The sequence below is a fragment of the Vigna angularis genome, chromosome 1, assembly GCF_016808095.1.
Source record: "Vigna angularis cultivar LongXiaoDou No.4 chromosome 1, ASM1680809v1, whole genome shotgun sequence".
Taxonomy (NCBI): domain Eukaryota; kingdom Viridiplantae; phylum Streptophyta; class Magnoliopsida; order Fabales; family Fabaceae; genus Vigna; species Vigna angularis.
This window is the reverse complement of record NC_068970.1, coordinates 22,489,245-22,560,297: the sequence shown is the minus strand read 5'-3', so window position 1 is coordinate 22,560,297 and position 71,053 is coordinate 22,489,245. Positions and strand designations below refer to the sequence as shown.

The 71,053-nt window shown below is 33.9% G+C and overlaps 7 protein-coding genes and 2 long non-coding RNA genes across 12 annotated transcripts in view; 4 read left to right on the top strand and 5 right to left on the bottom strand.

Annotated features, from left to right (window-relative positions):
- Positions 1–2,040: 2,040 nt before the first annotated feature.
- LOC108340002 (serine acetyltransferase 2) lies at positions 2,041–4,799 on the bottom strand. Its single transcript, XM_017577235.2, has 9 exons — positions 4,397–4,799; positions 3,927–4,124; positions 3,753–3,812; positions 3,325–3,420; positions 3,202–3,226; positions 2,952–3,046; positions 2,693–2,859; positions 2,533–2,606; positions 2,041–2,442 (listed from the first exon to the last, which is right to left on the bottom strand). The coding sequence occupies exons 1-9, from the start codon at positions 4,631–4,633 to the stop codon at positions 2,369–2,371; spliced, it is 1,026 nt and encodes a 341-aa protein (XP_017432724.1). The 5' UTR covers positions 4,634–4,799; the 3' UTR covers positions 2,041–2,368.
- A 664-nt stretch (positions 4,800–5,463) lies between these two features.
- LOC128194978 (uncharacterized) lies at positions 5,464–9,057 on the top strand. Of its 2 annotated transcripts, none has more exons than XR_008246470.1 (3): positions 5,464–5,604; positions 5,752–5,831; positions 8,961–9,057. It is a non-coding gene; the product is annotated as an uncharacterized LOC128194978 (long non-coding RNA). The 2 variants fall into 2 exon arrangements; XR_008246471.1 differs by lacking the exon at positions 8,961–9,057 and adding an exon at positions 6,651–6,869.
- A 6,856-nt stretch (positions 9,058–15,913) lies between these two features.
- LOC108333239 (isocitrate dehydrogenase [NAD] regulatory subunit 1, mitochondrial) lies at positions 15,914–20,068 on the top strand. Of its 2 annotated transcripts, none has more exons than XM_017568637.2 (4): positions 15,914–16,586; positions 17,409–17,636; positions 19,061–19,139; positions 19,627–20,068. In XM_017568637.2, exons 1-4 carry the CDS (start codon positions 16,077–16,079, stop codon positions 19,899–19,901), a joined length of 1,092 nt encoding a protein of 363 aa, XP_017424126.2. In that variant the 5' UTR covers positions 15,914–16,076; the 3' UTR covers positions 19,902–20,068. The 2 variants fall into 2 exon arrangements, with proteins under 2 accessions (XP_017424126.2, XP_017424118.2); XM_017568629.2 differs by having other exon boundaries at positions 15,915–16,586; positions 17,397–17,636.
- An 8,900-nt stretch (positions 20,069–28,968) lies between these two features.
- On the top strand, positions 28,969–32,125 carry LOC108346853 (isovalerate--CoA ligase AAE2). 2 transcript variants are annotated; one of them, XM_017585907.2, is made up of 2 exons: positions 28,969–29,538; positions 30,594–32,125. In XM_017585907.2, exons 1-2 carry the CDS (start codon positions 29,224–29,226, stop codon positions 32,055–32,057), a joined length of 1,779 nt encoding a protein of 592 aa, XP_017441396.1. In that variant the 5' UTR covers positions 28,969–29,223; the 3' UTR covers positions 32,058–32,125. The 2 variants fall into 2 exon arrangements, with proteins under 2 accessions (XP_017441396.1, XP_052729105.1); XM_052873145.1 differs by having other exon boundaries at positions 29,404–29,538; positions 30,516–32,125.
- Positions 32,117–35,265, bottom strand: LOC108346862 (protein STRICTOSIDINE SYNTHASE-LIKE 5). The gene is made up of 4 exons (XM_017585919.2): positions 34,638–35,265; positions 33,009–33,316; positions 32,778–32,907; positions 32,117–32,524 (listed from the first exon to the last, which is right to left on the bottom strand). The coding sequence occupies exons 1-4, from the start codon at positions 35,034–35,036 to the stop codon at positions 32,249–32,251; spliced, it is 1,113 nt and encodes a 370-aa protein (XP_017441408.1). The 5' UTR covers positions 35,037–35,265; the 3' UTR covers positions 32,117–32,248.
- Positions 35,266–49,660: 14,395 nt separating this feature from the next.
- On the bottom strand, positions 49,661–52,930 carry LOC128197844 (uncharacterized). Its single transcript, XM_052880689.1, has 4 exons — positions 51,511–52,930; positions 51,059–51,441; positions 50,513–50,971; positions 49,661–50,032 (listed from the first exon to the last, which is right to left on the bottom strand). The coding sequence occupies exons 1-4, from the start codon at positions 52,928–52,930 to the stop codon at positions 49,661–49,663; spliced, it is 2,634 nt and encodes an 877-aa protein (XP_052736649.1).
- Positions 52,931–53,275: 345 nt separating this feature from the next.
- LOC128194634 (uncharacterized) lies at positions 53,276–55,525 on the bottom strand. The gene is made up of 3 exons (XR_008245999.1): positions 55,195–55,525; positions 54,997–55,091; positions 53,276–53,429 (listed from the first exon to the last, which is right to left on the bottom strand). It is a non-coding gene; the product is annotated as an uncharacterized LOC128194634 (long non-coding RNA).
- Positions 55,526–61,205: 5,680 nt separating this feature from the next.
- Positions 61,206–62,549, top strand: LOC108334377 (endochitinase). The gene is made up of 3 exons (XM_017570192.2): positions 61,206–61,690; positions 61,792–61,939; positions 62,047–62,549. The coding sequence occupies exons 1-3, from the start codon at positions 61,234–61,236 to the stop codon at positions 62,414–62,416; spliced, it is 975 nt and encodes a 324-aa protein (XP_017425681.1). The 5' UTR covers positions 61,206–61,233; the 3' UTR covers positions 62,417–62,549.
- A 7,713-nt stretch (positions 62,550–70,262) lies between these two features.
- Positions 70,263–71,053, bottom strand: part of LOC108328482 (uncharacterized) — a 2,054-nt gene continuing 1,263 nt past the window's right edge. The window contains exon 2 of the mRNA XM_052880646.1: positions 70,263–71,053. This exon is cut by the window's right edge and continues 27 nt beyond it. Coding sequence (XP_052736606.1) covers positions 70,263–71,053 — 791 coding nt within the window.

Genomic DNA, 71,053 nt, shown 5'->3' with positions numbered 1-71,053 from the left:
ATTTCTAAAATTGAATTTCCTATAGTTAGTATATTAAAATTACACAGGATCTTCTTCTTGGTCAGTTACTACTATTGCTACAACCAACGTATAAATAATGATCTAACAAGGTGATCTATAACAACCAACATATAAAAAAGGCCACCTACATCAAAAAGAAATAAAAAAAGCTATCTGATAAGGCGACTTGCACCAAATAATGACCCAAAGTAACAAATGGTTCAAAAATTGACCTAATAATTTGTCAGGTAAGACTAAGGAGAGTTGTGTGGTGGTAGACCTAATGTCATTGAGTCATAATTTTTTTATTGAATCATTACTTTTTCGAAAATATTATGATAAAAGGTGAAAAAATAATGTAATAAAGAAGAAAATTTTAAAGTAGGACATCTAATAAGAAGTAAAAAAATGACCCAGTAAAAAAATTACATAGGACTTTTAGTTATCTAGAGATCATATTGATAATTATCTTAGAGATCATATTGATAATAATTTAAAACTAAATTATCAAACAAAACTAATTTTCATTCATTATTAATTAATCACAGTATTTATTAGTCTATAATAATAATATAGAAAGTCTTAAATGCCAGAGAAAAATAAAGATTTGATCATGATCTTTTTATTTTCTTAGTACCACTAAACATGTCAAAATGAACTAGAATTACGTAACTTAATTTAACTCACCACGGTTTGAGTCAAATTGGATTGAAAAATTAAAAAATTTAATGATTATAAACTAAAACGAGCTCAACTCACTTAACCAATAACTTATACAAGTTCGAGCCTAGTTATAGTGACCTAACCCACAACTAACTTATTTAAAAAAAATGTAATTATTTTTTCTAAACTTTCAACCTAACTCTAATCGAATTCTGATTCTCTCCCACTGGTTCTCACGTCCGCGATTCCTCGCATCGCATAGACCTTCCCAGTTATTTAACTCATCAACTCGATTCATCAGATTTGCAAAAATTCTAACTTACTTTTAACTCAATTCATGTTTAACTCCGTTCGTGTGAGTTGAGTTAACTCACTTTTACACCCCTAACAACCACTGACTATATTAATTAATGTCACTCACTACCTAATTTCTTTTAGAAAATGTTACACCTGGTGTAAGTAGCAAAGCCCAAAGGAATACTCATGGTGGTGTAAGTATGCATTTTTAATGGACTTGTGACGCTTAAAAATTAGACACAGACCATCTTAATAGACCACGACAATCCAAAATTAGACACAAAACATCTTAATAGATGTGTGATATCAAGTTGGTAGCTACTCTACTACACATGGCCATGGTATAACTTACAACCAACAAACACCTATAAATTAACATGATAATATGAGGTAAGTGTGCAAGGCAAAGCCTTAAAATAAGATTCCCCAAGACGAAATTTAAAGCCTAATGAAGGCATCATTATGGAGACTAATCTAGCAAAAAACTTCTTTAACATAATTAATACCTTAATTTATTGATTTTTGAGTGCACATTCCTAATTCAATTCCTTTATGTAATGACTTATTGTTCCCACACAACGTTAATAAGTCATACATAAAAAAAAGTTGGTAAAAAGAAAACTTCAATAAAAAAATATTGTAAAAATAACCTAAAATAATGTTAATCTAAATAATTGTAGCCACCATTAATAGAAAATAATGTCGCACAATACCAATAGAAAAAAAAACTTTGTTAATAGTAATTGATTTTTTTATATAAATTTTGATAAAAAAATAACATTAATCAACTAAAAGGATCATTAATGTTTAATAATTTTTTATTATTGAAGGTAATTGAAATATTTTGTTTAAATGAAAATTTAAAATTAGTAAAATGAACTGGTTTAGTGAAAAAAAAGCGTTTAAAAATAAAATAATTTAAAATGGGAAAATTAGGCAATGATATGGCATGAATTGGTGCATTTAACAAAGCGGGTGGCATTCTTATAAAACAAAATCACGGTTTTGCATTTAATGCATCCCATGAATCGATCAATCAGTTATTTTTTTATTTTTCATTTAATTCAAATACTCGGGAGATATTTACAACAGATGAAACATATACATAACACCATTCGATTATTCTATCATTTGAGAGTTCAAACTTCATACACTTTTTCTTCGTTGAAATTTATTAAGAGGGTGATGTATAATTCAAGAACGCTAAGGTTGAAAGACAATCCCTTTCTGAGAGACTCCAACGCTAAAAATAACACTTCACATGACTGAGTTCTTCCCTAAAAACTATAAATGTACCAAGCACTTGTTGAAGCTTGAAATTTTCAGTGAAAAATCTCAAGCCCTTCAGTCCATTATTTCTATTTGCATTTTCATTTGTCTGCATTATTTTCTCAGCACTTCAATTTATTCAGTCCTTTTCTGCCGTTCCATTTTTTCTAGGTAATTGATAAAGGAACTTCTCTGATTGATGCTTATTCTCATCTGTCAATTCATTTCAAAGTGAGTTAAAATTAATATTTTAACCTACTTTGTAACAAAAGAGAGAAGGAATTCCCAATGGTTATTGCTTACCTTGCTGTATGTTTAAGGATGGATAATGCTCACGTACTCTTCCAATAACCTTTGCTGGTACACCGGCCACAATGCTTCAACACAAGAAACATTCCCTTTATAACATAACTTAGTGGAAATTGCAAGTACAAAACATTGTTAAAAGTTCATCTAAACTTACCTGTGAGGAGGAACATCTTGTAACACAAGGGAACCAGCAGCTATCATCACACATTCACCAACTTGTAAATTCCCAAGAATAGTTGCGTGAGCTCCAATGAGTACACCTTCAGCAACTTTGGGATGACGATCACCTGTTTCCTTTCCAGTGCCACACAAAGTTACACCCTGCCAAAAACTGAATTTGTAATTCAATTGAATTTGAGAAAAGAATTAGCCAAAACTATCATACAAGACATGATTTGTGAAACATCACTCACTTGCATCAGTGAAACTCTGTTTCCAATTATAGCAGTTTCACCAATAACAACACCTGTCCCATGATCTACTAAAATTCCATTTCCAATTGTCGCAGCTATAAACAATGAATGAAACAGATGGAAAATATAAAGATGAAACTGGTTATTCTATTAAGGAAATTCGTTATTCTATTAAGGAAATTCGTTATTCACATAATTTTTACTATACAAAAGTATTCCTCATTTGCATGCAAACATCAATCTAACATACCTGGATGTATATCAACTCCAAAAACCTGCAGTGGAGAAAATAAGGGGTTGGAATATCAGCAATTGTAGTATGAAATACCCTTATGAAGTTTTCTCCATTTTTTTTACCAAGTGCAGACACTACCTCACTAACTCGACTTTGCAAAGCTAAGGCTAAAACTTTGCGACCCTGGCCCCACAAAGCATGAGCTACTCGATGTACTTGCAACGACTGATAACCCTGTCAGAGAATAAATCCTATGAACGAAAGGGGAAAATGTTGGGGAAAGGGCACAAATTATAGAAGAAAATGCTCTGAATGTTACACAAAAGCACCATATTATTCAATCAAATGCTTCAGCATAATGAACAAGTTAGTATCAATACATGATTCAGAAACATTAATCAATAGCACCCTCCTCATAGCAAAGTACATAGAATGTAAAAAATATGACATTCCTTTGCATAAATTTATTTATACACGACTAGTGAGACAAAAGTATGGCATCATCAGAATGTTTGCACTTAATTTCTAGTAGCTAGATTGAGATGTGAATCAAGTAAATGTTTTACCTTCATATATAAAAGTGCTGAGCAATATGACAAACAAGCAGGATCGCGATCTTTAAATGCCTATAAGAAAAAAATTCCGAGATGAATCAAATCAGATCATTGTAAAATGCAAATTCCTTAGTGATAGAAAGTGAACTTCATGTACTACTCCTACACATAGAGAACATGAGTTACCTGAATATCCAAGCGAATCGAATGTTGGATACCTTTATCATGCTTCAACACAGTAGAAAATATATCCATCAGCTGAGTAGCCAAAAGAGTAGGCTTTTGGAGTCGGTTGGCCAAAGCAAAAGCTAATGCTTGCTCCAAGCAATCATGAGACAGAATAGTGGCATAGAAGAAGCTACTTAAAATCGGCTCCCTTTCTGCCTGCACCCAAATAAAGGTATATCATTAAGCTATCAAACATGTAAATGTTCTCCAGCTCTCACCAAATATTTAAAATGAAGCACCTAAGTTCATATTTCATCATATAATTAAACACAGCTTATGATTAGAGGGAAAAAACAGAACAAACAATCCATGAACTTGTCAATTATTCACGCCAATGCTCCGCTCAGCACCCAAGATTCAAACAACAGCTACCAAAAAAGGTGAGGGAACACAATGGCTAAACAAAAGAGGAAAAAAATGATGGGTACCTCTAAATGTGCTTCTTTTCTGACATCATCCCAGATAGGATCAAAACAATCTGAATTTTGAAGTGAAGAATCCAAGACAGGGTTGGGAATTCCCATGGCATAAACGGGGAAAACTTTCTCCAAATGAGGAGGCCAAAACGAAAAGGAACCAACACTATTAGGTTGGCCTTCCTCAGCTTCATGTTCAGACAGAGTTTCAGGAAGATAATTCAAGGTCTTGTGGCTCAGATGAGCCATGGTTATTGAGAGAAAATGAGTTAAGAGAAAAATGAAAGTGGTGTGTTCTTAGGTGTGCTATCTATGCAGCCGTTATTATTATAGCTGAAGAATAGTGGAGTTGTGTTTGCTATCAGAAACAAATTCTGAACTGTATACACTAACATTGGATATAATAATATACTCTTTAAGCATAAATTATTACTCAAATTGACACCTTTAGCTTCTTCTTTTTGCTTAGATATTTTTAAGAGGTTCTGGTGTGTTTATACATCTTACCCTTATGTTTGTTGTTTAGGAAATACAAAACAAGTTAAATTCAAAGAAGAATTTAAAAACATATTAACTAATCATTATAATTTCATACTCAACAATTACTTAATAAACAAATAATCAGTAAAGAAACAAAGAAGTAAACAATGTATACTTGTCTTCCACAAATCTTCAAGTCTTGTTTCATCGGATGCTTCGCTGCCTCTTCTACATTACGATGAGGTGGCTGTTTTCGCTTCTTTGTCGCTTCATAATGATGGTATGTGCAGAGTCATAAATTTCCTACGGAACCAAAATGCTACCATACGTCAACCCAACCAACAAAACAGCTGCAAAACAAAAAAGTAACTTTTTATTAAATATTACATCATTCATTTCGATTGGAATTTTTGTTTTAAAAATTCATTATTAAAATAAACCGTTTATTTTGTAAGAGCAGAGAGGCTTCAAGAAGTTTGGAGTAGACAGGTATAAGCAAAGGATGAGACTGAACGGTTTAGATTAAAATAAGAGTGATATATAAATGAAAAGTTTTAAAAAGTTTTGTCCCATTCTCATTAGAGCTATATCTCTCTAAATTCTCGTACTCTCTTCTTTTCTCCTTCTTCTCTCTATATTCCTTCAATCTCCCTTCATCTGTTCAACAATCAGACTGTGCCTAAGCAATCCTGGTGTCAAAGAGCTTTCCATTCCACCGATTGGTTTAGTGTTTAGAGCTGGTAAATTTTGTTCCTTTAATTCTTGCGAATTTCTGGAATTTCTGGCACATGCAAGTAAGCCTTGTTGTTTGCATGTGTTCATCAACCTTCTCTTCACCTTTCTAACTTCATTTTTGGTACTTTGGTTGGTCTCTTCTCATAAATCAGTGAGCTATAGATGTTCTTAGGATTTTCTGGAAGTGTGAGCAAATTGCTGGAAGGGTAGAAGCTTTCTGTTCGGTTAAGAGGTAAGGAAAGTTAATTAATTTAATTGATTGGTTGATGATGTATGAAAATGTTGTTTGATGGTTTTGCATGTGTATGGAATTGGATTTTTGTGTGATCGGTATTGTATGTGGACTGTCAATTATGTGATCATGTTGATTTCTTCTACAAAGTTCTTTGTTACTGTGTCGAGTGAATTGTGAGGAAGTGGAGTAGTGAAATGGGAATTTGGGGTCAGAAGTTAAATTGGTCGGTTGGGAGAAGAGGAAGTCGATGACCGTTCGGCCTTACTCTTATGTCTGGTCTTAGATGTGTTCAGCCTTTGCGGAACATTACAGTTAAGGACTGTTCGGTCTTAGTAGTGTTCGGTTTTGTATTGTCGTTTGGTCTTAGCAGTGTTCGGTTTTGTATTATCGTTCGGTCTTAGCAGTGGTCGGTTTTGTATTATCGTTCGGTCTTAGCAGTGTTCGGTTTTGTATTATCGTTCAGTCTTAGCAGTGTTCGGTTTTGTATTATCATTCGGTCTTAGCAGTGTTCGGTTTTGTATTATCGTTCGGTCTTAGCAGTGTTCGGTTTTGTATTATCGTTCGGTCTTAGCAGTGTTCAGTTTTATATTATAGTTCGGTCTTAGCAGTGTTCGATTTTGTATTATCCTCGGTCTTAGTAGTGCTCGGTGTTTGATAACGGTAATTTTTACCATTATCTTTGAACCAATTCTCGTACCAAATATACCCTTTTTAAGCTTGAAACATGTTTAATCCTCCCTTTTTATCTAAGTTTGTGAATAAGTCTAGCTTAAGCGTTACATACAAGTTTTCATCATTAATTCCTCAAATTTGTAGGCGATTTGCAAGTTGTTAGAGAAGTATTGTATTTACCAAGAATGGGAGCAAGGAAAAGATACAAAAGCAGGATCTGATGGAGCAGGGAAGGAAGTTCACGCCTGAGCGCCCTAGAAGAAGGGGGCTGGGCACCACTTTCTGCGCAAGCCTTGCGCCCAGGCGCGAACAAGAGGGCGCCGGGCGCGAGCATCTGCGAGAGCTTCGCGCCCGGGCGCGAGAAAGGGGGCGCCGGGCGCGACTTTCTGCGAGAGCTTCGCGCTTGGGCGCGACTGAGGAGGGGCGCCGGGCGCGACCTCTGCTGACCTGGAACCCTAGATCTATTTAAAGCATTCTGTAACTGAGGGTGCTATCTTCTTGGCGGTTGAAGCTTGGAACACCATTTTTGGACCTCAGGGAGCTGGTTTTGGGCAGTGGGAACTCTCCATTCTTCCTCCTTGGATCCCCATTCTTCCATTTTTCTCCATTGTAAGCTCAAGTTCTCCATGACTATGGAGAACTAATTTCAAATTGTTGGGGAATGATGTAGTTACGAAACTTTCATGTAAATGCACTTGAGTTTAATGAATTTAAGCTTCTTTCATTTGATTGTGAGTGTTTAAATTCCTTCTCTTAAAGCTTGTTGTGACTTGATCAACCATAGCATGAATCTAAGATTTGCTAGATATTGGGAAATATTGTGTGGATCTTGAACTGGAATTAATACCTATAGGAGATTGTATCTAGGAATGGAGCTTGATCCTTTAGTTGTCATAAACCTTTAATTGTAATGCATATGAGCTTTCTAGGTTACCAAGAGATTGAAACTGCAAAAGTGAGTCTAGGCTCTTTCTACCAAGGAATTGGCTCTGAGTATAATAGGAAGGTTGACAAACGCAATTAATTGAAGAAGTAGTAATGTGCATTTGCATGATAGCGTAGTAATTACAATCATTCTCCAACATCTCATCCATATTGTTTCATTATCCATTAACCACTTTCAATCTTTTAGCCTCTAAGACGTTCATTTTATCACGTATATATGAATTGGAATTTTAGTATACTTGAGTCATACTAAAAAAAGATTATTCTTAGTCTAAGTGAGTTAAATTATTATACGGTTTGTAAAGTGTTACACCAGTCTCTTGGGAAACGATATCCGGTCTTACCGGTTGTATTACTTAGAACGATTTGGTACACTTGCCAAAGAGTTAACAGTGTTGTATTATTGTTCGGTCTTAGTAGTACTCGGGGTTGTATTATCGTTCGGTCTTAACAATACTCAGTTTTGTATTAGCGTTCGGTCTTAGTAGTATTCAGTTTTGCACTAGCGTTCGGTCTTAACAATGCTCGGTTTTGTATTAGCGTTCGATCTTAGCAGTGTTTGGTTTTGTACTAACGTTTGGTCTTAGTAGCGCTCGATTTTGTATTGGTGTTCGGTCTTAACTACGTTCAGCCACCTATGGACCTTACCTATTAATGATCATTCGGTCATGTTTTAGTGATCGGTCTTACCTGAGTATTCGGTCTAAGTTCTTAGTTTTCGGCCTAAGTTATAAGTGTTCGATTTAGCTCTGGTGATTCGGTTATTCTAGTGTTCAATCTCACCATAGTACTTGGCCTTACATTAGAGTTAGATCCTTAATAGTGTTCGCTCACTTCTTCAGCCTTACCTATTATGGACCGTTCGGTCTTGTTCTTTGGGGTAGTGAGAAACCGTTCGGTCTCCAAAGTACGCATCGTGTTCGGTCTTGCATGTGGTTTACATTGTTGTTTGATAACTTGTTTAAATTCAGTTATATGAACATGTATGAATAATGGAGTGAATGTTGTTATAAAGTATGATGTTCCAACTGGTATGAAAGAGAATTCCAAGGAGGAATGTCTTAGTGATTGGTTATCAATGTGGTAGTAAAATATGAATATGGACACCAAAATCCACGGCGTTCATCCTGACATTCTAATGATTACCAAGTCTTAAGTAGAGATAGGTAAGTCATGTCGTGAGAATAACAAGAGGCCCTAGCCTAGGGGGGTCCTACGGTGAGTGATAACAGGCTAACCTCGTGCGGTAGCTGATTGGTTTCCAATTACTACACTCATGAGTGCACGAACGGCCAAAGCTACATATTCATACTAGTCCGGACAGTCGAGTTAAAGTGGTCGGTCAATACGTGTTTGTGTTATACATGTGTATGATTATCTGATCTGTTTGTTTGAATCGTATGCTTACATGACTATTAAATTACACTAGCTTACCCTTCTTTTCTGTTTTGTATATGTGATCCGTTCGGTATTTCTTCTTTACAATGATCATCATGTGGGTGTGAGCAGAGGATGACGAGTGTTCTCTGGAGCATGCGCTGGATGTAGAGGACTCAACTGCTTAGATTAGGATCGATAAGTTTTTGTGTATAATTTTGTAAGGATCGTTCGGTCATGTATATAATTTTGTATTAGAATATAATTTTGTATTAGAATATAATTTTGTAAAATTTTTAAATTTATAAAAAGTTAACTTTGTTCACAGAAACTATCTTCTACTTCATTATACATATTTCCGTTAGATAGACCTTGTATATGTAAAATTTTATATTAATCTAAAACTACTTAATATGATAGTTATACCAATCATAATTCACATGACATGTACTTTTTAAAATATTCTATAATATAAACTATTTTATTATTTGTTCACTTCCGTAAAATTTGATATATAATTCAAAGGTTGCGTTCATAAAATTTACAAGTTATTCAATATATAATATTTTATAAAAGTTACTTAAATCATTTGATTCATTTTACATCATTATTAGTTAAATTAATAACAAATATACAATATGCGGTATATTGTTGTTAATTTTTAAAATGACCAGAATACAAGCTTTATTTGATCTTAACGATTTTTTAGACATCAGTTTGAAGTTACCAATCAAATTCTTCAGATACTATACCAAAGAGATTACTTTTGATATATAAAAGCATACTAAAAAGTGTTGTTTTAGTAAAATTTGTTTTACATTAAAATGGTCCTCCTTTTAATGAAAAAATCATTTTAATTTATATATCATTGAAGGATCAAGCCTTGAATAATAATAAATTGATAATTTGTTCATGTTTGTGAGAATAAATTGGATTTTAATTGTTTAGTATTAGCAAACGAACTAATATAGAGAAAGAAGATAAAAGTATATTTTCGTTCAAAATTAGGTGACTTGATATAAGAAAACAAAAAGTAAGATTTTATTTGAATAATTTTCTTATAAATTTTACTTGGGTTAAAGTAAGAAAAAATAAATGTTTTAATACACTAAAATGAAATTGTGCGTAAGTTATAACTATTTTTTAATTTATATTTCGCCTAATTTAATTATTTTTTTATTTTCTTTTTTCTATAACAAAGTTACCGTGCCTAAATCAAAACTCAAATATTAGATTATAATAATAATATGAGAAAAGTTTAATAAGTGATAATGTGCCACTGATTATTAAAAAATATTTCTTATGAATACATTAAAAAATGTTGACAAGTTAATCTCAATTAGTTAAGATAAACCAGGGTTAAAGAAATATAATAACTTAAAAATTTTATATTAATTCAACCCTAAAATATTTAGGCTTTGGTTTAATTTTTTTTCGTAGGCAAAGATCCCATATCAATAATTGCAGTGACAATTTCTCACGTCCAAGTGTTATAGAAAAATTTAAAGATAATTGGTGGAACTTAATATAATAGAAAGGGTATATATATTTTGTTACTTTATTTATTCAATATTTCTATTTATTAAGAGATATCATAAGAAAAAAACTATATATACAATGTGTTTTTTTTTTTAAATAAGAAATAATCTTTGTTAATGTCAGGCCTCGAAAAAAAAAAAATGGGGAAAGGGGGAAGGAAGGAATGTTGGCCACAAGGAGACAGCCAACGTTGCTTCCCCATAGAAAGGAAAAATGGGAGGCTTGTGGGAAATAAAAAGGGAGTATGGGTTCTGCGCTTGGGGTGGAAATCATTCCTGCAAAACTGAGAGAAGGTGAGGTGGGGAGCTGCTGAAGTGCAAGGAGGCTTTGGTGCTGCATCTGGAGGAGTGGAAGAGTGGCTGCAAGTTCTGGGAAAGAGGAGAAGTGGAGAACTTTTGAAGTTGGAAGGAGATCAAACCCTTTGGAGATAAATTCAAGGAAGTCTTCAAGAGGTAAGGGGAGCTAGATCTTTTGTTTGATTGATGATATATGTTGTGTTTGATGCAAATCTGGGAAGAAGGGGATGAAAAATTTGGGGTTTCTGGGTTTTCTGGAAAACCTGTGATTCTGCAGAATTCTGCAGAAACGCGCGTTCGTCCAATTTGATGAAAATTGGACGTTCGTAAAAAGTGGCTCGACCAATTAGTGGTCGGCCAAGATATTGGCGCGTTCGGCCAAAACGGCTCGACCAATTAGTGGTCGACCAAATTATGTTGAGCGTTCGTTTTTTTTTAGTTCAGGGTTAGCGTTCGTTCATCAATCTGAGTGTAGCGTTCGGTCTTAATATGATATTCCTAGGTTTGGATTTTAAACGGTCGATTTTGATGTAAATATGATATTAAGCGTTCGGTTTTGAGTTGGTAGTCTCAACTGGTGATTTTGAGCGTTCGGTCTTTAATTGGATTCTTAAGTGTAGATTTCGAGCGTTCGGTTTGGAGATAACATTGATTATTAGCGCTCGTCCTAAATTGTTATTTTCAGGAAGTGATCTTGAGCGTTCGTTTTGATAAATTAGTGATTATAGTCGTTCGTTTAAGATGGTATTCTTAGGATTGGATCTGGAGCATTCGGTTGTGGTTTAAATTATGATTTTGAGTATTCATCTTGGCTTGATTCTAATTGTGTTGAGCGTTCGGTCTTGTTTTGTTGAGCGTTCGGTTTTGATAAGGTATTCTGATTGTGAGCGTTCGGTAATAATTTGATAGTATTACGTTTGAATCTTGAGCGTTCGGTATTATTATGGTATTAGAAATTTTAGCGTTCGGCTGAGAGTGTTCATCCAAATGAGGTTCGGCCTGATAGTGTAGGATTTAATAACGTTCGTCCAAGTTCCTGAACGTTCGGCCTGTTAGGAGTTCGGCCTGCTGAGCGTTCGGCCTGTTGTTGAGCTGAGCGTTCGCCCCGTAGCGTTCGGCCTGAGCGTTCGTCCAAGGAAGAGGCCTGCTGAGCGTTCGTCCAATCGGCCTGCTAAACGTTCGTCCAAATGCCTAAGAACGTTCGTCCAGATATTGAATGTTCGTCCAAGTTGCGCGTTCGGTCTCATACTGTTAGGAGTTCGTTAGCGTTCGTTCTTGTTGAGTTTTAGTGATATTAGCATTCGGTCTTAGTAGATTTTGTTTCTGTATGTATAAATAGTAAGCGTTCGGTCTTGTCAAGGTTTGATCTTTGAGCGCTCGTCCAGTATTGAATTTGGTGTTCGGTAGTTGAGCGTTCGGCCTAAGTAATTGATCTTGAGCGTTCGGCCTTAGTTTGTGAGTGTTCGGCCTTAGTTTGTGAGCGTTCGGTATTATTTAAATTCTGAGTGTATCGTTCGTCCTCGGCCTGAGCGTTCGTCCAAAGAAGTGGTGCGTTGAGCGTTCGTCCAAGGTGATTAGCGTTCGTCCATTCGGTATTTCGCGTTCGTTCATTTGGAAATTAGCGTTCGTCCTTTTGGCTTAATAGCGTTCGTCCTGGGTGGTGAATAGTGCTCGTCCAAATAGTATTTTTCAAATAAGTTGGATTCCAAGTTCCTTTGCTCTTGGGTTGAATTATGTGTACCAATGGTTGGAATATTGTCTGTGACGTGATTTATTTGAAAATATGTGAATGTATGAAATATGTTGGATTTGTTGTGATAATATGGTGGTATCGGAATATTCATAATTGTGGTTAAGTTTCAAAGTAATAATATGATTCATGGACGTAATTCCATGATCCTCAAGGAGAGGATACATGGTGGTGTTTTGGGGTTGTATAGAATGATTACATGGTAGCTCAGTTTTGGGGGTCATCCTGAAACTCCAATGGTCTTTCTTCTCAGGTAGAGAGGATTGAACATGTGGTGAGGAGTAGCAGGAGGTCCTAGTCTTGGATGCTTCCATATGATCCAAGGTGAGTGATAACGGATTAACCTCGTGATTGTGGCCGGGCGGGAGTGCCCAAAGTTTCACCAGGCGGGAGTGCCAGAGCGGGAGTGCTCAAGTTCCATAAAGCCACCACGAGTGCAAGACCCGCCATAGCTCGGTAATCATTCTAGTCCGGACGAGTCGGTCTATAAAGCAACGAGTCGGGGTATCAAGTAACAAGTCTTGTGATGTCAGTTTAACATGTTTGGATGAATGTTTACATGTCATGGGAGTGTGTGAAATATAAATCTATGAATGATTGCATGAATTAACTGTGCTGTATGTAAAACATGCTTTTTATATCTAGCTCACCCTTGCATTGTTTGTGTTGTGTGCTGTTTGGGTATGTTTCTTTGGCGATGATCATCCACTTGGATGGGAGCAGATGGTGGAGAGGAAACTTTGGGAGCAGCTCTTGAAGGAGACGGCAGTGCTGCAGCGTAGATTTACTAGTTTTTATTTCGTGAACTCGTTTAATTACATTTGGTGTATTTTAAGTTTTAAATTTTCCGTAATTTCCATGGGAAATTCCAATAATCTAATTGTCAATTCCGCACTATTCTGAGGATGACTGTAATCCTTAAATTACTCTTGACTGCTTTCCTATATTATGCATGATGACGTCTTTATTATATATGCATGATGTATATAATTGGGACGTTACAGTTAACATGGTATTATAGTTACTAGTTTCCTTTATAATAATATAGAAATAATCTCATCCCGTCCATAAGCAAATATGAATTTTGAATTTCTTTTATTCCTTAGACATATTAATGGGTTCTTAAAGTGTGACAGAAAGGGAGGAATGAGAAGAACCTCGTATCTGATTATTTTCTTTTCCCTGTCTTCGTCTGCATTAATTAAACAAGGAAAAAAATGTTTTGGAGTAAACCAAAATATCATTATTTATTTATTGTCTACAATATATATTTATTAATAAAAATAATTGATTTCTTAATAGTTCTATAATTATTATTTCTTTGTTTTTTAATTCATTGATTTTATTTTTACTAAAATAAATTATCTTACTATCTTATCTTTATATTTTACATTTTATAAAAGGATTTAAATTCAAATTATTACTTAATTTCATTTAGACAAATCATTAATATTTTTTAAAACTGAATTAATACCAACCCTACTTTAATTTTTTTAACTTTAAACATTAACTAACATTTCATTCTAATATAATTTGCAATAATTAAAATTTATTTTAATTTATCTTTATGATTAAGGTTAAAATGATAATCTTAAATTTTTACCGTTTAAAATGTTTTTTTAATCTATTAAACTCATCACATCATTTATTAAATTTGATAAACTTTCATTTCAAGTTCCTTCATTTCTCATCATCTTTCTTTTAATCTAAACAAATTCCACTTTTATTATTCTTTCTCCTTAAATCTACTCTCCTAAATCCATCTTTCAACGATAAAGTTTTTGAATTAAGAGATTTGAAGAAAGTGAATGGATGAATTTGGATAGATTTGAAAATAAATTTTTTGTTGTTTTTGTTTAAGAGATTTAAAAGTTAAAGTGAATAGATTTAAATAAAAGATTGTGAAAGTTTGTAATGATTTAATTGATATAATAGATAAAAAAAAGTTTTAATAGATAGGAAAAAAATTACAAAATTATTCTTATTGTTAAAAGTAATATAAAATAATTTTTGAATTAGTTTTAAATTATTATTTTTTAAAATGTTGATAAATAGTGTATAAATAAATAAATAAAAATAAAAGGCTGAAAGGAAAAAACAATGCACATGCCCAACCATCTCATATTCTACTTCAAATTAAAGAACCTACTAACCCAAAGATTATAAATAAAAAAGAAGGAAGAGGGAAAAAAATGGAGAATAATGAACATATTTGACAACTACACCAGAATTTGATTCTTTTCCCCACATAATAAGGAGCATAAGAATTGATTCCCCCACATGCATGAAATCACATTATAAATTTCAGAATCGGTTCCAAGCTTAATGTAAGTGAAACATGAAATTATACTTAGGGCAATATTTTAAAAACATATTCTTCAACCAAAATCTCATTTCCGTTAGGATCTATCTCCAATCTCACAAATGTTTGCTTACTTAAATTGCTACAATAAAACACGCGAGTCACTTGCGTATCTGTCTCTCTTAAGAGGACATCTTTAGATAACAACACAATGTTAAATTTGACCACAACAGTTTTTTTAGTCTCATCTAACCATGTGAAGTGAGATAAAAAGTTTTATAACTTTAATTCAACTAAATATTTTTTGCTCCACCTAATTTAAAGAAACTTAAATTGAATTAAAATATTTAATTAACTATTAGTTATATTTTAAAAAATAAGTGATATTATTTTTTAAAAGCATCTATTATTATCATTTATATATCAATTTATTACTTCTAAATATAATATTACTTTGATTAATATGACTTAAACTTTATATATATATATATATATATATATATATATAATTTATATCTAATTTATTTTAAATTTTTAAAGCGGACTAAATTATTATAATTTATGTATTAATTTACTGTGCTAAAATTACTATTAATTTAATTAATATAAATTAAATTTTAAAAATACTTATTTTACTTTGTATTTTATTCACTTTTTAAAACCAAGTAAGTTGTTGGCCCAACACCTAAAGGTTGCAATCTATTCAGAAAGCTGAGTTGACACATGTCTTCACACATCAATCTAAACAGCATAAAGTTGCTGAATCACGAATGATTTCTGTAATGGACAAAAACAATGAATATTGTTGTTTTTATGACAACAAAACAATATTATTAAGATGGTGACACATTAATTATAATTGTGTATGAATACTTAATAGGACAATGATTATTAAATTGATTTAACGAGTATATAAGAGTTGTCAATAGACAGTTCAGATATATATATATATATATATATATATATATATATATATATATATATATATATATATATATATATATATATATATATAAAGTATCAAGATTTAATTAAATTAGTTTTTGAAATGAAATAAAAGTGTACTTTAACATTTATCAGATCTGATGCATTTAAAAATTGGTGAGAGATAAAGAAGGGAAGGTCAAATATAGTTCCTTTTATTAACTATTGGTATGATTTAGAAAAAAAGAATATAAAAAATGAAGAAAAAGTAAAGTCAAATTCTCAGTAGGCAGCCACTACAATTTCGGTCCTTCCCATCTTCTGTTCCGACTCGACTTTTCGTCATTCTTCCAAAATTTCATATTCTCTCCAATTACTCCTTCCATACAGAATCCATTTTATTTTTCCTTTTCAAAACGCAACGTAACGCAACCGCAATGGCCAGAAGATCACTGCCGTTCCTCAAGGACCTTCTCTCGCGCTCCTCGCCCAGCCGGATCACCACCCGATCCGTCACCTACATGCACCGCCCGGGCGACGGGACGCCGAGGCCGGTGACGCTCATTCCGGGCGACGGAATTGGGCCGATGGTGACGGGCGCGGTGGAGCAGGTGATGGAGGCCATGCACGCGCCGGTTTACTTTGAGAAGTTCGAGGTCCACGGGAACATGAAGTCGGTGCCGCAGGAAGTGCTGGAGTCGATTCGGAAGAACCAGGTGTGTCTCAAGGGAGGCCTCATCACCCCCATGGGTGGCGGCGTCAGTTCCCTCAACGTGCAACTCAGGAAGGAGCTCGATCTCTACGCCTCCCTCGTCAACTGCTTCAACCTCCCAGGCTTGACCACGCGCCACAATAACGTCGACATCGTCGTCATCAGGGAGAACACCGAAGGCGAGTACTCCGGCCTCGAACACGAGGTCATTCCCGGCGTCGTCGAAAGCCTTAAGGTTGGCCTCATCTCACTTTCACATGCGTTATCCATTAATTTCTTTGGAATGAATTACACAACATGCCAAGACAATCCTGTTTTATTTATTGTATAGAGAATTCTTTATAATGTCTTTAAACAGAGATGGGTGTAATATTTTTTTAAAGAAATTAGATGTTTGTTGCTGAAGAGTAAAAAGTGAGGAGGCAGGGAGAAATTTGAGAGGTGTGAAATAGATTTTTTTCATAAACTAAAATATACATTTTTGTCTTGTTTCTATAAGTATTTTTGTAGAAACTTTCTCAAGCAGTACTGAGAATCTACTGGGGTAAGCTAAAAGTGCTTTTGAGAATTGCTCTTCTAAAATATAGAGAATTTTCTAGGGTAGAATTTTGTCCCCCTTTTTCTGTCTAAACTGAGACATATTCTCTGTACTAGATTATATTTTGTGATATGATTAGTTGAGTAGGTGTTTATCATGTGGAAATTATTATTTTCTTAAACTTTTTTTGAGGTAAAGGTCATTGATAAATTTAAGTGATTAGCTTTAGGACGATTGCTATTGTTTTTGAGAAATAGTTGTTATTAATACCGTTTCCTGAGATATTATTTTAATGTAGAAACTATTATTATATAAAAGTTAGTGTGTACGAATCAGTTTGTTTGTTTTAGACCAATAATCACTTTTATTTTGTGAGCTTTTGAAAGAAAGAAAAATATATATTGTTTTCTGGAATTAGTTTACCAAGTCCTGAAGTTATGACCTTTAGTCCTGTCGTGATGCATGGTGGGTTTGTTTGTGGTTCACCCAATCCTAATATTTTGCTAGGTAATTACGAAGTTCTGTTCAGAGCGTATTGCTAAATATGCATTCGAGTATGCTTATCTGAACAACAGAAAGACGGTGACTGCTGTACACAAAGCAAATATTATGAAGCTTGCAGATGGTTTATTTTTGGAATCTTGTCGAGAGGTTGCCACAAATTACCCTGGAATCAAATATAACGAAATTATTGTGGATAACTGCTGCATGCAACTTGTTTCAAAACCTGAACAGTTTGATGTCATGGTATGTCTATTTATAATAAGACCTGCTTTGCAGCTAATTATGCACTTCTGTAATTTTGTCTAATGTATTTGTGAAGTGAAAGATATGTACACATTTTTGTTTTGCAAGTTTGAAACTTTAGTGTCATCAGATTATTGGTGAAAAAACACTTATTTGTTTTTGAGCTCATTGGGATATTCTTTAGTAAATTGGTTGGGTTTTCCTTGTTCATGTGTGCATAATTAATAATATATGCACAAGAGAAACTAGCTGAGAAATGAGTATTTGCAAAAAAGAGGGTGAAAATTTGTAACAAAAGTATAGTTGAGGATAAAGCATGTTTCATTTTTTCTATAGGCTTCTCGTTGTTGGTCAAGTAAAAGAATATTTTAAGGATAAATAATTAAGGAATAAAACAGGGATTGTGACGTTTCCAAATTTTACTGTTGTTTTCTTTTAAGATTATTAGCAGTGGTAAAAAGGAGAGAGATTATTGCTCACCACATTATCTTGGAAATATAGACAGCATCTTTGCTAACATGTTTATGTCAGAAGATTAGTATGATAAACTAGCTATCGTAGAGCAGGGATTTAGGATAAGAAATGGTTTCACAATCTGTGATGTGATGGATGAGTTTTTCAGGAAAGGGGCAGGACAGTTTAAAAATAGGTTTAAGAAGTGAAGTTTTGTTTAGTACTCGGTTTTAAAAATAAAGATATTGAGTCTCTATGTTATGAAAAGTGTATGAATAAGGTCTTGTCTGTTAAGTTGACAGCAACAACGTTAAGTTCATGCTGATGTGGCTGTACTTTTTCTCTTCTCTCTTCTGCTGTCCAACTTTTTTTTTTCTCTTGTTCAGCTTTTTCTTTGATGATTTGTTGAATTTGTTCTTTTTTTGTGGATCTTATTTATATATTTTTCATAACATAGAGATCCAATATCTTCATTTTCAAAACCGGATAGTAAACAGAAATTCACCTCTTACCATGAGGATGAAATAAGCATTTAAGCCTTAAAAATAATGCATAATAAATATTATTATCATATAGTATATAGATTTATACACTTTTTATATTAATATATAAACTGACAGTGGAATCAATATATAAATTTTGCGGTGAAAAATAAAAATTTAACATATACAGTAACAATTTTAAGGAAAATGAGGGGTGGAAGTGTCCATCCTCCAATCCCATTCTCCCAAACACCTCCATCCAAACATATATCTGGGTAGATGTGTTAGTTCTGTTGTTTGATTTGAAGGGATAGTTAACAGTTTCCTTTCTTATCTGTTGGTGTGTAAGTGAGAATCAATCTTTGCAAACGGTTGCTCATTAACCTCAGGTTTTGATGGTTCTGTCTTTCAAAACACTGATCTTAATTTATTTCTGATATTTAATAGAAGTGTTTCTGAAGTTCACTTTGTTCTATTTCCTCTTGGTAGGTTACCCCAAATCTTTATGGAAATCTAATTGCAAATACTGCAGCAGGCATTGCTGGAGGTACTGGAGTTATGCCAGGAGGTACGGTTGTTAGTTACTACTGTATTTGGCTTCACTGCTCTCGCCTGATTTTCTCCTTTTAAAATACCTCCTGCTTGTTGCTATCTGTTATTCTCAATTGTTGAATAATGCTTAGACTTGAAAAGACTAGGCCGAGTTTATTTGTTTATGTTCAAGATGCATCTAGGGAGCGATTTTACACATTGTAAAACTTTGAAAATAAATGTGCATCTTAATGCATTAGATTCTTTGATCAAATAGGACTTATGTCAATGTGGAAGTAGATTTTTATGGAATGATATTATAGATGAAAGCTTTGATAGGCACACTTGGTAACGGTGATATCAATGAAATGGTGATTTTAGTGTCTGTGATGTAGGTAAGGTCGAGGTGATTGGTCTTTTGAGTTTTGTAGTGAGTGAATAGTTTCTGGGAAAAATAATTCTCTTGTCCTCAAATATGACTTTTGCTTGGCAATCACAACAAACCACGCATGTCCCTTTTGCAGGTAATGTTGGAGCCGAGCACGCTGTGTTTGAGCAAGGTGCTTCAGCAGGAAATGTTGGTAGTGAACAAATATTAGAGCAAAAGATTGCGAATCCAGTGGCACTTCTTCTCTCGTCAGCTATGATGCTTAGGCATCTTCAGTTTCCAGCCTTTGCTGACCGTTTGGAAACTGCAGTGGCACATGTCATTCTGGAGGGAAAATACCGAACAGAGGATCTTGGAGGGTCAAGCACCACCCAAGAGGTTGTGGATGCAATCATAGATGCTTTAGATTGAGATTTCCCAAATGAAATCAGCCTCGTATATTCTTTTCTAACTAATTTTGCCATCATTTTTTTGCTCCCATCAACTGGGAAATAGCAATTTTTTGTCCTGAATAAAGTTTATGCCATACAGAAAACGATGTAATTCTTTTTTTACTTCAAGAATTTGTAGAGTGATAATTGTTTCCCTCCTATTTAAAGGCCGTGATTTGGCGCTAGTTTAAGACCTAGCAAGCAATGATTTTACAATTCTGATTAGGAAGACATAAATTGTTCCTCATGATTGTTGTCTTTGTTTTATTTACAGTCTAGTTCTGTGAATGCTTCTATCAATGGTTCTATCAATCTTGTTTGAAAAGTTTAAAAAAGTTTGTGATTTCTGAGTACCCGTTTATATTTTGGGCCATGATTATTTTTTAACTGAGTATCTAATAAACTAAATATTTTGATGTAAGTTTCTTATATTACATGTTTTATTTGTTATTATTTACGTACGTTTAGTTTTACACAATTTAAAAGGTTGATAAATAATGTACATTAACTTATTTCTATTATTTATATTAAAAATTGATTATTATATTTAAGAGATAAATTCAACCTGAACAAAAATTTAAAGTAATTAAAAATTAATTTAAAAGCTACAATGTAATATTATAAATATAATGCGAATAAATATTTTTAGAGTTCAACTAAAATTTTATAATTTATTAGTTTTCCAATTATTCAGTTCAATCAAATTGGATTGAGTTTAATTTATTATTATGTTAAACTTGATTAAGGTGATAAGTTTAATATGAGGGACTTAGAGTCACTTATATAATTGTCTTTCACTCACTTAGAGCTAACATAGTTCTAAGTAAATCTAAAACTCTGGTGGTTATATGCATATTTGTTCTTTTTGTCTTATTGTAGACATTTATTTATAAATGATAAATAAACTTGTTTCTATAAAAATTATTAAGTACGAGTATGAATAATATCTGACTTTTTTAATTTGGTATAAAGATGGAGATAAATATGTACATATTTGTCCTGTTTATGTTTTCATACCTACCATAATACTCACCCGCCCTTCTGGGTTGGGTTAATGGAAAATTTCCATTATAGGTTACTGGGTTTAATTGTCATCTAGGTTAGCTGTAAGGACAGATTAGAGTGATTGATATGCAAGGTCTATAAGGGGGACAGGGACATTCTCTCTTCTCTAGCAGCCCTGGCCCTTATCGTTCCTTCGTGTCCCTCCCCGAGGAACACTTCATTCACTTGCTAGTGATAGTTAGTTAGTTTCCCTTCCCAAGGAAAACTCACTAACTCTCACAACTGCTTCACCCATTCTATTACTTACAGCTAGCTAATGAGAATCCAGTAACCTATTGAAAATCCAGTCCAGAGCGTGAATGAACTTCAAAAAGTTCATTCACTACCCTAGCCGGTGGTGGACCAGAGCTGATTCTGGCCCTCCCCCCCCAGGGGTAGTAGTATCTCTTACGCACGGGTCCCCCCTCCCCTTTTAAAGGGCTTAGAATGGGGGTCTCAAAAATGGATAAGGGTTCCCTATTATAAATCCCCTAAATCCAGATTACGACTAATAAGATAGGGGCTTACAGCCCGTTTTGTCATTTGTTTTCAAAATCCTTAGTTTTTGATGCCCGTAAAACCTGTCAAATAAGGGTTTTTAACCCTAAAAAAGGGCTGCTATTGCATTCAAGCATTTACTTAAAAGCACTTGTTGATATAAAGCGGTAAAGGCCTTACTCTATTCCTACCGGAATAGCGGCCTTGTTCCCTCATAGAATATAACTAATCTAACTCCGATAAAATCGAACAAATCGCATTTCGAGATTGAAATAATCAAAAAATCGGGTTTCGACATTGAATTTTGTAAGTGATGTTCGAGAGCACCGAGCATCAATCTGTTACGTACTGTAACTTCCCGGAACCTCTAGGGTCCTGCGAATTCCCATAAACATTTGCTACTTTTGGGTTACTACCAGGAGGTAAAGCTCCTCGTGCGTAAGGCGGGTAGAACACCAAAGGAAAACTGTGTCATGGAATCACGAGTTCGTAGCATGTATTCACAAGTTCGGAGTAGGGTTGCTACTACTGGCCTTTCCCCGTGAGATTCAGCGTACCTATATTTTGTCTTACGCATTTGAGAAATATGGGTCGATAAACCGCTGGGGTAATTCGGACGGGGCTTGCATAGTTACAGGAACACAGATTGAATTATTGAAATACTCCTAGTCTACCAAGTAACCTTATATATATTACACACTTTTTATTTTTTATTTCTTCGAATTGTTTGGCTTATTGTAAAATTCATCTAGTTCTCCAAGATACTTTTACTCTTATTACAATCTTTTGTGTAATTATATGTTCAATGATGTAAGTTAATTTAATATTTTTTATGTTTTACATTTGAATATTTCTACTCTTTTTTAATATTTTTATTTATTGTGTATTTTTTCCCAATGAAAATCAATTTAAGTGTTTAACATCATAAACATTTCATTTACCAGGTAATATAAAAATCTTATGGTTTTTATTGTCTTATTATTACTATTTATTTTTTTCATTTGAATAACTCTTCTATTTCATTAAAACAATTTTTTTTTTTATTTTTCAATAGTTCAACTAAGTTGATATTTGAGATGTTTTTTAAGATCTCTAAAATATATTTCACCTTACTATATCCTTACTCTTTATATATAACTTGATTCAGTTTGGATTCTAACTTTTCTCTTGATAAAATTTCTTATCTGAAAATGTAATATCTCCTAAATATTTAACAGATTAAGTCAGTTTTAAAAATATTTGACAAGATAATTTTTGTTGATATATTCATATTATCTTGTAAAATAAATTATCAATAACTAAATTTTAACTTTAGTTTCAAATTCAATTATTATATCCTAGTTTTAAAACTTTTGCAAGATTTTAACGATTGTTCCATAAAAAAACATTAGATATAATTAGCAAGCATGGACAAAATACTTTATTACAAAATATAAGAGTATTGGGTGTTAGAGTTAGACTTATAGTTATTTGTTAGAATAGATTCATAGTTATTTGTTAGAGTATTGATGTACATGAACTCTTTGTTGAACTATTTGTGTTGCTTGAAAACTTTGTGACAGGTTTTGGATAGACGAAATTGTAAAAGTCACATTAAAAAAAACGGTCACTTTTAACAATAATTCTCACCAAGATCATCATTATATATCAATTTATTATTATTTTTTAATTTTCGATTGGATTTATAACGACAATTTTGATCATAGTCATCGTTATGAACCTCTTTCATTATTATTTTGTGTATTATGATTAAAATTTGATGATGGTCAGAGTATCATCATTATTTTGAATTTTCAACAACAGTTAAATTTAATCGTCGTTAAACTTTTAGTCTGATGGTTAAATATACTTTTAAAGATGATTAGAGCCGTAGTAGAAAGTTGTTTTTAATAGTTGTGGATAAGCCTTTCTACAGTAGTAACCTCTTCCTCACAAGCAGAAAGCACACTAACAACGTTCATTCCATGATTTTACTATGTTTTTTTCATATGATTGGGTAGACATGGTGGTAGGTAGTGACAATGTTGCTTTGTAATTGTTCTTTTATTGATTATTAATGAATTGTTGTGAAAATTTGTAATTGTATCGTACCTAGTGGAGATCGAACGGTTAATATTCAACACCGTTCGATCCATCCATTCAGGACCATTTGGTTCATTCGCTACAGTCAATCAGGTCAAATATTGGGCCGCAATTGGACTAACCTTTAAGTTATTGGGTCAATAGTCCAGCAGATGATAAAATAATCAAGAATATCTAATTAAAGATATTGATAAGCATGTTATAAACAACCAACCAGATTTGTAGGTAATCTGTTTATATCTTATTGTGTTTATATTTTATTGGGCTTATGTCAGCTTAAGGTCCATAAGATAACTTATAAATAGAGAGTCAGGGCCACAAGCTAGGTACGTTCAACTCACACTTCATAACACCCAAACATTCAATAGTGATAATCCTTCACTAAATACTTAACTAAGAACCAAGGTTCTTCAAATTTACGCCTAACTTGAGCGCTGGAGTATCTTTTGCAGGTACCTCCCCCCTAGAGCAAGAAGTCAACCGAACGGTCTAGACTAAAGTCAACCGAACGACTCAGACAAAAGAAAGGCAAACAACTTAGGCGATCCCAGCTTTCAGAGGGAAGGAAGACGCGTCAGAACATGTTAGTCTCTCGGTCCTACAAAATATCTACCGAAACATTTTGGCGCCCACCGTGGGGTCGGGGGGCATCCCTTATAACCACAAGGAACCGGAAAAGGATGCAGTCTCACCATCAACGTCAAACAAGCTTCTACGGCTCTACAAATAATTATTTTGATATAGATTCATTTGATTATTTAGTTTAATTTAAATATTTTAATTCAATATTATAATATTGTTCAAGATTTATTAAGGGTCCAATAATGCACTCACCACTGAACCAAATTTGGCATCAAGTGTTCAACCGTGCAACAGTTCGGCCATTCGGCCTCACTGGTATTCAGCCGTTCGGCTTCACAGCGCAGGTGATAGGACCATGACGACCACTAGGCCAAGAAGAGTGCAAGAACCGAGAGGTAAATCCCTCACATCCATTAGGAAATTCTTCAGGAATTCCTAGGTCGAAGACCGAGAGGTAAATCCCTCTCGTTGAAGAAAAGACCGAGAGGAAAATCCCTCTCGGCCGAGAGGTAAATCCCTTTCGTCAACCAGAAGACCGAAGAGGTAAATCCCTCTCAGAAGTAAGTCATCACTGACGTCAACAAAACTCAGGGAACGCTCTCCGAGAACCCTTGGTCCTAAACCGAGCGGTGAGGAACGTTCTCAATGAATGCTCACTCTCGTCCTAAACCGAGCGGTGTTGGACGTCCCCGAGGACTGACACTCTCGTCCACTAGGAAGTTCCAAAATGAACTCCTACGCTGAAAAACCGAGCAGTGAGGAACGTTCTTCGTGAACTCTCACTCTCGTCCTAAACCGAGCGGTGTTGGACGTCCCTGAGGACTGGCACTCTCGTCCTAAACCGAGCGGTGTTGAACGTCCCCGAGGACTGACACTCTCGTCCACTAGGAAGTTCCAAAATGAACTCCTACACTAAAAAACTGAGCGGTGAGGAACGTTCTCCGTGAACTAAAAAGTTGATGCCGAAGAACGAGATGTAAATCCCTCTCGCCAGAAAGTTGAAGTCAAAGACCGAGCGGTAAATCTCTCTCGACCGAGAGGTAAATCCCTCTCGACCTAGAGGTAAATCCCTCTTGCCGAGAGGTAAATCCCTTTTGAGGATGTTGAAGATCGAGAGGTAAATCCCTCTCGGCCGAGAGGTAAAGCCCTCTCCTTAGGAAGTTCTCTAGGAACTCCTGGTGCAAAGCCAAACGGTAAAGCTTGTTCCTTAGGAAGAACTCCTAGGTCAAATTCATAAAGCAGAGAGGTAAAGCCCTTTCACTAGGAAGTTCTCTAGGAACTCCTAGGTCAAAGTCATTCTCAACCGAGCATCTTCAATAAAGCACTCTCGCCCGCTTGGCCATTCAACCTTATAAAATGGGTTAGTCTAATTATTTACATTCTTGTGACACTTCAAATTCGATCGTTATTTTTCTTCAGAAAAGAAAAAAAAGTTCTAAAAAGAACTCCCATCATAAGCCCCTCGGTCTATTGATTAGTTCAAAAGAGAAGTTATAAAGTCCACCGTTTCGGCAGCAGCGAGCAATGACTAAAAACAACCTCCCTTAAACTCATAAGTCCTATAGTTAACCATGGCTAAAGCCGAACGCTTAACTCAGACTTGGGAGGCATAATGTATCGTACCTAGTGGAGACTGAACGGTTAACATTCAGCACCGTTCGGTCCATCCACTCAGGACCATTCGGTTCATCCGCTACAGTCAACTAGGTCAAAGATTGGACCACAATTGGGCTAACATTTAAGTTATTGGGCCAATAGTCCAGCAGATGATAAAATAATCAAGAATAGCTAATTAAAGATATTGATAAGCAGATTATAAACAATCAACCAGATTTTTAGGTAATCTGTTTATATCTTATTCTGTTTATATTTTATTGGGCTTATGTCAGCTTAAGGTCCATAAGATAACTTATAAATAGAGAGTCAGGGCCACAAGCCAAGTACGTTCAACTCACACTTCATAACACCCAAACATTCAATTGTGATAATCTTTCACTAAATACTCAACTAAGAACCAATGTTCTTCAAATTCACGCCTAACTTGAGCGTCAGAGTATCTTTTGCAGGTACCTCCCCCTGGAGCAAGAAGCCAACCGAACGGTCTAGACTAAAGTCAACCGAACGGCTCAGACAGAAGAAAGGCAAGCAGCTCAGGCGATCCCAACTTTCGAAGGAAAGAAAGACGCGTCGGAACATATTAATCTCTCGATCCTACAAAATATCTACCGAAACAATAATTGTTCTATTATCTACAAAAATGAAAAAGATTAGCTGTATTGGTGTAATGCTAGCACAAAAAGTGAGACGAGTAACATCCTTTGAACGTCTTATCTAATATGTATTATTTGAAGTTCAATCAACATCACCATTAAATATTTTTACATAATCAAATGCATCTAAACCAAACCATAGAGATGATATCAGAATAAGTAAGGTGAATTTCATTACCTCATTCAAAAAAAAAAATCATCATCATCATCCTTATATATCTAATGGATATATACTATTAAATAAATTTGTAGTGAATAAAAAATAATTTACTTGAAGTAAATTTAAAAATAGTATTAGTAGCTTATTTATTTATTTTACTCATAGTATATAAGAGAAAAGAAAAAGTAAATACTAATTTATTTTTTTGCCTAAATTTTATGTTAAAAATAATAATTAAGTATCCACATTTGTTTTATTAGTTTATCATTTAATTATAGAAAAATCAATGTATTATCTTAATTTAGATATATATTTGTGTAGGACCGAGAGAAACACCTTTTTTGTCGTAGTCTTCTTATCTTAATTTAAATCAGTGACTGACGTGATAATATTGATAATATTCAATAGAGAGTGAAACTTAGAATAAATTCCACCCGCTTACTTTTGCAGCTTAGCCTTCTATTTATAAGTTATTTTGTGATCCTAAATTGGCATAAGTCCAATAAAATAAACTTATTTTTAGATTTGGTCTGTTTCTCATAAACAACTTCCTTATCCTACAATCAGTTATCAATATATTCAATATCAATATTTTTAATCGTTATATTATTAATTTATTAATTACTTATTAGTCTAAACCATTGGTCCAATAACAAATCCAATTATAACATAATATTTAATCTGCTTGACCTTTGATACAAGAAATATACCGATCAAATGTAAGGTTAACCGTTCAGCCTATCCTACACATCATACATAATATATTTATTCCATTATAATATATTATCGCTTTAATTTTAAAATGTGTGGTGGGTCTTTTTATTTTATACCAGGTTCATGAATCATGATAACCTTGTCCTCAGTTAAGTAACACGTGGAAAATAAGATTAATCTTCGTTAGGCAATTTTAGTCTTCTTCTTCCTATGTACTAGCAGCTTCTTTCTCTTTCAACATATAAAATTAACTTATTATATATAACAATTAATTGAGAGTACATTCTATGATTCTTTTATACACATTTTTCTTAGTATTTTATCCTTAAAAATGTGGTAATTGCTTTCATTTATTCAAATAGACTATAAAGATATAATATTAATAAAAATAATAGACTTTTTTTATATATTTTCTTACTATTTTATTACAAATATATAAAAATTATTAATAAAGACAATATAGTTTTGAATTTTTTTTTGTACATTTCCTTATATCTTACACGTGATTTATAATATTAATAAACAGACACTTTTATAATTATATTGTTTTTTACATTTTCTTATGATTTTACACTTAATCTAAAATCCATATCAGTTAGTAAAAATACAGTTTCAAAACTATTTCTTTTTACATAATTTTTGTATAATTTTATCTTTAAAAATGTAATAATTATTTCTATTTATGTTAATTAATAAAAGGTATACCTTCTTTTTGTTTGGTATACACGTTTTCTTAGTGTTCTATACTTAAAATAGTAATAACTGTTTTATTTCTTAAAATAAATATGGAAAGCGTTAATAATTGTTAGGGTTAAATAATTTTTATTTTCTAAGTAAAATTGAAATTTATGTATGTCTCAGACTTTAATATAATTTGTCTTATTTTAAAAATGAATATCTCTAAATTTAATTATATTAAACTTTTTTAATTGCTAAATGATATTTTAAGCTTGGGCTTGCAATTGAATAAATATAATCACCTTAACCTATGTAATAAAAAATTAACCTAATTGAGTTTTGAAGTATTCAATTTTAAACTTTTGAAATAAAAATATATTAAAATTATACGCTGGGAAACATATTTAACCTAATAATTATTTAATCATTTTCACAAGAAGTTGAAAATTAAACTTATCATTTCCTTCGGTACTACATGTATATCTGTTAAAAAATAAAAAAAAGGCATGTTTTCTTCAAATTAATGATAAATAATTTTTATAGACAATTAAAAAAAAACGTTTACTTCATTCCCATATTACCTGTTTTAAAAATGAAAACAGAGTCCTTGAAAAATCAAAGAAAAAGTTGAACAAGAGAGAGAAAAAAGAGGGAAGAGAAAAAGTAGAGTCACATTAGGATGGACTTAACACCAACTTAACGGACAAGACCTTCTTCATACACATTTCCACATTTCCTAACACAGGGATCCAGTGTCTTCATTTTTAAAACCGGATAATAAACAGAAATTCACCTCTATTAACATGAGCACGAAGTGAGATTTAAACCTAAAAAAAAAGATAAATACATATTTGTTATTAATATTTTATTATAATTTTACCTTTTATTTTTTATAAACTTTTTAACTATATTTATGATATTTTATCACAAAAAAAGGTGTGTTTATAAACAAACATCAATATATAGTAGAGATTTACAGTCTGGATTACGAGGTCTTTTTTCTTTCTTATAATTATCCTGTTAGCCTTGTGTTTTTTCGCTAACAAAACTACACTATCTATTACGTAGCAGCAATCACAACTACACGTTGAATCTATATCCCCAGAAAAACTGAAAAAAAAAAACAAAACACTAGAAACCATATACAAAGTACCTGGGATGTTTATTTTTATGTAAACTCTTCTTCTTCGCCATCATTATGAGTTGACAGTACACTTACCCATCGGATGATGCGTCTAACTATGCCATTCATTACCGTTTAAAACGAAGTCACCATGTTCTGGACTCGTTCTATCAGACTTTTCAGATCACCTCGCGTCTTCTTATCTCACTGTCATTCGCGTAAATTTTGCAGCTTTTCGCAGGACAATGATCCGGGTTCGTGGGAATCGATGGAGGGTCTTTCTCGTTGCTCTGCGAATTTTGTTCCTTTATCTCCCATCACCTTCCTAGAGCGAGCAGCCAAGGTCTGCAGAGACAGAACCTCGGTCGTGTATGGATCTCTGCAGTATAACTGGGGCGAAACCCATCAACGCTGTTTGAAACTCGCTTCTGCTTTGACCCACTTGGGAATTTCTCGCGGGGATGTGGTTAGTTTAGTCCTTGCTCACACTCTGTCTTTCTTCTGGTTTTACTGTGGTTACGCGTCTGCGTGTTTCTTAACCAATGAACTGTGGAATTTTTACAAGATAATGGATCGGTTCATGAGAAAGTTAACTGTTGATATTCTCTTATTCTGATCTCGAATATTTGAATGAACCTGTTTAATTTTCTGCTGTTTTTTATTTACAAAATCTCAAAACAAGTGTTTTAGAAAAATAAATAACAAATAACTAAGGAATGTTATGCTGTGATAAGTGATTTTAGTTCTAGGATGATGTGTAGCTGGCTTCTTTTTCAAAATCAATTCATGATTTCAAAAGCTAAAAGTAGATTTTGGAAACTGAAACGAACCTATTGGATACCTGTCGAGTAGTATTGATAAACCTTTGTTTCTTTCTTTCGGTGGCCGGATTTAAGAGGTCCAAGCTATGACTACTAATTAGTTTGACTATCCAGGGACCAAATCTATGATTTCTGTGTAAGTCGAAAAATAAATGCATTTTTAGTTGCTCTTAAAAAACTAAGGGCTAAAACAAATTAAATTTGAATACAAGCTTCTTCTTTTTTTAAGAAAGTCATAATTTTAAGGATAAAAAACATAATTATGCCATATTTAGATGGAGGTCATCGTATTAGGTGACTACGGTGGAAATTTGAAAGAGTACTTGATAGCCGACACCTGAAAGTTTTGAGCTGAAATGAAAAATTTGTTTGAAGAATGGACAGAGGATATAACTGAAGTGTTGGGAGCTGAAGAAATAGGCTTGCTTGAGATGTGAAGCTTCATTATTAGAATTTAATATGGAACAACTTTCTTTTGAAGTTACTATATGCAGCTTTCAGATATCACCACTTTGTGAACGCTACTTGAACTTTCATCAGCACTTCAATGTTTATATGTTTCTAGAAAATGTTCTGCACTTTTAACAGTTCTAATTTGCATTGACGAAACCTGTGATGCTAGGGAACAAATATCTGGAAGCGTCTTGACTCTTCCCGAGGTAAATGAATCTCTGATACTATTCCATGTTCTTCTACACAGGTTGCCACTTTATTACCCAATGTCCCTGCTATGTACGAGGTACATTTTGCTGTTCCAATGGCTGGAGCCATTCTATGCACCCTTAACTCACGCTTAGATGCAGCTATGGTTTCAGTCCTTTTGGAGCATTCACAAGCAAAGGTCCTTTTTGTAGACTACCAACTTCTTGAAGTCGCTAGGGGAGCTCTGAACTTGCTAGGCAAAAAACCTAGAGAATTGCCGATTTTAGTTCTAGTTACCGACTCAGATTGTCCATCTACATTTGACATTACATCAGTTAGTTATGAGTATGAGCGGCTTCTGGCAGATGGGCACAGTAGTTTTGACATAGTGAGACCCCATAGTGAATTGGATCCTATAAGTATAAACTACACCTCAGGTACTACATCTAGGCCTAAAGGAGTTGTCTATAGTCACAGGGGTGCTTATCTTAATTCTCTAGCAACTGTTCTACTCTTCAGAATGGACCTTTTTCCTGTTTATCTTTGGAGTGTTCCAATGTTCCACTGCAATGGGTGGTGCTTACCTTGGGGAGTGGCATCACAATTTGGGATCAATATATGTGTTAGGAAGGTCTCTCCAAAAGACATTTTTGACAATATAGCTCAGCATAAGGTGACACACATGGGAGGAGCACCAACAGTGCTGAACATGATTGTGAACTCTGCATTGACCGACCGAAAACCACTCAATCAGAAAGTGGTGGTGATGACAGGAGGTTCACCTCCACCGCCACAGATCCTTGACAAGATGGAGGAGATTGGCTTTAGCATCTCTCACCTGTATGGCCTCACAGAAACGTATGGTCCAGGCACTTTCTGTGCTTGGAGACCTGAATGGGACTTGTTACCCCACGAAGATAGATCAAAGATGAAAGCCAGGCAGGGGGTGCCCCATGTGGCTTTGGAGGAAATTGATGTGAAAGATCCTGTCTCAATGGAAGGTGTTCCATCTGATGGAAAAACAATGGGAGAGGTAATGTTTAGAGGGAACACAGTGATGAGTGGATATTTTAGAGATTTGAAAGCAACGGAAGAAGCTTTCAAAGATGGGTGGTTTCGTAGTGGGGATCTAGCTGTGAAACACTCTGATGGTTACATAGAAATCAAGGACAGGTTGAAGGACATAATAATCTCTGGGGGAGAGAATATTAGCTCTGTTGAGGTAGAGACTGTTTTGTATAGCCATCCAGCAATTCTTGAAGCTGCAGTTGTTGCCAGGCCAGATGATCATTGGGGCCAAACTCCTTGTGCTTTTGTGAAGTTGAAAGAGGGTTTTGATGTAAATGCTGAAGCCATAATAAACTTTTGCAGGGAACATTTGCCGCATTACATGGCTCCTAAAGCAGTCGTTTTTCAAGACATTCCAAAAACTTCAACTGGGAAGATACAGAAGTATGTTCTGAGGAAGAAAGCCGAAGCTTTGGGCAGCCTTTCTAGATCCCATGGCTGTGATAAATTGTAGTTAAACGTTCAAGATAATGAAGCGAATAATAACAATAATAATAAATTGGGAAGAGGTTCTGCAAGAAATTCCATTTTTATTACAAAACATATAACAGACTAATGGAATTTTCACATACATCACATTTTATGGCACTAACTTGTCACTACAGAAAACTTTTTCTCTTGTACAAACAAGGTTTTCACTGTTGTTCAAACTGTGGGGAGAGCAGGATATTTCTCAATATCAAAACGTGTTACAAATGGGTAAAAAATGGATCCAGCATATATATGATTCCCGATTTTAATTGCACTGGTCAATCCTAGCTTGGGATCATAATAATGTGCAGTTAGTTTTCCGTCTAAATCGACGATTGCAAATCCTCCATTCTTCGTGACAGGTAAATTCCACGCATATTTTGTTACAATTGCTACAACCTTCCTAATGAAAGGATATCTGAATGCCAAATCCAGTTCAGGAGTAAGGGCCTGCCAGTAATGCACAAAAACATTTATGAGTAAACAAGACAAAAAACATCCATCTTTCTTTTTCTTGTTTCTTTTTATTTTTATGAAAATAATAGTTTTGTTGTAGTGTTAGGTCACAAGTCATATTCCCATGTCTGGCTTTCAAAAACTAGAATTTTGAACATAATTAGTTTCATTTCCTTATAAATTGAAAGGTAGTTGGTGGGCAAGTGATTGCTGTCAAGATTAGTTACGAAGCCTGTGGATACAGTACCGTGAACATTGCAATCAAGTAATGTCCTTCTCCATCATAATGAATGTTATCAGGCATACCAGGTAGGTCACAAAACTTCTCTATGGTCCCCTTGTTTGGCCCCTTTAAGTAATATTTATTGCATTTCATCCTGCACAACAGCGCTTGAAATAAGGAAACAAACTTTTAAACTATATAACAAGGAGTTTGATTAGAGATTAATCAGATCCATTTAAGCTGAGGAAAACTTACAGGGGAGATTCACAAAAGACCACAAATTGCTGATCAGGTGAAACTGCAACACCATTGGCAAAGTAGAGGTCTTGGGCAAGTAGGGTTGTCTTCTTTGTTGCTGGATTATAGCTTAAGAGTCTGCCATTAGGCTTCCCTTCCAAGATGTCGAAGACAGAACCATTCATAGAGTATTTGTGTGATGCATCTGTGAAATAAATAGTACCATCTTCTGCTACATCAACACCATCTGTTAACTTGAATTTTAGGCCCTCAAACTCATCTACCAGCAGCTCAACCTCCTTTTCACTTGACACTCTCAGCAATCCCTGCATCATTAGTTGATTTCCTTCTTTTAATAATATTTATAAATACGAGTCACACTGTTTCTCTAGTTAATTCATTTAAGCCAGCTAAAAGTCTAACAGATAGATATCATTAAAAAAGCTAACGAAAATAAGTGATCACATAAACCTTTATTTTTAAATATTCTTTTCTTATCTTGTTTTTATGATTAGGTCGGTTACCTTTTGCTCACTAATGATTAGGTAGGAATATGAAAAGAAAAAACCATATAAATTGAGATTTAAATATTTTGGAATTAAAAATTATTTTTATATTAATATAGTTAAAAAATAATTTGATAAAAATACATGTTTAAAAATATATATTCGAATTAAAATAAATTTTAAATTAAACAAAAATCATTATAAAATTTTATTTAGAAATATTGTATTTCAAAATAAAATATATATTAAAAATTATATTTCTTTTTTTCTCCCCAGAAGTTATTTTTCTTTGTTCTTAAATTTCATATTTCAAGAAACGAAAATATTCCATACTCTTATTTTCTTAGCACAGAAAGTATTGATACATTTTAAACATAATCTTCTACCTTTCTCTAATTTAAAATATTTAGTAACTCGATTTAAAGTTAATTACGTTAGTATTAATTTTTCTTAATAAAAATCTTACCAAATAAAACAGATGTTTAATTACTTTAATAATTAATAAACTTAAACCATTTATTTATTCATATGTGTGCCTGTGGTGGATAGATCGCAAAACCACAACAATGTGTACATACATTTTAATACTTATAAAATTCTTAAAAAGTGGTTCCCCAATTTTTCAAATGCGCTCCTTCTTATGCAGTACATGAGTACCATATCTGTCTATGATATATTATTCAAAATCATAAACGGGTCCTTTTGCTAGTTAGTAGTCTTTTCTAAATTAATTATAAATAAAGTACATCCCTAAATCTTAACAAATATTGAATTTTTAACATATCTACGCCATTTTCGGGTTATTTGGTTGATGAAGATGATGAAAAAAAATGATAGAAAAAGTTAGTAAATGATAGCAATGACCAAAGAAGCATATTTCTATTTACGTAGAAAACCACACACAATATTTTAGACATTATTTTTTTTATTGTTGTTAAATTACAATTGGTTTATTTTAAAAATGAGAATGTTTTTTAATCAAACCCCTTTTCCATTTAGATTATTAAAATGAAACTATAGTCCTAATTAAAATTAAAACATGTTCTTGTGATTAAATCAGTGATTAAACTTTGAAATTTCACCTCCTCATCTTTTTTCCATAAAATTATAATCGAAACTCTTTTCTTTAACAATTGAATACCTTTCCCGCGTCAGCAACGATGAGGCCACCGTTGTGTAGCAAAGTTAGCCCAAGTGGCCTTCCTCCAGTGTTAACCCAATTTTCAACTACCGACTCAACAGCCGAGTCGCTCACCGTGATTCGCTTGATCCACCCATCCTCACACCCAGTGTAGACAACACGTGATGCGGCGTCGTACGCCAAGTCTTCGGGGCCCTCAACTTGTCCCTCGCCCACAGCTTCAGATCCAACTCGCGCGTGGTCGTTACGTGCGGGAACCACCACGACGGACTGGCCCAACTGAACCGGCAACAAAGCCGGTTCGAAGGGTTCAAGCCGGAAGAGAATCGCAGCCACAGCCACAGGTAGAACGATAGCGAATAACGGCGTATAAAAGCGTGAGGTGGTTGTGTCGGACATTGAAAAGGAGGTAGTGGTGATGGGTAGGAGAAAGGTTTTAGGGTTGGAAGAGAGAAAGAGTGGATGGAGCTGTTGTGACTATTGTATGTGATGTGAATAGAAAATTGGATACAACTGGGAGCATGTGTTAGAGAGGATAGGATCGTTGAAAGTCGAAATCGAGATTACTATATACACTGCAGACAGGTACGTTTGTGTTCGTTTTTGGTGAGGCGTGTCCTTGAGTGTATGAATCAATATCAATCACAAACGAGATAGAAAGAAAAACAAACAGATACTGCTTTTAATTCTATTAATTTCACTAATTTAAACTATAGTTTTATCAGCTTTTGCATTGCAGTACATATACGAGAGATTATTTTCATATCATTAAAATTTATATTTATGATAAATATTTTTTAAATTATGAATTATATTTTAAATTTGAATAAATTATGTTTTATACTTTCATATAATATTTCTTTTAATTGTTGTTAACCTTGAAAAGTCAATTTTGATTTAAAAATAAGTATAAAAGTATATTAAATTTGATGAATTATAAAAATTGGAAAGGTTGATAAAGACTAAACGTAGTAGATCCTGACCGCTGATAAACAAATTTTTGAGATATATTTTGTATTAAATTAAATTTAAAATTTAAAATGTGTTCAAATAATATTGTAAAACACTTCCATTACCCATCAACTTCTAAGTAGATTCTGAAAATATTTATGCTTGCATCAAACTCATCATATATAAATGTATTTTGATTAAGTATTCTAAAACAAAGATTTTTAAGCATAAAATCTCAATTACATTATCTTTTATATATATATATATATATATATATATATATATATATATATATATATATATATATATATATATATATATATATATAAATTACGACTTTCATTTAGATATTTTGTCTTAATTTCTTCTCGAGACGAAGAACTCACTAATAAGAAAAAAAAAGCTTTTTTACTTATATTGTTTTTAGACTTTTAGATTTGTTATAAGTTCGACGTTATAACAGGAAATATTAGTTGATGTCTATTATTCTTACAACAAACATAAACTAATATTGATTACATTTACAATAAATGTTAATTTACATTTGTTAACAGGACAACAGACTTAATTTGTGGTCTTTTGGTTTTCAAATTTTCACTAAAGTTTACCTCCATTGAAATAATAGAAAATCAAAATATAATACAAGAATACACTACAAAATTTTAGAATTTTTTAATTACTATGGTTATCTTAAACAAAGTTATACAATATGAAAAAATGAGTGAAAACATACTAAGAAAATAAAAAGAATATCATAAACGATAGATTTTTTGAAATTTCATACCCCTTTGAGGATTAGCTAACATATTCATCATTCCATTTCCAATAACTTTCATTTTTGAAGCATCTCCATTGGAGATCCGTAACAAAAGTTATGATTATTTAATGTTTTTACCCATTAAATATTGCCAACTAAAAAATATGGGAGTGATATGTCAAATGGGAACACTCTACACTTGAATACAACCTAATGGAAGTTACCACAATAAATTTGAGTTAAAAATCATTTTCTACCTATTTTTAGTGAATTTTACAAAATCGGATTTAAACTAAAAATGCAACTTTTATGACACACAACAATGGCTAGTGAGTGAAAATACCAACCGTGATGCAAAATTCAATCGAGGAGAATGAATACTTAAACCCAAAAGAGCACCACAATGACAAGATAGAGTGAAATGAGATTAAGAACTTGCTCTTATGAGTTTAGCGTCGTCGTTGCACTTTGTTGGTAGGTTTCACGGAAATGAGAAAGAGAAAGGTAAGGGCTAGCACTATTTTTTGAAATTTTAAAAGACCAATTGACATCGGTTCACCTATAAGTAGATGTTAATTTTCAATTTAACGTCGGTCATAGGGCTAACAGACATTAAATAACATCAGACTTAGGGCAATCTATCGTTATTTAACGTCCTTTGGCCCTAAAAATGATATTAAATTGGAAACTAAAGTGTGTTAGGAACAAGTCCGATATCAATTTGGGTGAAATATTTACAAAAATATCATCGTGCTTTTTTAATGTGAGATATTCCTACACCTGACATGGAACTACTGATGTTGAAAACCCTTTTTGTGTTAGTGACTCACAATTACAATGATTAAAATAATCTCTCACGCACGAGAGTTACAATCACGTTCATAGGGTATAACTTCACTTAGTAAATGATTTACAACGATTTACACACAACTCAATACCCGTGTATACAAAAATGGGTATGACTCTAAAGCTTAGAAAGTATTCTCACTTTTCTTTTCTCTACAAGAATTGATATGACAATATTTGAATACTTTGATTCTTTTCTCTCTTATTCTTCTTGTCTTCACCATCTAGGTCTTTATATTTATAGTCGTGTTATACCATTTGACCTTTGATGCGTATTGAATTTAACATATTCTTCTTATCTTATTCTTTCTTCAGTTGGAAGTACATGATTTGACATGAATTATCATTTGTTTCCTTTTTATCCATTCAACAACTTGAATTAAAAATATTGTAACGATATGGTTTCAATAATTTTGATATTCTCTTGCAATCTTTGATCTACAAAATATTTCTCTTTCTCGTGGTTGGTTATTAATAATATGACAACATTCTCAATATTCAGTCACATAATATTTCCTTTCTTAACTATTCAATCCTCTTTGATATTCTTCAGATTCAATCTTCTATCAAATCTTCAACCATAGTATCTTCAAATAATGCTAATACTTGCTCCACAATTCTCTTTCTCAATTTGATTATCAATTTCAACGTTCATATTTCCTCGAATAACTCAAACTTGATCTTTATATCACCTTGTGATTTGATAATTCTCTTTTGTTTCATCTAAACTTGATTTTATAAGGTTGTCATCATTTAACTCGTATAATCATTCTTCCATTGGAGTCTTCTAGTGGAAGCACTCATCTAATAAGGATATTCAACATTCAACTTATGAGTTGAATTTGACTTGTCTAACACTGATACTCATCTAATGTCTTTTTACGCTTGTGTTGACTAGTCTAACACTTGTATGAGTTTGATGCTTTGCCTTATTATGTTGACTTGTTTGGTCAATGATCTCATCAATTGAGTCAAACTATTGAATGCGCGTAATGACCTTTGTCGTTTGACAACTTGTGATTCTTCTAACTTATCACTTTTAACTTGAACTTGTTTAAGATTTACTTTCATTATGTTTGCTTCAAACTTCAAGCTTCATCTTTATTTGTGTCACTTGTGCTTTTGTTGTACTTTTACTTTCACTTATTTAAGAAATATTAGTTCAACAAATGTATATGTTCACGGTAAAGAACATAGTTGCCTTATGATTAGTGCTTATTTAGATATTTAATCTTAATCATTCTTACCCATATAGAACATTGGTGTACTGACTTATCTTTCTTATTTCATTGTAGATTTTATTGTCATCAAAACCTAATTGTTGTCATACTCTATTATTCCATATTAACAATTTTTTCTTAAAATTTTAGTGAAGGAGTAAAATTAAGTAATGACAATAATTAAAATGAATCAAAATATATATATATATATATATATATATATATATATATATATATATATATATATATATATAAAATAAAGATGAGAAGATAAAGTACAGCAAAATTCTTTTTACTAGTTTGATTCAACTAGTATCTACATCCAATCTTATCCAAACAAGCTGAGTTGTTCAACTATATCTTTACATTATTTAGTTATAAAAATTCTTATGCAACACCGTTCAATAACAAAAACAAAGTATTGAAAGTATTCATAGATCCATACTCACACCATACTCATGTATACAATAAAGAAAGATACAAAATAAATGAAAGATATCAACCAAAAGTTAAGTTTTTATACTTTCCATATTGAATTGTAGTTTCTTCAAAATGTAAAAGATGATTCTTCAAAAAAGTCTTGTTTCCGAAAACAAGTAAAATTTTCATTAGTATTTGAAAAAAAAAATGTGTTCTATAATCAATAAAATACTTTCCTTTTAAGAGAATTTTAAAAACTAAAGTGGTTACTAACTAAGGTAATTGATTATCTTTTTTAATCATCATTAATAATTTTTTTTATCAAAGTAATCCATAAAATTATTTTGAATTCTTATAATTGTTTATTATTAATTACAATTATTTTTTATAAAAGTTTTGTTTTTTAAATGGCATAATTTAATCAATTATTACTTAGAATAATTTATTATTTGTAAAAATCATAAAAACCAATTTTAATTCATATAATCGATTATTATTTTGACTAATTAATTAATTACAAAACATTAAAACATATATTTTGGGCAACACAATCGGTTATTATTAGAAATAATTGATTATTTTTTAATAAAATGAAACCAACTTAGTTCAACTTGAGATAATCAATGAGTTTAACATAATTGATTATATGTATGTAAAAAATAGAAAAATAATTTTTTAATGCTAGTTTGTTAAAGACTTTTTTAAAGATTGAATCATGCTTATATTTGATCATACTAAGACAATGACAATATAGAGTGTAGCCATCAACTATAGGTGTAGTCACCTTCAAAAGGATTAGCATATCATGCTTATCAACACTAACAATTCTTTTTAAATGGTGGAATGTGAATTTTGTGAAGAGAATCAACCTTATATAAGGTATTTCCCTTTACTCGAGTTTCGGAAAAAAATATCTTATTTTAGTTTGATAAGTTCTGTTGTATATCAAATTGTTGTTTGAAAAAATATATGTGTTTAATATTCTATGAAGAACATTTAATATATCATTATGTTTGAGTATGAATAGACACAAATTTAAAGAAAAAGGACCTTATTTGAATATCTCATGACTAAGAAGGATTTGTAGTGACTCTTTCTTCTCATTTCTATAAATAGAAGATCCTTAAAGAAAAACAGGTTGATGACTACTAACATACATTGTTTCAATCTTCAAACAATTCTCATATTTTAGTTGTAAAATAAGAACATTGTTTGTATTTCTTAACAACTTAAAGGGGTATTTTTATTTTGTATCCTCTTCGGATGTTACCTTCTTTTAAAGAATAACTCAAAATTGATTTTTAAAATCTGGTACATACACCACCATGAGATTTATGAATTGAGAATGTTTTTTTTTTCAGATTCGGAGTTGGGTGTCGGATTGTGAAATTAGATAACTATACCCCTCAAAAAAATTAATCGAATTTCTTATTCTAATTCACATCACATCTCCTAAATATCTTGATCCGATTAGTCTTATATTATCCTATTTGTTATGACTAAGAGAGTAAAATGAAAAAAAAAAATAAAGTTTGGAGGTGTAGAAAGAAAAACGTGGGGTGAGGAAGAAGCGCCCTTTACTAAGTCTTCCTCGAGGCTCCACTTAAAAAATACATGACTTGTTCATCAAAGCTGTTCTCAAAGTGATTGATGTTACGAGGGACTAGTTGGAAAATATGTTTTTTCTTGGTTGTATTGTGTTGTGTTTATTTTTGTTCAATGTTTGCATCAATTATCTTTTTATCAGCACGTTATTTTGATGTTATTTTTTTTATTTCATTTATATAAAAAAATATTAAAATTTAGAGCTTTTGGATTTTGAAAAGTCATATCCCTGAAATTTTCTCTTGTAGTGATCAGGTCATGATGCACTTCCGACAAAAGATTCCATGGTAGATATATTTCACTTTATGCTATAGTTGTGGAAGATATGTGAGATGAATAATGCGGGACAGGTTTAACAAAAATCATGAACATTAATTGCTATTTGAAAATTAGGAATTAGATAAATAAAAATAAAATAAAATGACCTATTTTATCTCTCAAGAACTTTACCAAAAAGTCTCAAAAGCTTTTACTAAATAAAAAAGTTGAGTGCTTGAGCTACTACTGACGGATAAAAGAGGAAAAGAACAGCCCATTTTATACATCGTTTTCTCTCTCTCAAATGCTGTCTCACCCGTTCCACTACAAAGTTGAAATTCCCTGTGTTTACATGGATATACAAAATTAATAAAAGGATTCACTAGTTCATTTTCCCCTCAATGAAAATTTCTATATTTTTCTCTTCCCAACAACACCATCTTTTTCTTTCTTCTTATTCACGTTACCCCTACATTCTTAGATTTATATTGTTACATAATGAGTTTGTTTTTCATATATAGTTTTCAAATATGTTTACATTATCAATTAGTAAAAATCATCTTAATGACCATTAAAATGACAATTTAAAAATCACTGAGATTATAGTGTATATATAATGTATAGTATAAAATATTAACCGAGTGGTTACAAACAACCAACCGGATATTCAGGTAATCTGTTTATATCTTATTCTGTTTATATTTTATTGGGCTTATATCAGCTTAGGATCCATGAGGTAAATTATAAATACAAAGCCAGGGCCATGCATTATTCACTAAATATTCAACCAAGAGCCGAGGCTCTTCAAATCACACGCCTAACTTGAGCGTCGGAGTACCTTTTGCAGGTACATCCCCCCTCGTCAAGAAGAAGACCGATCGGTTTGTGCCAACACCGATCGGTCAATAACAAAGTTTGGAAGCAAGCAAGCGGCCCAGACATATCAACAGGTTAGTTTCTCGGTCCCAAAACTTTCCACCGAAACATATAACAATTAATTTGTGATTTATGACTTCGTGAAAACAACTACAAATGAAGTCATTAAATTCGTAGATCTTAACATTCTCATTTTCTCTTTTCTTTCGAATTAATTCAGTACTTATATTCTCTTTCTTACTTTATTTAATGGTGACTCTTATTTGTTTAGGAGTAGAAAGCTTTCACTCACTCTATTTGTATCTAGTCGTTATTTTCTTTTACTTTAATTTTGAATTATGTAAGAAAATGCATTAATATATTGAAAGCTTCTTATTAATATATTAAAGAATATGATTGATTTAGATTAAGTAAAAAAAATTAAAAAAAATATATTTGTTGGTTCACTATATATTAACATATATTATCAAAATTTTGGTAATGTGATGATACTTGTAACATCCCAAAATTATACAGTCATCAACTATATACTTAGAATAATCACATATATTAATAATTCAAAACAGTTTTAAAACACAGGGAACGACAATAACGAAAGAGGCCGAACGGCCGTAAATGTACATAATATAACGAGCGTTCACAAAAGATAAGGACGAACGGTTTACAAAATAATGACCGAACGTCCAACTATATACAGACCATAAAAGTGCGCTCGCTCACAGCCACTTGCTAATCTAACTAAAAACCGAACACCTCTACTGTTCGGCCCTCACTTCCACTTCTACGAGGTTGGCGTCCTCCAAATTTTCTTCTTCCAGCGTTTCTTCCAGTAACGCCTCTCCATCTGCTCACATCCACACGGATGATCATCGCATAGACAAGACGAAGGTTCAAGGACGAACGACACCACAAGAAAGAGACACAGGGTAAGCTTATTGAATTCAATTCAACCAAAACATACATTTTATATATATCAATTCCAGCAAGTAAGTTCACAACATATACATTCAATTCATACATAAATTTCATCCAAAATCCTGATACTAGACCGACCGTCCGGACTGTATGAATTCTGTGTAGCTACGACGTCCGTGCACCCAGGTGGGATAGCTGTAATACTCGTCAGCCGCCACCTGAGGTTAGTCCGTTCTGTCCAAGTTACAGTTATGGACTAAGACCTCCTGCCATTCCCACACCTGACATACTCCTCTCTACTTGAGAACGAGCACTCACGGAATATCAGGATGACCCGCCAGCTAAGCTTGCCACATTCATACTTTACAATCTCAATATCCATTCAAGAGTCGTTCCACCCTGGAACGCTCGTTAAAAATCCAAAATCACAAATTCAGTTCTCATAGTGTTCGCACATCTTGATTTATCCTCTTGAATACATTTTCATTCTATGTTCCACTTTCTTAAAAAGACGAACGTTCACTCCTCTTCATAATGAGGACGAACGTCGAGGGCGAGACCGAGAAGGACTTCTTGAATTAGTTAAATGAACTAACTCTAGTACGATCGGAAAGTACTTAGAATAATTTAAGTTCAATGACTCTGGGACGAATCCAATTGATAGATACCTCACCACTTGGTTGAGTAAAATAAACCGAACACAATTTAATTCAGGGGACAAATCGCCAGTCAATGACCAAGCGCGAAAGTAGGCGTTTAATAAATAAATTGGACGAACGTCACTGAATATATTGGACGAACGCTATTTAAATTTAGGACGAACTCTTATGGGAATTCAGAACGAGCGCTATTCTCGTTCGTTGCAATTTACGGAAATGGACGAGCGTTCGGTCTGAGACCGAGCGCCACTTAGGACGAACGTTCAATAGATGACCGAATACAAATTAGAACGAACGCTCAGTGTAAGACCGAGTGCTACTTAAGACGAACGCTTGGTATAAACCAAGTGTTATTAGGACGGACGCTCAAATAGCATTTCAAGGAGAGACGCTCGTTCTTAAGTCGAATCCTTTCCAAATGAAAGAAATCTTACTCTAATTCATTGTCAGGGAAAACCGAACGGTAGAAGACTGTTCGATGACGAGCGTACATTATCAAAGTAAGAACTATTATTTTGCCCAGATTTTTCATATGATTCATATCTTATAATCTATCTCCACCATAAATCTCATACATTACAGAATTCATATTATCATATTTCAGTTCATACTTCATACATCGTATCGAAATATCAAATTACATACTTTATACGATTCTCATTAATCATTCATACCAAGCAACCATCAGCATACGAATCAACTAACGCATACCACATTCATTCAGGGTAACAGCGATCGTTCATAACTAATACATCAGCATACAATTCATGCATACAATCCATACCGAACATGCATACAACATACAGTATAAATTAAATCACAATAAGCTTCCCTTACCCGGATTAAGCAGCGTGCGTTCGTTCTTCAAAAAGAAAACAAGATTCCAGTATACTCTTCTACCCTTAACGTTCAAACCCCAAAAACTCCTCAAACTAAAATTACAGAAAACCAATATTGGTTCAGAGAAGGTGCATGTAGATTCAAAATGAGGCTTGCATGTTGAAAATGAAGAGTAGTTGAGGACGTGAAACTTACCCGTTTCAGAATCCAAAACTGTTCGGTTTGATGGAAAGCTCACGGTGCAGGGATGGTTCTCACGGTGCTGAAACGTGAACGGAGCAACGGATGGTGAGTTACAGAAGAGAGAAGGAGAAAGGTTTTAGAGAGAAGATAGAGAATTTGAGAGGTCAGAGAGTTTGAGGAAGAAGGTGAAGTGTGTAGAGAAGGGGAAGAGTTTTCCAGAAATTAAGTTTCTCTTCCCAGGCAGGACGAACGTCCACTCCCCGGCTGCCACTTGGATCCCACTAATGTTTTAGAACGTTCCAAAGTGACACTTGTCAGCATGCATGCAGTGTGAGTGTGAGTGCGTTTTAATGGAAGGGTGTGCGTGTCACGGTGCATTAATGAGAGCACAATGGTGACTCAGCGGAGTAATTATTGGGGCGTGACAATCCCCCTATCTATAAAAAAAATTTCGTCCTCGAAAATTGAAGACTTACCAGGGAATAGATGAGGGTATAAGTCCTTCATGGCATCCTCAACTTCCCAAGTAGAATCACCAGTTTTGTCGTCCCACACTACCTTCACCAAACGAACGTCCTTCCCTTTGTGTAATTTAGTGCGTTCGTCTTCAATGCGAATCAGCTTCATTTCTAGCGTTCGGTCTTGTCGAAGACGAACGTCCTCCAGTTCCAATATGTGCGAGGGATCAGCTACGTACTTCCGGAGTTGAGACACGTGAAATACTGGATGAAGGTTGGACAATTGTGGAGGTAGGGCTAGTTCGTATGCAACAGGTCCAATCTTCCTTGTGATCTGGTACGGCCCCACGAACTTAGGAGATAATTTCTTTGAACGCAATGCTCTTCCTGCTCCCGTAGTTGGATTTAACCTTAGAAAGACATGGTCACCAGCTTTGAATTCTAATGGTCTTCTTCTCTTGTCTGCATATGACTTCTGCCGGCTCCTTGACGTCTTCAGCCTCTCTTGAATTAATTTCACCTTTTCAGTCGTTTGTTGAACGAGCTCTGGCCCCGTCAATATGTTTTCTCCTTCTTGAAACCAGCAAAGTGGCGTGCGGCATTTGCGTCCGTAAAGTGCTTCGAAGGGAGCCATTCCGATGCTGGACTGGAAGCTGTTGTTGTAGGTGAACTCTACTAACGGCAGTATATCATCCCAAACGCCCAGGTGATCGAGTACGCACGTCCTTAATAAATCCTCGAGCGTCTGGATTGTTCTCTCGGATTGACCGTCCGTCTGAGGATGGTACGCTGAACTCATTTGGAGTCTGCTGCCCAGTTCGCTTTGCAACGACTGCCAAAACCGAGAGGTGAATCTTGTGTCTCGGTCAGAGATGATGCTGGACGGCACTCCATGCAGACGGACGATCTCTTTGACATAGAGCTTGGCCAAGTTGGTCATTGATACGAGCTGTCGCGGCCCATACAAATTTGATGTGCAATAATGAATGCAGTATATTAACTAGGATGTGACTCCTAGGTCGTCTCACAAGGACCAATATGTGGTTCAGTTTCGGATCAAATACGAAGGGGGGGTTTGTATTTGGTTTTGTGAGGTAAAATAAAATTAAAACTGAAAATTAAATGAAACAAAATTAAAAACATTGAAGTAAAAACATTGAAATGAGTTTTAACAACAGTAAATTCGAACGGCAAAAGACACTAAAATCAGAAAACGTAAAATTCATCAAGACTTGAAAAATAAAACACGTGAACAGTAAACATTCAGAAAACGTAAAACATTAAACGCAAAAAATAACAGCATTAGTAAAAACAATATGTAAAATTTAAAACTAAAACGGTAAAAACGAAATTAAAACAGTAAAATAAATTTAAAACAGTAGAAACGAAATTATTACAGTAAAAACAAAAATACAGTAACTTAAAACATTAAAAATAATTCTGAAACAGTAAAAATAATTCTGGAACAGTAAAAACGAAAATACAGAAAAACAAAATACAGAAAACAGTAAAAACATAAAACAGTAAATTTTTGAAAACAGTTAAAACAGTAACAGGAAATTACAGTGAATAATTGTAAATGATATAATCAACATGCAGTAATTAAGTAGCAACAGAAATTAAATTGCATAAAAACGTAATACAGAAATTAAAATACAGCAGAAATTAAATTACAGCAGTAAAAATAAAAACAGTTAAACAGAATTAAAGTTTCAGAAACATAAAATTAACCAAACTTTGAATGGAATTTAAATTGTATACAAAATTATTACAACAAAGAAAATTAAATTGGAACCTAACGTGCAGTGCTCAACCGTAACCCTCCATTTTATGTACTGTGATTTTTCCTTCTCTGTTCCAGCCATCCAGTCCTCTGCTCTCCACTGTCCAGCCCCTCTACTGTCAGCTACTGGATTTTTCCAGCCCCCTGCAGCTCTTCACGGCCCCCCAGCATTGAGCTTCCTCCTCCTCACAGCTCTGAACCTCAACACCCTTTTATTTTGATAGTTAGTGTATGTGCTCACCAATTAAAATGAAAGTGCTAAAAATGGGGTCCTCCATCAAATTGTGTCTAAATGTTTTCCCTCTGCACCGTCCCATTCTCTAAGTGCTCCATGTCATCATATATCATGCAGCAAAATTAAAACAAAGAAAACATGGTGTTTGGCCACTTCTAAGTTTTGTCCATTTTTCACTTTCTTATCACCACTCCTTACGTACCAAAAACAAGCAAAGGGGCCCTCCATTCTAGTTACTCATCCAAGTGCAGACCCCCATCTCTGGACGTGTCTTGTGTGCTTCTTCCAGCCATGGTCTAGTGCTCTACCATTCTTCTAGCTAGCACCATTATCTGCACTTCTTCTTGAACTCATGGTAGCACACCATTCCATCCCCTTGATCATGGATGCTTCTCTTTTCTAGATCCCAACGTTTCTACGTCCAGCCAACACCGCTCCATCTTCCGCTGGTTATTACTCCCAAGCTGCTGCCTCTGCTGATGCAGGCCGTGAGCTTCATCTCCTCTTGTGCATGTATGTGTGTGTGGGACATGGTGCCCCCATTAAGCACTGGATGGAAATTGTAATTAATGCTTCTCATCCTAGCCAATAATAATAATAGAAATTATGCACACCCTTCAACTACGTTCCTCATTCTTCAGCAAATGGTGAGGTCCCACCATTTTGACTTCCTACTAACTCCCACTTTAACCATTTCTTAGTGCAATGCTTTCTATCCATCTCCAAAATGAAAGACTAAAGCACTCACAATTAAGTATCTCAAATCATCTCCTCATGGACGTACCAACAACGAAGCAAGGGCCCCTCCATTCTTTGCTGGACTGTGTGCTTCCCCTTCCATGTGTTGCTCCGTTTTCTCCTCTCCTTCCCGTGAACACCTCACTCTTTCTCTTCAAGCTATCCGTGACAACAGCTGTGTGTGCCTTCTCTAACTTCATTGCTGGACCAAAAACCGTGAGCTTCCCTTCTCCATTTCCCGTCACAGCCTTCTCTCCATGCTGAACAATCTGCCTCAAGCTTTTTCGTGGAGCAACCAGCAATCTTCTTCATTCATTCTCAAGCCATGAACGTGCTGGACAGCAGCCCTTGGACTACTGGTTTTTCTGGATGGAAGAAGGTGTGGGTCATGCGTGTTGCTTCCCAAAATCAAGTTCAAATCAAAAGTTGATTATGTGTGTGGAGTGATTTACGTGTGCATGCATATTTCCTTCCAGCATCTTTTCACTTTACTAGATGTCACCATTTTTCAATAATGAAGCACCCCTTACAAAGACTAAAATGACCATAATACCCTCCTTATTCTAAATACTTTTTTTAATGGAGAGTCTTTAAATATGTAGCAGCCTTCCAAATGTCCAAAATTATTATCCAATAATTCCTTACAATTAATAATGCAAATAATTAGTCTCAAATAATTCAAATTAATTAAAATAAGAATTTTTGGACAAATTAAGCACAATTAGGAAAAATAGGATAATGTTGAACATTAAAGCACAATTTCTTGATTAATTATAGCACAATAAACTAAGTGAAGTGTAGAAAATATCTACTCATCAAAATAGACCACACTTAGCCTTTTGCACTCCTGGGCAAAATCAATTTTCAAATCAGGGAAATAATCAAAGGACATCAAGGAAGTGACACAAACTCAACACTCAGAAAACAAAAACTCACAAAGAAACAAATCGATTTACATAGTTCTCAAGAAATCTGGACAGAGAAAAGTTGTAAACAATATCCAACACAAAATCAAGGTATTCAGATACTTATGAAATTAATCCAAGGAATTCAAACATGGGAAAATAATTAATCAGCTTAAGAGGTCAATTAAAAATAACAAAACCTCACAGATGCACTAACAGTGTTTCGCTCGAGTGTTTAAGGTAAACAATGTCAACTCGATGCACTCAAGAAAACAAACACAAGGAGACTTGGCAAGCCTCTAATATCAACACTTAAAACATATGCATATTCAGATCCAAAGGTCTTTTAGGGATATAATGGGGCCAAGGACAGGGAAGGATAAAATATGGATAAGTAGGTACAACCCAGAAGAAATAGAGGAGCAATGGGGAACAAGTGTAAATACAATTAAATCACACCCAAAACCTCTAATTCAATCCTCTTATTGACTCCCTTATTCTCAAAATTATTTTTCATTTTTTTTTTCAGTTTTTTTTTTTTTTTTTTCATTTTTTTTTTGAAACTAAATTGTAAAAGACAAAATAGACAACATATTTACAAAAATGAAATACAAAAAGGAACCAACTCGCCAATTCATTAGAATCCCCAAGAAGACCACACTTGTTCCCAAAATATTTCTAAAACTCCAAAATTCCCTAAGGTTAAGGTAATCATGATTTTTCACTTAGGGCTAGTGTATGAGCTTCAAAACAAATAAATGGGAAAAGTATTGGCTCAAAAGGGTTATCAATGGATAATAATAAGGTAGGCTTATTTGGCTAGAGAGGTTCAAGAACAAAAATGCCTTTGTCATTTCCGATCATGCATATCAATCAAGTATATCAAAAAGAGTCAAGCCAAGGCATATGTGCAAGTAATCAAGAGACATATCACACACAAGAAAGAACATTAAGTGGCTCAAATCTTACACAGGGTATTTCGTGTTATAATCAATTCAACCTCTTACACATCATAATTATCTTTCTATGCAAAGAAAAACATAGATTTCATACCATAAGTATCAGTCAAATGAAGTGAAAGATAAGTCTACAACTTAAATGAAATCCAAAAATCAAGAGAAAAATGTAAAATTTATTGCACACAAAACACACTAAAAACAACTTAAAACAGAAAAATTTAACATTCAAAAACAAAAAATTTAACACACAAAATACAAACTAACAGAAACTAACAGAAAAATCAGAATTTCCCCCCAATAGACCACACTTAAATTACACATTGTCCTCAATGTGTTCTAAGTATACATCAGCAATCAAAACCAGAAACATATTATGGACAAGTGCAATAAAAGTAGGAAAAAAGGGAAGAAATTGTCAGTAACATAACATGTAACGTAACATGTCGTCCGTTCCAGTGTTGAACCACTTAGCTTGATCCGTACCGAGCGCGCCTAAGATCTTCACTAGCTCTTCATCCTCTCGTTGCTTCGTCTTGATACGATCAAACACGTTGCTCGAAATACTAAGGTTACAGCATTTGATAACGTTCGCTCCTAACTCGAACTGTAACCTTAGGTCTCGGAAACTCTCCACCAAACTTCGCTCTTTAACCATCATTACCGAGACATGAACCGCCTTTCTGCTTAGAGCATCCGCCACAACGTTCGCTTTACCAGGGTGATAAAGCAATTCAAAATCATAATCCTTTAGGAATTCAAGCCACCTCCGCTGCCTCATATTCAATTCCTTTTGATCAAAGAGGTACTTGAGACTCTTATGATCACTAAAGACTTGGAAAACGGATCCATACAAGTAGTGTCTCCAAATCTTCAGAGCAAAGACGACCGCTGCCAGTTCTAGGTCGTGCGTTGGATAATTCTTCTCATGTATCTTCAACTGCCGAGAGGCGTACGCCACTGCCCTTTTCTCTTGCATAAGAACGCACCCCAAACCTTGGTGGGATGCATCACAGTAAATTTCAAAGGGTTTGGCAGTGTCCGGAACCACCAAAACTGGAGCGTTCGTTAACTTATTCTTCAACTCTTGGAAGCGCTCTTCACACAAATCAGTCCATGCGAACGGTTGGTCCTTCCTTGTAAGACGAGTCAATGGTGCTACTATCTTAGAAAATCCTTCAATGAAACGCCTATAGTAGCCCGCGAGCCCCACGAAACTTCTCACTTCCGTGACCGAGCGTGGACTCTCCCATTCCAAGACCGCTCGTACTTTGGCTGGGTCGACTGAAATTCCACCAGCAGATACGACGTGCCCCAAGAATTGTACTTCCTTCATCCAGAATTCGCACTTGGTCAACTTAGCGTACAACTCCTTTTCCCTCAACACTCCAAGTACTAATCTCAAGTGCTCTTCATGCTCCTCGCAGCTCTTGGAGTAAATGAGAATATCATCAATAAACACCACCACGAACTTGTCCAAGTACGGCCTGAAGATCCTATTCGTGTAGTCCATGAAGACTGCTGGAGCGTTCGTCACACCGAACGGCATGACTACGTACTCATAATGTCCATACCGAGATCTAAAGGCCGTCTTATGAATATCTCCTTCCTTAACCCGAATTTGGTGGTATCCCGATCTTAGATCAATCTTTGAGAAGACGCTCGCTCCATGTAATTGATCCAGTAGATCGTCAATGCGAGGCAGGGGGTATTTATTCTTGATGGTCAGCTTATTCAATTGCCGATAGTCAATGCATAGCCGAGAGCTGCCATCCTTCTTCTTCACCAACAACACAGGCGCTCCCCAAGGTGACACGCTTGGACGGATGAATCTCTTGTCCATCAACTCTTCAATTTGCTTTTTAAGCTCAACCAATTCAGCAGGTGCCATTCTGTATGGTTGAACGGATATAGGAGCCGCGGTAGTTACCAAATCTATGGTAAACTCAACTTCACGAACGGGAGGCAATCCAGGCACCTCATCCGGAAAGACGTCCGGGAATTCGTCCACAACCGTTCGTCCTTCAGTGTACTTATTGGACGAACGTTCAAAACTCTTATCCGCAACCTCTATGTCTTCATGCGTCATAATCAAGAAACAACTCGCGCCCTCCATAATATCTTCTTTCAACTGGCCGAGCCTCACACCCAACTCCTCTTCATATTCTTCAGGGAAAATTAACTTCTTAGCTCCACAATCTATGAGAATGCGATTGGTGTTCAGCCAATCCATTCCCAAAATCACTTCTAGGTCTTTGAGAGGCAAACATATTAAGTTCACCTTGTATCTACGCCCTTCTACTTCAATAGGACATCTAACGCACACAGTAGATGTCCTAATCTCTCCCGCTGCCGGGGTTGAAACCACCAAGTCAAAATGCATCTCGCTCTCGACTATCCCCAACTTATCAACGCACGCCTTCGAGATGAAGGAGTGTGTCGCCCCCGAGTCAAATAATACACAACAATTCATTCCATATAACACGCACGTACTGGTGATAAGTGTACTTGAACTTGCTTCTTCTGCACCAGTGATCGCATACACACGCCCAACAGCTTGGGCTCGTCCACCCCCTCTAGTCTGATTCCTTCCAGTGTTGGGTGGCCTCATCACTGCACGCCCACCCATATTGCACTCGTTCTCCAAGTGGCCGTGTCTTCTACAACGAGTGCAATATTTTACTCCTACCAATTGAGGACAAGCTGACTTGTAATGGGGTCCTCCACATTGAAAACATCTCACTGCCCCTGGTTGTCCCGACTGCCCAGCAACCACCAACGCTTGTGAACCACTCGACTGAACTGGACGCGCGTATGGAGTACTATTCCGAGTCAGATTTGGTCTTGTTAGTATCGGTCCCCTGGAAGTCTGTTGCTTCTTACGCTGTTCGGCTTCAGCCATGTTCTTCTCCAACACCTTTGCTCTCTCAACCATTGCAGGAAAAGAACGGATACACAGGCTGGAGATTAACACCTTCAGATCGCTCCTCAAACCATTCTCAAATTTTCTACACTGCCACTCCGCACTGGTTGCCATGGTATTAAAACGAACCAAGTGCTTAAACTTGTTCGTATACTCAGAAACGGTCATTCCTCCTTGTGTCAACTGTAGGAACTCTGCCTCTTTGGTGAAACGGACGCTATATGGAAAATATTCTTCATAGAATTTGCTTCTGAAAACTTCCCAAGTGATAGGACTGTGAGCGTCCGTTAATATGGCCCTCACGCTCGCCCACCAGTGGCTCGCTTCTCCCGTTAGAAGGTATTCTGTGAAGGCTAAACGGTTCTCATCTGGGCACATCTTAGCGTTGTAAATTCTCTCCATGTCACGCAGCCATTGATCTGCCTCATCAGGAAGACACGTCCCACTAAACTTGGCTGGTCGATGTTGAAGGAAGCTTTCCAAACTCCACTCAGCATGTGGTGTAGCAGTAGAAGAGGACGCCCCCGGCGTGCCCCTGGTTGCAGCAAGAATTTCCATCAGTTGCCGCTGTGTAGTCTCAGAGCTGGCACGAGCGGCCTCCAAGCTCTGCATGGCGTTCTGATTCTGCTGCATCAGCGTGGCATTCTGTTCCATTAAAGTGGTATTTTGCTGCTGCAATCTATCAATCACAGCCTCCATCAATCTTGCACTGTTGGACGTATCGGGCTCGTTAGGCTGCGGGGGAGGAGGAAGTCTAGGCGCCATTGTTCTCTGGACCAGAGAAAACGAACGTTAGTCATGACTAAGAGTTAAAATAATAACTCATCAATCACACAATAAGCACACATCAAAAAGCAATGCACTCATAACCTACAGCGTCCTTAAGAGAACAAAACTGCTCTGATACCAATAATGTAACATCCCAAAATTATACAGTCATCAACTATATACTTAGAATAATCACATATATTAATAATTCAAAACAGTTTTAAAACACAGGGAACGACAATAACGAAAGAGGCCGAACGGCCGTAAATGTACATAATATAACGAGCGTTCACAAAAGATAAGGACGAACGGTTTACAAAACAATGACCGAACGTCCAACTATATACAGACCATAAAAGTGCGCTCGCTCACAGCCACTTGCTAATCTAACTAAAAACCGAACACCTCTACTGTTCGGCCCTCACTTCCACTTCTACGAGGTTGGCGTCCTCCAAATTTTCTTCTTCCAGCGTTTCTTCCAGTAACGCCTCTCCATCTGCTCACATCCACACGGATGATCATCGCATAGACAAGACGAAGGTTCAAGGACGAACGACACCACAAGAAAGAGACACAGGGTAAGCTTATTGAATTCAATTCAACCAAAACATACATTTTATATATATCAATTCCAGCAAGTAAGTTCACAACATATACATTCAATTCATACATAAATTTCATCCAAAATCCTGATACTAGACCGACCGTCCGGACTGTATGAATTCTGTGTAGCTACGACGTCCGTGCACCCAGGTGGGATAGCTGTAATACTCGTCAGCCGCCACCTGAGGTTAGTCCGTTCTGTCCAAGTTACAGTTATGGACTAAGACCTCCTGCCATTCCCACACCTGACATACTCCTCTCTACTTGAGAACGAGCACTCACGGAATATCAGGATGACCCGCCAGCTAAGCTTGCCACATTCATACTTTACAATCTCAATATCCATTCAAGAGTCGTTCCACCCTGGAACGCTCGTTAAAAATCCAAAATCACAAATTCAGTTCTCATAGTGTTCGCACATCTTGATTTATCCTCTTGAATACATTTTCATTCTATGTTCCACTTTCTTAAAAAGACGAACGTTCACTCCTCTTCATAATGAGGACGAACGTCGAGGGCGAGACCGAGAAGGACTTCTTGAATTAGTTAAATGAACTAACTCTAGTACGATCGGAAAGTACTTAGAATAATTTAAGTTCAATGACTCTGGGACGAATCCAATTGATAGATACCTCACCACTTGGTTGAGTAAAATAAACCGAACACAATTTAATTCAGGGGACAAATCGCCAGTCAATGACCAAGCGCGAAAGTAGGCGTTTAATAAATAAATTGGACGAACGTCACTGAATATATTGGACGAACGCTATTTAAATTTAGGACGAACTCTTATGGGAATTCAGAACGAGCGCTATTCTCGTTCGTTGCAATTTACGGAAATGGACGAGCGTTCGGTCTGAGACCGAGCGCCACTTAGGACGAACGTTCAATAGATGACCGAATACAAATTAGAACGAACGCTCAGTGTAAGACCGAGTGCTACTTAAGACGAACGCTTGGTATAAACCAAGTGTTATTAGGACGGACGCTCAAATAGCATTTCAAGGAGAGACGCTCGTTCTTAAGTCGAATCCTTTCCAAATGAAAGAAATCTTACTCTAATTCATTGTCAGGGAAAACCGAACGGTAGAAGACTGTTCGATGACGAGCGTACATTATCAAAGTAAGAACTATTATTTTGCCCAGATTTTTCATATGATTCATATCTTATAATCTATCTCCACCATAAATCTCATACATTACAGAATTCATATTATCATATTTCAGTTCATACTTCATACATCGTATCGAAATATCAAATTACATACTTTATACGATTCTCATTAATCATTCATACCAAGCAACCATCAGCATACGAATCAACTAACGCATACCACATTCATTCAGGGTAACAGCGATCGTTCATAACTAATACATCAACATACAATTCATGCATACAATCCATACCGAACATGCATACAACATACAGTATAAATTAAATCACAATAAGCTTCCCTTACCCGGATTAAGCAGCGTGCGTTCGTTCTTCAAAAAGAAAACAAGATTCCAGTATACTCTTCTACCCTTAACGTTCAAACCCCAAAAACTCCTCAAACTAAAATTACAGAAAACCAATATTGGTTCAGAGAAGGTGCATGTAGATTCAAAATGAGGCTTGCATGTTGAAAATGAAGAGTAGTTGAGGACGTGAAACTTACCCGTTTCAGAATCCAAAACTGTTCGGTTTGATGGAAAGCTCACGGTGCAGGGATGGTTCTCACGGTGCTGAAACGTGAACGGAGCAACGGATGGTGAGTTACAGAAGAGAGAAGGAGAAAGGTTTTAGAGAGAAGATAGAGAATTTGAGAGGTCAGAGAGTTTGAGGAAGAAGGTGAAGTGTGTAGAGAAGGGGAAGAGTTTTCCAGAAATTAAGTTTCTCTTCCCAGGCAGGACGAACGTCCACTCCCCGGCTGCCACTTGGATCCCACTAATGTTTTAGAACGTTCCAAAGTGACACTTGTCAGCATGCATGCAGTGTGAGTGTGAGTGCGTTTTAATGGAAGGGTGTGCGTGTCACGGTGCATTAATGAGAGCACAGTGGTGACTCAGCGGAGTAATTATTGGGGCGTGACAATACTTGACATTTATGTCATAAATATCTTTTTATACCAAGTATACCCAACAAAATTTATATTTAATTTAGTTAAATAATATATTAATATTCTTATATATGAATTTATTATAAACATAGTAAATTTTCATTATTTTTTATTTTATAACCATATTTCATAGAGTTTAGAAACTCTATAAATATATCTAATATTTTTCATGGTACAATTAAATTCATATTTACTGTTCTATTCTTAAATATCCTAATAGTCTCTTAATAATTTGAACATATGTTTTACATACCATGCACCAAATCCCACGACACACAATAGGAAGAAATAAATAATATAGAAACATGGATTTAATAGTATATACAAAAACACTATTAATAAATATAAACAACAATAATAAAAGATATAATAATTGTTTTGGGCATACGGTTGAAAGTCTCATACTCAAAGCACTTTAGATTGTCTTGAAGGCCAGACGAGCTACCTAGTGGTTCTCCAGTTGGCACGCAGGGCGGACGGGCTTCCTGGTGGTCCTCCTTCCTCCAAGTTACGTTGTTCGTTCTCCCTCCTCCTTGTCCAAGCCGTGTGGGCGGGTACATGTCAAAGACATTCCGACGCTAATGTAACCGAACGGTTGAAAAAGCAAGTAATGCATGTATATAGTACATCCTTATCCCAAAGTCATACTTGAAACTTTTATTTATACTAGTCGTAATAAGTCTTTACCTTTCGTTGGCCTAATGACGGCCCAATCACACCTTAATATGTTTTAGGGGCTTAATGAGTCATTATCGTTTATAATCAAACCGTGTGGTCGGCCTTGGTGGTCTGCCTAAGTGGTCGATCAGCCTGGTGGGTAATCAGCCACTCGGTCTGGTGGTCGACCTGGATGGTCGGTCTGAATGATTGGTCGGGTAATTGGCCTGATGATCGACCAGACGGTCAACCTGGATCATCAACCTGATAATTGACCCTGGATAATTGGCCTAGGTGGTGCCCAAAAGACTGTACGATACAATCATAATTAATAGTAACGTAATTTTATACTCTTAATAAAAAAAGTATTACTACAATAATAATCCAGTAGTATGCAATCTAAAATAATACGAAAATAATAAAAGGGGAATGAATACTAAATCAAACATAATTAATAACCATTATTATAATAAATAAATTATGAAACAAGAACAAAAATTAGCAAGTATGACGAGAAATAGAAAATTGATATTTACCATGAAGAAATAATGAGAAAGAAAATGAAGGAAGACTAAGTCTTGCCATGAAATCTTGACTATTCAGGTCCAGATTTTATATGATGGTTCTCAAACTCTTTTGCTTGTGTGCATATGCAAAATTATGTTTGTTTTCGACGGCATTGATTAATTTATTTATTAGTGTCAATTTTACTTATGATTTTTTTTTGCGGTATTATATGTTGATGCAAAGCGTATTAACTTTATAGATAAGTAATTTTCACTTAAAACTTGAGTGATTACCTAGTAACACTCGAGCATGATTAATAATTAATTAAGGACAATATTTAGTTGATCACTGTATCTTGTATTTAAACTCAAAGTTAGTATTTAAGCTGAAATTTCTATTCTAAAACATTCAATAGCTGTATTGCATTGTTGTGTCATGTCTCATACGGCAGAGTGTTACCTTAGCAGCCACATTTGACCTTGTCTGTCCTACTTCTCAAACAAGTCGTAGCTAATACTACCATTAAATAATCAATTTATACAATGTATTCCATCTATTGTGCAGAGAATAATGGTAGACGATCTTGGAATATTTTCAAAAATTAAATGTTGAAATAACAATATTTTGAAATTTATTTATTTATTTGAGGCTATTTTGATTATGGACCGAGTCAATTTATCTCTCAAAATAATTAAATTTATGTCTCTTCAATGATTAGAATAGAACTGATAAGTTTAACTATTTTCGTGTCTGTAGTTGCTAGCTTTAGAATATTCATATGTTTTTATACGACTTTTTACTCTCACATATAGTTTTTAGAGTTGAGAAATTTTAGAAGGTAATTAGTTTTATAAATAATTTATTTTTTATAAGAAACTTAAAAAAAATTGAAAGATAACATTTATAGAATAATTTGATTAATCAAATTAATAAATTCAAATTGTTCTTAAGAAAATAAAAATTTAAAAATCTTGATTAATGTGTTTCTTTCTTTCCAAACTTATGTGTTCTTTCTTTTTATTGTCCTTGAGATACCTTTAACTCAATATCGTTTTCGCAACTAATGGATAAAGTCTATTGTAACTATTTTAAAATCATCATCAACAGATTATTTTTTTAGGAGATGTAAAAAAAATAACAAATTTATTAAGGGTGAATTATATAGGATAGTGTTGTTTTTTAGTATATGTTAAACATGATTTTTTTTAATGTTAACTGTGATTATTTTTATTAATGTTAGTGGAGAGTTTTCTTTTTCAATCAATGTTGATTAAAATGTAAGTTAGAGTTAATTCTTTGCTAATATTGATTAGGATTTTTTTTATAAATATTGATAAAACTATTTTTCTATCGATTTTGTATTAATATGTAAAGTCAATTTTTTTTTTCAATCAACATTGGTATGAATTATTTTTCAATCAGCATTAGTTATCCAAATACAAAATTACACTAAAATGAGTTCACCATTTTAGAACCTATCCCTTTTCTTTATAATAAAATAAAAACTCGTTACTTTAAGACAAATGTGTGCTAACATAGTGTTTAGTCTCGTACATTATAATTTTCTTTTTCGATATTTAGGAGTCTTACAAGTTTTTTAAAGTTATTTATATTTTATTATTATTATTATTATTATTATTATTATTTATATTTGTTTTTATTGTTAATTGGACTAGTTTTCAAATTGATTATTTCCTTTGAAAAAAAATATACATGTAACCAGAATCTATAGGTTACAAAGTAATGGATCAATATCTTAATTTTTGTTGAGTTATTTTTCTTACTCTAAACTAATTAGAATATATTATGGACGTATCTTTAAAACAATTTATTATAAAAAGTTAACAATTCCACTATTATTTATTTAGATAGTTCAAATTAAAAATAAAAAAATCGCATATCAACTAAAACTTGTCACTTGATCACAACCTAAGAGGAGATTCTCTTCTCTGTATACATACGCTATTTTCTAAAAATCTTACCATATATATTACTATAAAATACAATTCAAATAAATAAAAAAGTCAGAGAAATATAATAATTCAAATGAAAAATTGAGAGTGTAATCAAGTTAATCAATATTTGTGCATTGTTTCAAATAAGATCATATTAGACATAATTATCAACTTTGATAGACATAATTATCAACTTTGATAGACATAATTATCAACTTTGATATCGTTAGGTGATACATGAAAGTCCATTGATAATGGGAATATCACATTTAATCCACGATAAAATTATATTTCATGAAAGATGGATAAATTAAACTTATTATGAAAAAAAAGAGAGTCTAAACAAATATGTGGAAATATAACATTAAACCTTATATTGTTCTCTATGAATCAAACTAATTTCCTTTTTGAAAAATATGAAAAACTTTGAAATGTATATAATTATAAAAACGCAAGCATTAATGTCACTTTAAGACTTTCCAAACTTGATAAAAAAAATCATAACAAACTAAAATAAATTACTTTCCAATCAAAACATATGAAAGTCTTTATAAACATGTTTCTTCCAAACATGTTTCGAAACATAAATTTCCTTATAATAAACACAACATAAATAAAAAATTACCTATATATTTATTTTCATTTCCTCATTAAATCAAATCAGAACAACTCCTACCTTAACCTTGGTATTAACATTAAATCAATTAGGAATGAAACTTCTCTAATTATAAAAAAAAGGTTAATATTTGTGCATTGTGGTAATTCCTAGTAATTATGTTATTGTCATAAGAAGTCTGACACAAATAAGAAACCTAGTGGGGAATCAATTATACTCGTCTATAACACATTACATTTTTCCTATAAATTATTATAATATTTAAATTATTATCAAAATTATCATTTCTTCTAATTAGAAATTTATCTACACGTATGTTATCTAATTCATAAATATAACAAATATTTTTGCATATTTTAGTTTCTGTAATTATGTAAAAGCATATACACACATTATAAACACAGTTCATTAATATTATTGATGGCAACTTCACCACAAAATCAAGAACAAGCATTATATTTATTCAAAAGTAACTATATAATTTTTTAATTCTCAAGAACACAATGTTAGTTATTAATTATAACAATTTCTTCATATAAATAAGTTTTATATTTATTGCAACGTAATAAACGACATAAAGACTATAGAAGGATAAGTATTGAGTGATGCATTGTATTGTATATTTATTTAATGATTGAAAATTGAGGATTTTTGAAAAAAAAGAGTATTATAGCTTTTTAATGCAGCATGTAAAATCAATTATAGTTTTTCATTATCCAATGTTACATAAATATTATATTACAACTATTATGGGACGAGGAAGCATTGATCAAGTGGACAATAGAACAAATAAGGAACATTCGACAATTAACGGATTCTCTGTTGAGATTTTAGTACTTTAGTTTTCAAAGTATATCGATTATCATTGATTTTAATATTTTAAAATATATATTTTTTAATATATTCACATAAAGAAAGTACCAAAAACTCATCAAAGAATCTTATAACTTGTGATTTAGAATTGTGGTTTTCATAGAATGGTTTTAGGTATTAGTTATATATTAAATTTACATTTGTTTACAATGACTTGATCTTTCTAGAGTTTTTATTGTTATTATTTCAATAATAAATATGACTAAAATATTTATCTAGTTTTTTTTTTCAAATTAATAGGTGAGGATTTGTGTATACTGCACATTATATTATAGTTTTAAGCACAAGTTTTATCCGTTGCTCATGATGGTAATTGGTACAGAATATAACATTTTATAAAGTTATTCCACCGATTAAACTTTTCTTGTATGAATAAGCAAAATATGGGTGAAAGTGGAAGGAAATTGAAACAATGTCTATGTTTTGTCTCCTCAAAATAATGATGGATTGACTTCTTTTGGTAGAACATGGTTAGTGTTAATATCATGATAAATTTATGAATAATGGTATTTTCACACCATAATTTTTTTACATCCATTTAATACAATTTTTCATTATTTCTTTTTCTAAAATATAAAATTAAATTTTGTTAAGATTATTTTATTTTTATAAAAAAAATGGTAGAATAGTGTAAAATATTTTTTTTTCTTCAGTATCTTTCCCTTTTATTTTAAAAATATAAAATTAATTTTTGTTAAAAATATTTTACTTTTTTAAAGATTGTCAAATGGTATAATTTTTTTTTCTAAATTTATCCAGTTAATTATGATAAAATTAGGCACATCCATTGGTAATAACCAGTACTTTTCGTCTTCAAACTAAGATACATTACACACGCAAAGTGGTAGTAGACAAAATAGTACAGTGAAGCAGCAGCCAGTTTTGAAAACTAAGTGAAAAAGAAAAAACAATCAGTCTCATCAAAGCTCGTTTATAAATATCTTCATCATTCTAGCTCAACAGATCATACAAACCTTTTCTCTAACAAAAATGGGTACCATGAAACTCTGTTCTTTGATGCTATGCTTGTTGCTAGCATTCGTGCTTGGTGCCACAGCAGAACAGTGTGGTAAACAAGCTGGTGGAGCAGTGTGCCCAAATGGGTTATGTTGCAGCAAATTTGGATGGTGTGGTGACACAGATTCCTATTGTGGAGAAGGTTGCCAGAGTCAGTGTAAATCTGGCCCCAAACCTACACCTACACCTTCAACCCCAACTCCAACACCTAGCACCGGTGGTGATATCACCAGACTCATTAGCTCTTCTCTCTTCGATCAAATGCTTAAATACAGAAACGATGGACGCTGCGCTGGGCGCGGCTTCTACACTTATAACGCTTTCATTTCTGCAGCTCGCTCTTTCAGTGGCTTTGGCACAACCGGTGATGACAACACTCGCAAGAAGGAGATTGCTGCTTTCTTGGCCCAAACTTCTCACGAAACCACAGGTTCTTCCAACATAATTTCATTAGATCACCATCATTACACGCTTTAAATTTCTTACTGTGAATTTATTGAGCACATTAATTGAATGTTTTGATTTGTGTAGGAGGGTGGGGGAGTGCACCAGATGGTCCATACGCGTGGGGGTACTGTTTTATCAATGAACAAAACCAGGCAGTTTATTGTGACGGTGGAGGATGGCCATGTGCTGCTGGTAAAAAATATTATGGACGAGGACCAATCCAACTCACACAGTAAGTTGTCAACTTCAGTATCATTTCAATACCTTCAACAACATTTCTGCATAATCTCTGTATAGCATTACGACTGATTAATGCGGTTCATGTTTACCCTTTTAAAGCAACTACAACTATGGAAAAGCGGGTAAAGCACTAAATCTAGATTTGACAAACAATCCGGATCTAGTGGCCACAGATGCAACTGTGTCTTTCAAAACAGCCCTCTGGTTTTGGATGACTGCACAAGATAACAAGCCATCAAGCCACGATGTGATCACTGGAAGATGGACACCATCTAGTACAGACACTTCAGCAGGTCGGGTTCCCGGGTTCGGTGTGATCACGAATATAATCAATGGTGGGATTGAATGCGGGCACGGGCAGGATGATCGGGTCCAAGATCGGATCGGGTTCTACCAAAAGTACTGTCAACTGATGGGAATAAACCCCGGTGGAAACTTAGATTGTAACAGTCAAAGGCCATTTGCTTAAGCAAATGATTTATATGGAGAGTATGTTGCATGTAATAATGGACTTGGAATGGTCTATATGGAATGGGAAGCTTATTGTTAAATAAGTTCCCATTATCTTATCTTGATTAAATAAAAATGTTTAACTTTACCTATGATAATAACTCACAGAATCCCTTATATTATAAGAGAATATGAGAGAATGAAAGAACATTTGTCGTCCTTCTCCATCTTCTCACACAAGTCACTGTACATTTTTCATATCAATTGCTTACAAACGTAATTTATGTCAAACATATTTTTCTGTTAATGAATATAAAATCAAATATATGTACTTTTTCCATTGGATTTTGTAATAAGCTGAAAATAACTTAGATGTATTAATATAATTTATTTAATGAAATCCTATTTTTATTATTTTTATAATCAGTGCTATGATGATTAGTATTTCAACGTCAATTCTCTAAGCTTCTGTTTATTTCTACATGCGAAAATAAATAAAAAACGCTAATATCGAAAAAATATGCATTTTCACTTTTTTTCATTCAAAAACACGAAAATGGGGGAATTTTTTTAATTTATACATAAATATAATAAAATATTGATGTATTTAATAAATAAAAATATAAATATAATCAGTTACTTTTAATATAAACAATTATTTTTGTGATATATTTATAATTGTATTTTTTATTATAATAAAATAAATAATTAAAATAAACTTTCACAATCATCTACATTAATCAAATAATTTATAAATTTTCCTCTCGTTTCAGTGCCTTTCTCATTATCTTTCCTTCTGTTAGAACTAGTCAACAAAACATTTTGGTGGAGAAGGGTATTGTTTTTAGAGAAAAATATGTAAACACCAATATATTGAAAAATATTGCATGAATATAGAAAACAAGATGTAAGGGTTATATTCTTTGCATTGTGTTAGCTGTGTACAAAGTTATTACTCATTGCAATATAAAATGAGAGAGGGAGAAAAAAAATAGTATTACATTTTTCTGGGTTTATTTGGGTTTTGAATTGAGTGTTTTTGTAAATTTTTACTTTATAATTTTCTATTTCAATATAAGATTTGTAGCAATTGGGACATATAAGAATAATAAATTTTTTTATTTCCTAACATCCTTAATCTAAAAAATTTCACTCTCATCCTTTTTTTTTTCTCAAATTTACTAATTTTCACTTTTTTCAAATCTATCCTTTTATCCAAACACAAATTAAGTCTGGAAGGAGATATAGATACATTTAAATTGTCAACTTTGAGTATATTTTGTCACAATGTTGACTGTTGACCTTAAAAGAATTGAAAATAATTATATGAAAAATATGTATTTAAATTGTTATTGATCTTAACTCTTAAATAATTATGAAATATACCAAAATTATTAACATTTCTTTTAAATTATTGTAACTAAGATTTTGACAAATATTTTCACACACAAGTAAAGAATAAAAAACAGAATAATTTTATCGAGACCAATATAATTACATTTTTTTTATAATTTTTAATGTTAGAATTTTAGATAACAAATTCTCTTTTTAATTTCCTTACTAGTGTCTTCAAGACACTATCCTAATGAATTTTAAATATTATAATCTTTTATATAAATTATAGATGTAGCATTAACATTTCTTCATGTAATAATTTTATATCTGGTGCGTGAATTATTATCCCACAATGAGTAATGTTATCATAGCCCTAACAAAATTTATACTAGGAAGATTCTGAACTAAAAGTGGAAAATACAGTGGATTTTTCTCTATTCCTAGTCCTCCAAGATATATATCCTCACGTAAGGGTGGTGGGTCTCAACTTTCATTGACTAGCCAAGTCAAGAAAATATCATAATCAAAGAATAAATGTGAGGGACAACCACAAAAATTATAACATATCTGAAAGACTTTTGTATATATTGTTGGTCTTTGAGGAATTGCCTACACGTCCCGTCGTTGAATACTAAAGTCACTTGTAAGAGGTTGTCGCTTGTCGACTCAAGTGCAGACAAAATAAAGGACTCAGCATGTTCATCAGCGTAACACACAAGTTTAAATCAAGAAAGTTTTGACTCAATGAATAGTATTTTATAATATGGGTAATGATAGAACAAAACATTTTTTTATATTTGCTTATATTCTAAAAATTCATTCTGTATTATTATTATTCACCTTAATGTTTAACATACAATTTCCAAACAGACAGCTTCTTCGCATATTCATTTGAATGCTATAAAATACTTCTTAAAAGACAGGGCGTGCATCTCCAAGAGTTTCCACTCTACTAAATTTAACAAAATATCTATTTCATTTCTAATTAGAAACGTTTTTAATTTGTAAAATACTAAAAAGACTCTAAAATTTAACAAAATATCTATTTCACTTCTAATTAAAAACGTTTTTAATTTGTAAAAAACTTAAAAGAAGTTTAGGGTTTCTCTCACATTTTCCTATCTCACTATCTCGGATTTCATTTTTCCTTCTTCGTTGCTCTCTTTCCGCAGGCACAGAAATAGCTTCTTTTTTGAATTTCATTTCTTCTTTTTTCTCTCTTTCACAGGCACACGAACAGTTTCTTCTTCCTCATTTTCGGATTTCATTTCTCCTTCTTCTTTGCCCTTTTTCGCAGGCACACAAACAACTTCTTCCTCTTCTTCAAAACAAGTTGAGGTTCTTTTTGTTGGTGCATTCAGGCACACTGTTCTTCGTCTTCGTTACTCCATTTTTCTTTCCTTGCTCTTTGTTGTCCATTTTCGGTGCTCTAAGGTTGGCGCGTTTTTGGTTTCTTAAATTTCTTTTGCATGTTTGTAGATTGGATGTTTAAAGTGGATGATTAGAACCTGTTTTGTAGGATAGAATTGCTTGATCTGTAAATTGGATTTGGCGGAATTTAGAAACGCATAAAGACATGTATCAGATGTCGGGCTTCATTGGATATCTAATGTAGGTCGTATGGGTATTGGACATCCAATACAGGCCTTTTGCAAACCGATGACTAATATGTATATATTTTTATTTAAATGTTTTATTTTAGAAAATAATTATGTTTAAATTTTTTGTGTTTTCATACTTTTTGTTATTATAATTTTTTTATTAAATTGTTAGTAAGATTGTATTATTTGATAGACATATATTTATATTAATTAATTATATTTTGATTAAGTTTTATATTTTTGAATTATATATAATGGTTTTTTGTTTTATAGCTTTTTCATTTTATTTAAATTTAATCGTTTTATTTTAATTAATTAATTATTTATATAATTATTTGAATTAGTTATACTTAATTTGAATTAAATAATTTAGTTTGTTTATTTAATATTAACAAGAATATTTTTTAATTTTATAGAATTTAAAGATTTTTATTTGTAATAATATATTAATAAATTAAATTAAATTTTATTGTTTTTTCAATTATTTAGGGTTTTATACATATACATGCAAATTTAAAGACAAATTACTAGGCAAAAAAATTTGGAGTTAAGAAAGTAGGTAAGTCATGCCCAAACTTAAACCCTAAATGAAGAAGTTGTGCTTCTATACTCATGCACCCTAAAAACGACTTTAAGGCGTTGTAATCGATTACCAAGCATTGTAATCATTTACAATGTGCAGAAGTCATGCAGGGGGACAAAACTTCACTTTGTATAAACAATGTCTATGGTAATCAATTACGAGCAGGTTATGTCTAAAAACTCTCTGGTAATCGATTACCACCATGATGTAATCAATTACCAGAAGATTATATGTTGTGTTTTAATGGTTGTTGTCAATTTATGTAAGTTATGTTTATTGATTACATTAACATACTTTTTTAACATATGTGTATGTTATTGTTTGTGAACACATGGTTGTTGATGACATTGACATGTATTATTATGTTTAGGATGTGTCATTTTGTAAATGTAAATACAAATGAAAAACATAAAACAAAGTGATAAAGAAAATGTCAACTATTTTATTAAATTGTAAATGCATCAGAAAAGAAAAAGCTAAAAATAAAATTACAAGAAAATACAGTGAAATTGAAATCTATCTATGAACAAGATCCGCCATGTGGACCAAAATGATGTCGCAGATACAACATGTCGTGCTCTAGATGTTCAACTTGAGCATCAATTGTATCAAAGCGGTCACCGGTGTTTAGCTCCAATTGTTTAAATCTAGCATTCATACTATCATTCATAGTGTTGAAATAATCCCCAACAAATGTTCGCATGATTGATCCCCCTCATCATGTCATCAAGTGAAGAAGTTTGTTGTTGAAGAAAGTGAGCTGGTTGTTGTACAGGATGTTTAGCACCATGGCGTTGAAAAGGAGGAGGAACATTTTTGTAAACCCATTGATTGTGGAAATGTTTGGTTCTATTTATAGTCAAAATGTGTGAAATAAAATGCATTCATTGAAAATGACATAATATTCATATGAGAGGAATGTTGATATATTTTATTCATTATAAAAACTAAATAATTAAATACAATTGTTTCCCACTTTCACTGCCTATTTATTTATGTTTGCCAGTACCACAAGTTAGTCGTCTTCGTTGTCGTTGCCATTGTCTTTGTTGTTGTGGTGGGAGAGTCTATGTGTCTTCATCTTCATCACTGTGTTCAGTTTCAATCGACTGTTGTTGCAGTTGAAAATCTATGGTGGGTCAATACCGTTTTGGTATGTTGATGCTGGAGTCACTGTCGAGGTTCCAAATAAATACAAACGACCCACACTAAATGTTGAAGGACCTATAGTGAACAATGTTATTGGTGGAAAATAACAGTAAAAGCTTCCAATCTGAGGATAAGATGATGTGGGTGCGATGCTTTGTTGGAAGCTTGAATATGAAGATGGATAGTGCAGATGATCATAAGAAGACCTTTGTGGGTCATGGTACGGTTGTGGTTGTAGAAATTGTTGTTCATAATCCATGTCATACTATTTAATACAATGTTTAAATTAGTTTGTCAGGAAAAAACAAACATTAATAAATGCAAATTGACTGTTCAATCGAAGCAACATAGCGGATAGTATGAGTTATATACCTTTGAATATACTATGTATCGTTGCACAAATGACCATTTTTGTTGTTATCCCGTTAAATACACGATTGTGACAGTCTTTCCATAATGCAATCCATTATTTATGCCAATTTCAATCTGGGCGTTCTCTCGTATCATCTTTATGTAGGTCATCTAGATTCATTGGGGTTGATGGGATTTGTCGAAACCCAAATTGACACATCACACATTGCGATTATTGGTATTCTACAATAGAAAAGCATATGAGAGGCACTACTGCCCAACAAGTGGGGGGTAATTCGACTTCAATCATCTAACAAATCTCATCACGTTTGTACGAAGTCCATATAAGCTGCAATATTGGTATTATTAGTTACAATATTTATTCCAAAACAAGACACTTACAGAAACGAAATGTTCAATACCTGTTTGGGTGAGAGGTCATCATATTTTTGCTGAAATTATTGAATAATAGTGGTGTCGTAGAATATTGACTGCGTGGTTCGACACCATCTTTTCGCTAATAGGAAAACAAATCTGACAACAATATCCTGCTCAGTGACTTCATGTATTTCTAGAGAAATAAATGTAACTTTTTCCCATGCCCAACATTATAACAATATCATGCACCCTCCGATATTGTTTTGATCGACCTTTGTACCATGATCAAGGGCACGATACAAGTAGAAAAGCACCGTGGATCCCCAACTGTAGGTTGACACATTTTGCAAGTCAGCTAAAAGTTAGAGATACATCATATGTATCATACTTGCAGATGTATCCGACATTAATATGCTATCAATTATCATCAACATATACGCTTTAGCGAATTGTTGAATGACATCACTAGTGGCATCATGAGGCAACTATCGAAATGTATTATTGAGCTATCACAATTTAATTTTGTTGCCTCCGAAATGTCTCTGGAGGAACATTTCCCAATACTTTTTCACATAAAATATTAGTGGACCATTATTGATGACAGTGACTGCCTCGCCTTTAATCGGAAACCCAAATTCCAATGCAACATCTTCCAGTGTAATTGTAGTTTCCCTAAGAGGCAAGTGAAATGTACATATTTGAAACTTTTAAAATATGGTCGAAGAGAATTTCTTTCCCGCATCACACGACTGAAAGAGTCACTACTAGTTTTACTAAAATCCAATCACATCCCACGTTCTAAGCAAGATTTAACACAGCGTGCCTCCATCCCAATAAATTGATGCTAATTAGCCATCCACGTACACTTTCATTTTAATTCCATAAGTTATACTAAAGTTTCAACTCACAAAGTGAGTTCAGATGCAGAACTAATATGCCCAAAAATAAAAGTGCCACAAGAATACGAAAATCTATCATTAAGTTGCATTTTTCTCTTCTTTAACTCATGGTCCCACCACTAAATTGTTTACCAATTCCCATGCATACAAGAAAACAAAATTAACCAACCAAGAACCCCTCTGCCAAGATACTTATCATGCTACGGGACCCACCCCTTTTACATTCTACAAGAAAGACCCTCTTATTCATCCAACCCAATTCCACTCTCCTCATCCTTCACTCATGAAGTCACGCATAGACACATAATTCCTTACTCCATTCACTCATCAATACCTCTTCTACCATTTAATAATATTTTTCAAACAACCCAAAATAGAATTCCCTTTCTCTCACGTAAAACCTGGAACCCTGCCATGCAAAGAGATTCACGTTTCTCTTCGTTAAACCCATGCACCAACATTCATATTTCTTTTCAATAAAAACCTCTCTGCAAAACTCACACCACTCCCCGCTGCCCTCTTGAAACACACACACCCCGAGCCCATACTAACTCTTCCACACGTCTTTTTTTTTTCAAGCAAAGAAGATACACCCACACAATACTAGGCTCAGGCAACGTGCCCACAATATCACTGAAACAGCTAACACCCCAAACTCACAACATGATCATAACAAAGTTTGATAACACATGAATACCTATATATACACATATACCTACACGCGTAAACGCTCAGGCCAAAAGCGAGATGCTACCTTACCCACACAGTGAACGAGCAGAACCAAAAGCATTTAAGAATAATATCACGATTATCAATCAACCCCTATACATACAATGATAGATTCTAGCTACTCCCCTTACCTTGGCTTTGTAGAGAGTTGTCACGCCCTAAGGTCCCTTAGTCACCTCCAACCACGTTCCTTCACGAATGGTTACCCTTCAAGATCTCAAATTCTCGCTTGCACGAACTAGTACCAGGAAGGTTTTCTTTTCCACTCTCTCACAACGCTCTAGGTGGAAGAAAAAGTCAAAGAGATTAGGGTTACCCTCCACCATCGGCTTTTGCACCAAAGTAGGCAAAAATGAGGAATTTATTACGGATCTAAGCAAAAATTGACCAAAAGTGAAGTCGTGGGGGGTAATAACGACTTCAAAAGAAGAAGTCGTGGCCCCCTGCACGACTTCACACTGTTCATAGCTACAGTGTTGAAGTCGTGCACCCAAAAAACGACTTCTGGGGCATGTAATCGATTACAATGAAATTGTAATCGATTACACAGTGTTGAAATGGAGAGCCTGCAGATTTTGAAATGTGTAGACAGAAAACGTACTGGTAATCGATTACGGCATGTGAGTAATCGATTACCAGTGAGTTTGTGTAATCGAGTACATGGTTTGTGTAATCGATTACCAGTGAGTTTTTGTTTGGTTTATGAAAATGATTTTGTATTTGACATATGTTATGTATTAGTTATGTTATAGGAAAAGAGAAGATAAATATATCTAGGAAATATTTATAGTAATATATGAGTAATGGATTTGATTACAATTTGGTAAGATTAAGAAAAAACTATTGGCGAAAAGGACAATTTCCCCTATGATGACCTTCGTTGCGGCAGTAAGAGCATTTTTTTGGCTTATCTGGATTGGATTGATCCATTTCATTATGAAGCCTATTTGTAGATGGTCTTCCGGATGCCTTGCGTCGCATTTTAGGATCTGGTATGAAGTTTGGACCTGTATACAGAGACCAATAGTCTTCATTTTGGATTGGGTGAAATTGTACTTCGTATGCCTTGAAAATGTTGTGAAGACTGTATATTGGATCGATTACTTGGGTTAGGGGGATATGCGAAAATGCACAAACAACAATGACATGATGACATGGGAGACGAGTAGCTTGGAAGTGTCCACAATCACACCACCATTCATTTAGACTGACCTTGTACGAAAGTGGAACTGGGCGGTAGTGGTGAGGTGTTGAAATTTCTTGAACATCAAATTCAGAATTTTCACGATTGTAGCGATGAACATGACAATATGCGTATTGTTGTTGATTTTTCCTAATGATGTCGGCGATCTGTTCAGGATATTGGTGTCCTGCTTGTATCATAGAGTTCGCCTTTAATCCGCGTTCAACAAACCATGATTGTGTCCTCTCAAATGTTGTTCTGATGAGAGCACATATTGGTAATGAACATGCTCCCTTTAAAATGGAGTTGGTGCACTCAGCAAGATTAGTCGTCATATGTCCATATCTTCTCCCTCCATCAAAAGCCTGAGACCACTTTTGTAATGGAATTTTATCTATCCATTGAACTTGTTGTGGGTATTGGTTTCTCAAAGCAGCAAGTTTTGTTG

Excerpts from the sequence above, each read along its gene's own strand:
- LOC108333239 (XM_017568629.2), top strand. The coding sequence starts at position 16,077 with ATGGCCAGAAGATCACTGCCGTTCCTCAAGGACCTTCTCTCGCGCTCC. Across the intron at positions 17,637-19,060 it reads CTGAACAGTTTGATGTCATG|GTTACCCCAAATCTTTATGG; the intron begins GTATGTCTATTT and ends TCCTCTTGGTAG. Across the intron at positions 19,140-19,626 it reads TACTGGAGTTATGCCAGGAG|GTAATGTTGGAGCCGAGCAC; the intron begins GTACGGTTGTTA and ends TCCCTTTTGCAG.
- LOC108346853 (XM_017585907.2), top strand. The coding sequence starts at position 29,224 with ATGTTCTGGACTCGTTCTATCAGACTTTTCAGATCACCTCGCGTCTTC. Across the intron at positions 29,539-30,593 it reads GAATTTCTCGCGGGGATGTG|GTTGCCACTTTATTACCCAA; the intron begins GTTAGTTTAGTC and ends TCTTCTACACAG.
- LOC108334377 (XM_017570192.2), top strand. The coding sequence starts at position 61,234 with ATGGGTACCATGAAACTCTGTTCTTTGATGCTATGCTTGTTGCTAGCA. Across the intron at positions 61,691-61,791 it reads AACTTCTCACGAAACCACAG|GAGGGTGGGGGAGTGCACCA; the intron begins GTTCTTCCAACA and ends TGATTTGTGTAG. Across the intron at positions 61,940-62,046 it reads GGACCAATCCAACTCACACA|CAACTACAACTATGGAAAAG; the intron begins GTAAGTTGTCAA and ends ACCCTTTTAAAG.
- LOC108346862 (XM_017585919.2), bottom strand. The coding sequence starts at position 35,036 with ATGTCCGACACAACCACCTCACGCTTTTATACGCCGTTATTCGCTATC. Across the intron at positions 32,908-33,008 it reads GTCTTTTGTGAATCTCCCCT|GATGAAATGCAATAAATATT; the intron begins GTAAGTTTTCCT and ends GCTGTTGTGCAG. Across the intron at positions 32,525-32,777 it reads ACTTGATTGCAATGTTCACG|GCCCTTACTCCTGAACTGGA; the intron begins GTACTGTATCCA and ends CATTACTGGCAG.
- LOC128197844 (XM_052880689.1), bottom strand. The coding sequence starts at position 52,930 with ATGGCGCCTAGACTTCCTCCTCCCCCGCAGCCTAACGAGCCCGATACG. Across the intron at positions 50,972-51,058 it reads AGAGATTCATCCGTCCAAGC|CTGACCATCAAGAATAAATA; the intron begins GTGTCACCTTGG and ends CAATTGAATAAG. Across the intron at positions 50,033-50,512 it reads TTTCAGTCGACCCAGCCAAA|GAATTGAATATGAGGCAGCG; the intron begins GTACGAGCGGTC and ends TTTGATCAAAAG.
- LOC108340002 (XM_017577235.2), bottom strand. The coding sequence starts at position 4,633 with ATGGCTCATCTGAGCCACAAGACCTTGAATTATCTTCCTGAAACTCTG. Across the intron at positions 2,607-2,692 it reads CAAGATGTTCCTCCTCACAG|CATTGTGGCCGGTGTACCAG; the intron begins GTAAGTTTAGAT and ends CTTGTGTTGAAG. Across the intron at positions 2,443-2,532 it reads ATCCTTAAACATACAGCAAG|ATGAGAATAAGCATCAATCA; the intron begins GTAAGCAATAAC and ends ATGAATTGACAG.